The sequence below is a fragment of the Epargyreus clarus genome, unplaced genomic scaffold (assembly GCF_041222505.1).
Source record: "Epargyreus clarus isolate Ecla_fem2 unplaced genomic scaffold, WU_Ecla_fem_2.2 ptg000023l, whole genome shotgun sequence".
Classification (NCBI taxonomy): Eukaryota; Metazoa; Arthropoda; class Insecta; order Lepidoptera; family Hesperiidae; genus Epargyreus; species Epargyreus clarus.
In genome coordinates, this window is record NW_027332230.1 from 7,794,799 (window position 1) to 7,856,170 (window position 61,372).

General features: G+C 35.9%; 4 protein-coding genes across 9 annotated transcripts; 3 read left to right on the forward strand and 1 right to left on the reverse strand.

Annotated features, from left to right (window-relative positions):
• Positions 1-4,656: 4,656 nt before the first annotated feature.
• LOC140751687 (2-oxo-4-hydroxy-4-carboxy-5-ureidoimidazoline decarboxylase) lies at positions 4,657-6,869 on the forward strand. Its single transcript, XM_073085692.1, has 4 exons — positions 4,657-4,962; positions 5,176-5,329; positions 6,329-6,528; positions 6,752-6,869. Exons 1-3 carry the CDS (start codon positions 4,776-4,778, stop codon positions 6,516-6,518), a joined length of 531 nt encoding a protein of 176 aa, XP_072941793.1. The 5' UTR covers positions 4,657-4,775; the 3' UTR covers positions 6,519-6,528; positions 6,752-6,869.
• On the reverse strand, positions 6,813-9,609 carry Pomp (proteasome maturation protein). The gene is made up of 4 exons (XM_073085693.1): positions 9,459-9,609; positions 8,972-9,130; positions 8,121-8,222; positions 6,813-7,005 (listed from the first exon to the last, which is right to left on the reverse strand). Exons 1-4 carry the CDS (start codon positions 9,459-9,461, stop codon positions 6,844-6,846), a joined length of 426 nt encoding a protein of 141 aa, XP_072941794.1. The 5' UTR covers positions 9,462-9,609; the 3' UTR covers positions 6,813-6,843.
• A 518-nt stretch (positions 9,610-10,127) lies between these two features.
• On the forward strand, positions 10,128-18,634 carry LOC140751694 (uncharacterized). Its single transcript, XM_073085702.1, has 11 exons — positions 10,128-10,286; positions 10,617-10,808; positions 11,335-11,439; positions 12,161-12,416; positions 13,019-13,146; positions 13,710-13,904; positions 13,972-14,321; positions 14,689-14,755; positions 17,720-17,887; positions 18,230-18,398; positions 18,618-18,634. Exons 1-10 carry the CDS (start codon positions 10,254-10,256, stop codon positions 18,395-18,397), a joined length of 1,662 nt encoding a protein of 553 aa, XP_072941803.1. The 5' UTR covers positions 10,128-10,253; the 3' UTR covers position 18,398; positions 18,618-18,634.
• Positions 18,635-20,948: 2,314 nt separating this feature from the next.
• LOC140751904 (uncharacterized) lies at positions 20,949-44,843 on the forward strand. Of its 6 annotated transcripts, none has more exons than XM_073086010.1 (9): positions 20,949-21,174; positions 34,181-34,340; positions 36,151-36,282; positions 38,760-38,939; positions 39,785-40,044; positions 40,780-42,904; positions 42,988-43,194; positions 43,351-43,475; positions 43,751-44,843. In XM_073086010.1, the coding sequence occupies exons 2-9, from the start codon at positions 34,235-34,237 to the stop codon at positions 44,546-44,548; spliced, it is 3,933 nt and encodes a 1,310-aa protein (XP_072942111.1). In that variant the 5' UTR covers positions 20,949-21,174; positions 34,181-34,234; the 3' UTR covers positions 44,549-44,843. The 6 variants fall into 6 exon arrangements, with proteins under 6 accessions (XP_072942111.1, XP_072942110.1, XP_072942112.1 ...); XM_073086009.1 differs by lacking the exon at positions 20,949-21,174 and adding an exon at positions 33,442-33,659; XM_073086011.1 differs by lacking the exons at positions 20,949-21,174; positions 38,760-38,939 and adding an exon at positions 33,443-33,659.
• Positions 44,844-61,372: the final 16,529 nt, after the last annotated feature.

A 61,372-nucleotide genomic window follows, 5' to 3' on the forward strand; every position in this document is an offset into this window, starting at 1 on the left:
AAACTGCTCGTATATGGCCGGCCCTACGATACCTTTCAAACCAGAATTACACACCAGCCTTTGTCACTATTGGTTTAAGGCAATAAGAGGTGCAGCGGTGGTTTTTCTGGATGGTAGCATCTTTCCAAAATGGATATAGTTTAAAATAAGTAGTTAACTAAATATTTTATTTTATTTTATTTATTATTTTACCTTGGTACATATAGAAATATGTAATTTAGACCCGGTAGGTCGGTATGTACTTAGAAAAGGAATTAAAGGTCTATGTATGGTAAGTTATGCACAAAGACTTTTAGGGACTGGAGTCTGTGTAAGTTCTTGTGCTTACTTCCTTTCCTGTCAATAGTTCCTATCTTTAAATCCATGTTAGAAGTCTTAAGTATATATTTTTCTAGTCTTTTCTTGTGTCTCACACACGCAATCTAAGTACCTACTTATTAGCGTATTTACGTAGACAACCAAATCGGTCTACCATCTACACATAGGTAGGTATACTCGTATAAGCTTATTGGTTTTGATAGTTATTCTGAATGTCCGAAGTCGCCTCGAAGGAAGATTTTAATAAGTCATGTATCTACTCATATGATTATGGGTTGCATACCTACCAACGTATGAAGATAATGTATGTACGTAGGTAGGTAAGTATGTTCAATATTTAAAAAGTATTTAAGTGATGCTTTAGATATAAAGGAAAACGCGAAGAAACGTGATTTTAGCTAGATGGTCTAAGTATAACATTTCTACCAGTGCGCAGTAGCGGAATTAAAATAAAAGTACCTACTTAAGTTGGAAATGATGTAGCTACGCAGGAATACACCTATATTCCTGCGTAGCTACATCATTTCCACCTACCTATACTACCTACTTATATGTTGGTGAGAGTTATCAAGACTAAGGTTCAAGTTTGAAAGGCACAAGGACACAGAGCCCATTACCAGTGCACCTGATTTTGCGGGGCCCCCAAAATACCAATATATTGGCTTACACGAACCTAATGTCAATATTTGTAACATTAAATGTTTGTGAAACTTTAATATCCTACTATATTATAAAGCCGAAAGTTTGTAAGGATGGATGGATGTTTGTGGTTTTTGTTTAATACCTATAGTCCGCGCCAAACTGCTAGTCCATTCTGAAGTTGTTGCGAGCAGGTGTAGTCATACAATTTGCTATGGCGACGCCATTCATTTCTATATTCAGACAGAGCGGACTAGGTTTACGCGGACTATAGGTACCTATCTAGAGGAAATTGACAAAAAAACCTAAAAGAAAAAAGTGTATAAAATGATTGTTTTTGTTTTATGTGCGGCTTTATTTTCAGTTGTTATCCTATCAACTTTTTAGTTTACAAAAAAAACGACAGCGTAGTCGAGATTTCAATTATTAATTTCCAACGGGGCCCCAAAATCTACTCTTGCTGAGGGCCCTAACATATCCTAAGAAGGCCCTGGCAACTTCATTTATGCGTATTACCGACGAACTCTGGATTATTGGTTAAGCTAACAACAATTTATATTTGACATTATTTTGCCTACCACACTGCTTCTTTGCGGGATGTTTACTGGGTAGGGGAAGGTTGATTTAGTCGTACCAGCGCCTAAATCGTACCACAGCAATATCTCATCTTCTATGTACAAAAAGCGATCTCTGGTGATTGAAACGGAAACAAAAATAACAGGGCACCATGTCGGCACCATTAATTTAAAAATATTACAAAAAAAACATGTTTTGTCGATGTTTTCACTAAAAATTTAAGTTCATTAGTAAGTAATCTCAAGGGAAAGTTAAGTTATTTTTTTGCGATTGTTAAGTTAGTTTTGAAGGTTGTAGAACCCTTTGTGGTTCGACTCCGGCGGCACCACCGTCAAACCTATTTCTGCCTAATAACAGCAGTGTTAGGCGCTGCTGTGTTCCATTTTGAAAGGTGTGGTAAGGGAGACATACTTTTCCGAGGCGTTCCAGCTTAGTCCTCAGGGGTAGCGTCGCATCTGTGGCCGACCTCAGGTAGGAATATCTAATCCTATCTGGGGTTGGTTACAGATGTTCATGGGCGGCAGTAGCCACTTGTGGACTGCATGCTCGTCTGCTACTCCTATATTGTATAAAAAAAAATCTGTGATTATTTTATATTTTTGACACATTCTTCTATTCATTTAGTCATAAAAATGGCAAATATTGTAAAGGTTATGTCAGTAATATTATTTTGAAATTTTGATGTGTTGTTGCTTAACTCGTACCAATAAAGAATTATTAAGTCATATCTTGTGAGCTAAACATTTTATGTTATTTTTCAAAATAAGATACTATACTTACAAGCAGGAGGTTTAGAAATGAAGGACAGCTTTATTAAAACTTAGAAATGTGAAATTGGGATTTAATAAACATGAAGTTAATACATGCAGCAGCAAATTTCGGCACCCGTTCAATCAATCCCGCTCAAAATGCAATGTAAGCGTTTACAAATGGTTTTGAAATCTTTTAAAGTTATCGCACAAAAAGGGAAACACCAAATGGGCGCAATTACCACTGGTATTACTTTAGGTACGATTTAGGCTATAGGTGGTAGGACTTACGCGCCTAAGTCGTACCAAAGGTACTTTTTGGAAAAACGTTGAAATAAAATATTTTTATTTTGTTTAACGTCTATATTTTATTTATTTATTTATTCAACAAAATCCACAGCTACTTAAATGATATATATAATACTTTCTATGTTAAACTAATTAGCCAATTACGGATTTACATTTTACGGACTATAACATTCAATTGCACTGCAACACTAAGTATAATCTGGCCTTTTGTGCGCATAAGTAATATTATGAGGGTGTGTGTGTATGTGCATGAATGTGTGTGTGTGTGTGTGTGTGTGTGTGTGTGTGTGTGTGTGTGTGTGTGTGTGTGTGTGTGTGTGTGTGTGTGTGTGTGTGTGCGCGTGTGCATATATTACTATATGATACTTATACTAATAACTAAAAATTAAATTTACGCACAAGATTTTGCTTAATTTAAATTACCCCAAATATTACAAAACTTTTCCCTTACCCTTTTTTTTGTTTACGAGGGGAAAACCTACAAAAGGTACCCGACGCCATGTGAGTGACGCCGGGTTATGTGGGATTTTTTACGTGTGTGTATGGGTTAGTACGGTAACCTACTTAATTACCTACCTAACCTACATGAGGACGGCCACAGCGTTTGGTGGAGAACTCCAGTATATCCAACGGAACACAACCGGAGTCCTCCTCACGCGATGCCCTTCTATCGGGCTCTGCCCTGGGGGGAGCAATTTACGCTCCAATTTACACATCCCCTGGTGATTACAGCGATATGCGACCACATAAACCTTCCCGGCGTCGCTTGCTGGACGGTTTGAGCTCCCACTCTTGCCGTCCGCAAAGGTGCTTCCGCCTTTTAGTCGCCTCTTACGACAGGCAGGGGATACCGTAGCCCTATTCTGGTCTCGGTGCTACAGGGACAGCGCAATCTTACCCTACTTGCATTTTTTTTTTCAACAAATTGAGCGATAGGTCTAGGCATATGGCAAACCACTGCACTGAATGACTTGGTATGTAGCCTAACCAATAGCTAACCTAAGCAAAGCCTACCTAGGTAGATCTAACTTTACAAATAATTTATGTCCTATAAATAAACATGTTAGTACATACTTACTTTATTAAAATGGCCACCACCACCGACGACCCCCCACTTCTATCTATCTACCTACAAAATCTTATATTAGCATTGAAAGATAAATTTGAATATCACGTCTGTATAAAACGAAACAGGAAATCAGGACTCGAATCAAATTTCAAACGGCGTTAAATTGGTTTCATTCGTATTGCGAACGCGTTTCGCGGGTTCCCCCGCGGCCATTTGTCGCGACTCGCGCCAACCGAGTCTCTAGGGGCTCGTTAGCGCCATCTCGTGTCAACGCGCCGGCTGATTTATTTCTCCCGCGCTTACCACAACTGACACATAAATGTCGCTTTTGTTTCTCTTTACTGGATGATTTAGGATGGAGCGCTCTGAAAAATTTATGTATCTTAATATTTATACAAATAAAATTTTATGTGGGGATGTAGTAATATGTACTTACTTACTAATTTCTGGAGTTTTAGGCCTCGATTAGGGGTGTTATTAGTTAGTAGGAAAGTGAAGGTACATTTTGACTAGGTTTAAACTTTTCTAGGTATCACGACCTCCACAAGTAAAGTTAGGGTAAAAAACTACAAGAATGGTGGGTAGGTTACCAATTTACTGAAGTACCTATTTGCGTAAAAAAATCACCACTTAGGTTTAAGACCACAGACCTATTTAGATATAGGTCTGTGTTTAAGACCTACATCTAGGTAGGAACAGTTGGATTGATATGTTATTAGTTTAATTGGTTTAGGTACTAATTGACGACTAGGATGCGGTGCTGGTCGTTCATAGCTTAACACGCAGAGAGTTCAGAGTTTGATTCCCCAAGACGGATATATAGTTATGAGAGCTCGTTTGCACATTCCACAAACAATATAGTAAGTTTTATAGGTACCTTTTATTTTAAGAGCATCGCCTTTAGCCATCATCGAAAAAAAGAACGATATATAAATAATTAAACATACTTAGCTGATGATGAATATTGTTTGTGTTACACATTGTTTGAACACTTTGAACTCGTTAACGCTAATGACCTGTGACGACATTGATAGTGCAACTATCTGTAAGTTAGTTTCATTCTCGTTTTGATAAAGGCTTGTTTTGTGTCGATACTTGGGAAGAAAATATACAATATGGCCTTACTTCTTACCATTTCCGAAGTGAATAAATTAGAAGATGAACAGTTTGAGCGTTTGTTTAATAATGTGATAGAATTGTGGCCTGACGCGGCGGTTCAAGTAAAGAAATCACGCCCCTTCGCTGATTTGGCAGACATTTGTAATTCATTTTATAGATACATGGATAATCTAAGCGAGGGTGGTAAGTTTAATTAAAATTTCTTAAAATTAGGTACTCATTATTAATCTATCCTTATTATTTCCTCTTACATCCGTTCGTTTATTTGAAATACCTACAGTCTTGTGATGATTACAAAAAAGTCTTTGTAATACCCACTTACAATAACACATGATTAGTGTTTGTAACTTTAACCTATGTTATAAATGTTTTAATAAGATTCTTTGTAATTAACAGGGAAATTAGGGATTCTGAAGTCACATCCAGACTTAGCGGGAAAATTAGCTGCCAGGGGCGAGCTGACAAGCGAATCTGCGGCTGAACAGAAAAGTGCGGGTCTCAATGATCTTACCGATAAACATAGAAATATCATTATTTCTAATAATGAAAGGTAAAATAAGTATTTTTTTAGCTTACTAACAAATGTAAATGACTATACTTACTAAACTAAATTATCTGAGTTTTTTTGTTCCGCAGCACATATTTTCTAACTTGCTAAATGATAAGTAATTTTATTATACTAGCAGCGACATCTATGCCCTTTGTCAAATAACTGAATGATGACTACAGCACCATCTGTTGCTCACGCAGTGGTTTATTTAAACCTAACACACAGATTAGTTAAAGCCTTGTTTATCGCAGAGTACGAGCGTTTTCAGATTATCCGATCCGATATCGGTGTCGGACGACGATAGCCGACATCCGATAGCCGACACCATGTGCTATTTTCACATATTTCCGACAAAATCGTTCCGATACGGCCATTTGCTCGATAGCTTAGTGCGGACAGGTCATCATGGCAGACTATAATAGAAAACTTTATTTGCTGTATCTCTTATATTTGAGACGCAAAAAAAGATCTGTTCACAGACAGTGTTGGATACATCCTATTGTGGAAGCTAGATATTCAGAGGGAGCATTTTACACTCTTTTTAGCAAGCTACAACACGTTTAGATTCTACCAGTTCAATTAATGTAATTATATCGTATTTAAATGATGACGACGCCATGATGACAACCAAACTAGTAAACAAGCTCAAAATGGCCGCCGCGCATCGGGCTCTACGCACACAGAGACAATTTAGATACACGTAGAGCACACATACAAACATTATCGCCCGACGGCTCACGGGCGTCCGATGGTGTCGCCAGCATATCGCTGTCGGCTCCGATATCCGATATCGGAACGGACAATGTGAAAGGCAGGTACATGTTTCATACATTTTACTTACCCCGATATCGTATCGGCGTCCGATACCGATATCGGATCGGATAATGTGAAAACGCTCTACCTTGTTCTTTATTATCTAATTCTATATTTCGATCATAGATGGCGCCATTTCACTCTAAATATAAAATAATATGTACATTAAACTAAATCGTTTTTCAGATACAAGACCAAATTTGGATTTCCATTTATAATATGCGCAAGGGAAAACAAGGTGCAGTCTATTATTGAAGGTCTTCAAAAGCGTTATTATAACAAGCGAGAAGAGGAAATCAGTGTAGGAATTAATGAAGTAAAGAAAATATGTAGACTAAGAATCCTTGATATTGTCAAAGATGATGCGAACATTTAATAAATAAAAGGTTTATTGTATAATGATTGTATATAATATTGTGAATAAGCATTCTGCATAAACTGCTATTATGACCCGTGTTACGCCTGTTGCAATGTTTAATAGAAGTTTTGATAATAATTAGCCTATATGTACAGAAAGATAGTTGAACATCTATTATAAATGCATTTGTATTGATGTAAGATGTAAAAAGCTGTAGGTATAATTTTAGAAACAACCGTTTGAAATTTCAGGCATATAACATGAAGGTTGAAAGCTCAAATGTCTTAAATAATGGGATACAAAAAAACATCATAAGAATTACACAAAACTTTACTTAAATAATTTAAAGAATTCCGAGGGATCTTTCTACTACCGCATGGGGTTGACCAGCGATTTCACGCATATCTGGAGTATTCAGGATGTCTTCAAAGCCAATATCGAGATATCTTCCAGAGATGACTTCATGTTGTAAGTTAGAACTTGGTAAGAAGGGAAGTCTGCCAATCTAGAAAAGAAAAATATAGATATTTTTAGCAATAAATAATATTAAGTACTCTAACCACGTTAAGTTTTATATATCGACTATAAGCGCTGTTACGCACTAGCGGTTGGCCGCCCAGGCGGTTCGTTTCAGCGGCCAGCCGTCTCAAGTGGTTGCTATCGCAGTTGCTACAGCGGTTGACCGCTACGACGGCCAACCACGATGAGACCGTGTAGAGCGGTTGGACCGCTCGAAAACGTGTTGGCTCCATTAGCGAAATGGACGCCATCGAAGTAGCTTGTGTTATATATTTTTATTACCGAAATCAAGTAAAACGTAAGTAAAATAAAAAACGACACTGGCCTCATCTTTTACTAGAAACACGCATCGAATGTGGTCAGATTGCTATTGCTGAAATTTGTTTGATATTTTTTTCGGCTATATTAGAATGAGTGTTTAGAATTCGTCATTTGAAGAATTACTCCAAGTTTTATATAAACCATTAAAGGATGATACTAAATATAACAAGATTATAACTCTTCGGCGGCACGCAGCAAACTAAACCGCCAGATGTATAAACAAGAGGGCAGCCTGCCGCGAAGCGGGCCGTTCGTGCGGCTAACCGCTAGTGCGTTCAGGCGCTAATACTTTTAATTTACTTTTAGATAGTTGCCGTATGACAGCATGGTTTTAGTAGTATATATGGAGTTTTATAAATAATGTATAAGTTGAAGCCAAATCACTTAACCAGAGAGAAGCAGATTAATTTAGTGTAAAGTTGGACAAGGTGTTATTTTAAGCTGTTACATCACTTCTTGTGCCTTAAAATTGAAGAAAAAAGACCTAGTGAGGGAAAAAAAATTAACAGACAGATAAAAGATTAAAAACATTTGTGGTATTTTATACTTTTAAATTTATCTCTTTTCACAATTCATTTACTGAAGTTTTTAGGTTGAAAAGCAGCTAAGAGCTTAGTGGTTAGAAACTCAACCTCTCAATCTATCAATTCCAGGCATAAATCTCAAGTTTTTAAAAGCTGCGTGCATATAAGGACTCAATTATCATTTGCTATACCATTGAAAATAAAATATTTACATCTAATTGAGACTCTTGCACCATCATATTAATTCTTATAGTACCTTGCCAACAAATTTTCTCTCCATAGTAAGTTTCAAGGGTGCGTGCAGCCCTTGGATGTTGCGAAGCATCGCCATGTTCATTTTCTCTTCATTCAAGTGAAACTGAAAAATTAACAATAATTATTTGAATTAACTCAGGAATATAAAGTGTTTCGTCATCATCATTAGTTTTTCTAGATTTTATTTCGCATTACATTGTTTACATATTATTCAAGTAAACCTTCAAGGGTTTACTTGAGTAATAAGTGAGAATTGTCTACAATGCTAAGTAAGGATTGAGGATTCTAAATGATTTGTCAGAATTTCCATTTCTATAATCACAAATGAGTGAAATGTTAAAAAATGTTTTTAAATTACCATTATAAATCATCTAAATCTAGAAATAACCTTAAACAAGGTAAGAATAATCCTAAAGTGCATTATTTGTTTACCTTGAGCATAGACTGCAACAAACAGCTAGTCCGCTCCGAATATAGAAATGAGGCGCGTTGCAATAGCAAATTGCAGTTATTAGCGGGATGAAGATGTGCGCTGCCCTCTCTCGTCCACGGAAACATATGTGCGTTAGTGTGCCTTTATGTTATAGAGTATATGCTAACTATAGCTTGGGTGCAACAGCTTCAGAGCAGACTAGCAGTTTGGCACGGGTATGTTCGGAACTAGATTTTATTATCAGTTCATGCTCATTTTTTTACTTAAATACTTAAGTTGAACCTCAAAACAAATCTATCCTATTGAAACCTTTGTGGAGGACTGTTAGAAAATTTTAATTTTCTATATTATGACAAGACAAAATCAAATCTAGGGATTTTCTTGTAGTTGACTTATGGATTAATAAAACATGTACTTACATTTTGTTCTGACATCTGAAGAGGGTGGACTACTCCGAGTTTACTTTTAGCGGAGGTCAGACCGTCGGTAAGCGGGTTAGGGACTCCGAATGGTCCCTCACGCATAGGAACATTGTTGACGTGTTCTGGCTTTACTTTCAGAGAAGGAAGTCCAAAGCTCTGAAATCAAAGGAAACCGAGTTTGCTATTAAAGTCGTCGATGACACTGTAATGTTATATTTAAAATAGATATAAAGGAACAAAATTATTCCGGTATTGATTTAAAAGATGGTCATTTAAGTGGTCGTTTGGTTGAATCCAAAGCGTTCGAAGATAGGTCTTAAGAGCAACAATCCAAGCGTGTTCGCCCGCAGGTAGGAGTCCTGTCCGCTTTCATGGATGTCCATGGTTGATACAAACCACTTTACCAGGTGAGAGGCAAGTTCATTTGCGGTATAAAGTATATGAAAATAATAGTGAATATAAGCTAGATCACTAAAGATATTACCATTTTGCAAGATTTTTTTAAAACACAGTTATTAACAATTAACTGATTTTTGACTAAAGTTATAACAATCGGCTTTTATATTTTGCTTCGTAATGCGGCTGTCATTCGATGGCGTCAGTGTCAAATTATTTGTCAAATCACGAAAGTTCTGTAATCTATAATCTTGTCTATTACGACCATCGACAAAGAAAAATAACTCTTTCCATGTGGTGTAAATGTAATGAAATCGATAAATATTTACTTAATGAAATATTTAATATAAGCTTTTTTTATTTCTTGATATTTAAATTGTTAAAATTCGCAGCAATGAGATGCTTTATTGCGGCCTGTCTGTATAATGCGCTGACCTTATTCCTCAAGCCATAAGGTTCGTTCACATTAGGTCAGGTCGACAGTTTTATCTTTCACCGACCGCCATCGATCTTGCTAATAAGTTTCACATTATAATAATGAATGACTATTAATCTGTTATCTGACATAATGTGAACGAATAATTTTGGCACTTAGATTATCTATAACAGAAACATCTGTTAGTCGGCGAACGGTAAAACTGTTGGAACCCCTTAGCGTCTTTATTTTACCACAGAAAATAATAACATTATTTTTTGTCACGATATAATTTTATAATAGTCCTGTATAGGTTACTATACTCTTTGATCACCTTGGCCTTCTAAGAGTAGGCCTTTAATTTTGCAGAGTACTTTTAATACTATAATTGACATTTGTAACATTTTTGATTCAATTTAATTTATTTATAATATCAGTTCGAGTTGAATAAACAAATAACTAATAACTATGGCCGGGAGAGGTGGCGCGAAAAAAGAAATGGTGGGTTACCATGTACACACGGTACACTTTATAGATTTTTGTAAATAACAGATTTTATATAGGTAGGCATATAAATAAGCGTAACTGTTTATAACGTATGATTACTTTTAAAATGTTTCATAGCGTCTTTCTTAAACGTCTTAAACGGAAATCAAGTCAAGGAATTGAGGTCGACTATTTTTTAATAAAATATTCACGCGACATTAATCATGCGACATAAATTAAAGGAAGACGTAGGTCTGAACAAATTACTTTTTATGTATTATAGAAAACTGAGGGCACCTACTTAAAAACTTTTGATCTCAAGAGAACTTTACATTTCCGAAACAGGATCCAGAAGAACAGATGCGCCGGAAGTTCCGCGCGAAATGTTTATTCCGTGCTTTGGGTCGGTTGGCGATGGCCAACACGTACTGGCTGATCGAGGCCTCCGACCACTACGAAGGCGTGGAAAACGTGAAGCGTCGGGTCGAGCAGGCCGTACGCGGCAAAGCCAAGAAGAAACAGCTTTTAGGCATTAATGTAAAAAGCTACTCACTATTTATTTAATACTTTTCAAAATGGTATTAAAACGTAGAACCAGTCCATACTGGTTATACTGGATACCATTATCACTGCCACAGCCGCCGCTGAATGGTGTGGATGTGGGCTAACTTACACATGAGGCGATCGCCTGTGATCGGCGTCGGTAACCTCTGTTCTTTTGAAATTGCCCTAGCATATAAAGGACAGGAACAGGTAGATATAGGAAATAGTTAATCACTATCCTATTTTTATCAAGTGAACAGTTGTAAAAGGAAGGATACGAATAACTTATCCCGGCAATTTACCATTTCGGATTTAAAACGTTATTCTTAGTTGTAACTTTTCATCATTAAACTAGATGTCTCTATAGTGCTTTCGTTTGGGACAAATGAAGTGGTATTGATGTTCTTGTTCGCGTAAAATAATATAATATAGGATTCCTTTGCTAGTTTTCATTATTGTATGACTTAGACATTCATGACAAAGGTATATTTCTTTATTATATCAATCAATACATTTCCAGGATAAAACGTTACTAAACAAGCCTGCTGAAGAACGTACAGAACAAGAGAAAAAATACTTATACCGCATTATTGGTGGACTTAAATGTTTTAAACGTTACCCCAACGTAAGTTTCTACTTTTCTAAACATTAATTAATAAAGTTTCCAAAAGATGCAATTTTTGAACACTTGAAATCTGGTAGAATATTCCGTGGTTCGAAATTCCACATTTTTTTGCTTTCAAGGTGTTTTAAATCTATAGAAACTTTGGTAAAGTATAACAGGTGTGGTAAAGAATTTAGGTTAAAAGGTACTCCAAATTACCCAATCCTCAATGTAATGTAAATGTCTGTGATAAATTTCAGTTTCTGTTAAAATCAAAGGAACTTATACATATTCACCCAACACTTTAACAAAACAAAACTTTAGTAACAAAACTTTAGTAGAAATTCACGTTTCACTTCGATTTCTGCTCATAACAAAAAGAGCTGCACCTAATTCTCGATTACTACAAACAAAGCATGTTAAGAAGAAGCTGGCCGCAGTAACGTACTTCAAGTACTACGGCCCCGGTCGCACCATCGTCTGCTGCTGCAGCAGTATTTGTCTGTTGACAGATTTAAAATTCAAAGCATTTCTGTGATATATTATGGCGGGTGTGGTAAAGCACTTATGTTTACGAGGCATGCCAAAAGAATCCTCAATGTAATGTAATAATATCTGTGATAAAATTCAGTTTCAGTTAACATTGTAAGAAGTTATAGGTACATATCCATCCATCCATAAAATCTTAGACGAAATTCACATTTCTGACGCTCCATTTTCTGAAAATTTTGTACTAAAACAGCACGTCAAGAAGAAGCTGGCCGCAGTAACGTATTTCAAGTACTACGGCCCCGGCCGCACCATCGTCCGTCAGCATCACGAAGCGCATGCCCTCTACTTCATCGTCACCGGTGACGTGGTGGTCAGTCAGTTGGTCTTCGATGAACTGCTGCAGCAGTATGTGTCTGTCGATGTTGGTGTTATGCACCCAGGCGATATGTTCGGCGAGGTGTCCTTGTTACATAATATACCACGGACCGCCACGGTTACCACGACAGGTTGGCTAACGGCATAGTACAGTAATTTTAGGTAGTGTCCATAAAATAAATAAAATGAAATTTTTGTACCATAGATTAATCTTGTAAAAAGCTGAAAGTATCTGTTGGTCTTTCATAGATTGTAAATCTTGTACATAGTGTAAAGTAGCTGCAGCTAAATTGTAGAAAAATACTAACTTTGTCTAGTATCTACTTATTTTTGTCGTAGTATTTAAGGAAAACCTAGCTATTCGTATTTTGTATTCGTAACAGTGCGTCATAAAATAGTATAGGACTAATGTCTGTTTATGGTATAATGGTACTCTTATTTATATTTTCTAATTACATTTTAGATCTTATTAGAATACAGAATCGATAATAAGATTTATTAGACTCTCCTTAGTTTTACAAACACCTGTAATTATATACAATCAAGGCAGCTACGACAAGAGCAAGAGGTCACGAACATTGTTTCTGATTCCTTGTAGTTTCCAATAGCAACGTTTAAACACGAAAACCCCAAAATATGCTCGCGTATCTTAGTTACCAAGAGTAAAGTGATATTTTTGCTCATATTACCACTTAAGTAAATAAATAGATTTAAAGTCGCTATTGATAAATAGGTCATTGTGAATTACTGGCGTTAATGAAGGAAGATTTCAAGAATGTTCTTCAAGCATCCGTTCAAAAGCAATGGGATGAAGTTCGGCGTGCGATGTCTGCGTTCACTTATTTTGACGCACTTGACGAGGTGAAATATTCATTCAATTCCGTGTTGTAGCGTTGCAGGCGATTTAGTAGTTTGCGTCAGTACTTCACTGCGGTGATTTAATTATGTGAATTGTGAATACGTTTTGATCAAGTTGAATGCAAGTGTAGGTGCTTAGTCATAGTTTCTTGTAGCTATATGCTAATAAGTTGATATGCGCATGATATACTAGCATCGGATCTTGTACGAAATGGATATTATTTCTGTAATCATTTGTCCACAGCCTACCAAAATTAACATTAAAAATACTGCAAGAAAGAGTGTTGCTAGCAAAATTAAAATTGACTGCTTTTCGCCGGTTGGTCAAAATCATTATACAAAAGAAATTGAATATTTGTTAATTGATAAAGTTTAAATATCGCCAATAACTGAGAAATAAAAAATAAAGAAAACATTTGATAAACAAAAAAAAAAAAATGTTATCTTTTACTATTTGGCATCTACTTGCGCGAGCTACTGTCCGTTATAAAAGCAACACTGTATACAGTATACTTATTTAATGTGGAGGCAGAGCTTATTATCTGACGCTTGATTAATATTAACAGGTGGCCCGTCGCGAAGGTTGCATAGTTGCCAAAATGAAGTCGTACGAACCCAATGAAACTCTACTCGGCGACGGTGTGGGAGTAGCTAATTTTGTCTACTTTATTCTATCAGGAAGATGTCAGATGATTGAGTCAATGCAAGTGATAGTAAACACCCGTTTGGGTCGTACCTCCTACGCGTTATACGATCCCTATGTAAGTATTAATGATTTTAATTATAGGTATTGAAGAACACTTGAAAACGAACATTTTGTCTTTTAAGATACCAAAAGAGGAGAGCGAACAAGATTTCGAAGCGAAATATTTCGGAGCGTTAAAAAAAGAGAGTCGATCATCTGAAACTACAACTAAGGAAACTATTAGCGGTCAAATAAAGTCTGCGATATCAAAAACTGGGAGGGAAACTTCAAAGGATGTAGACGCGGAGGGTGAGGGGAAGTTGATAAGTGCTCTGAAGCAGGACAGGCCTTCGAGTTCCATGAGACATGAAAGTATGCATATAGTCATAGCTGAATCATCTAAAACGGACACTGTTGACGAGGATTCAGATAATAAAACTTCTGAGGAATTTTTAAAGCCTGGCGAACAACAAGAGATTCGAAGTTCTGTAAGGTGATACGACACCTTTCTATTTATTTAACCATTTATTGATTTACTTTACAATTCTGTGGATTCGGTTTATGAGGTATTATGTTTGTCATGTGTGGATTTATTATGTAGTGTCATTATAGAATCCCATAATTCTCTCTTTTCCCGGGGATATGATAGGATGCGACATTCAGGAAGTGGTCACCAATGATCTTATAAATTTCTGTAAATTATCCTTCTATTGTAAGAATACTAGTAGGTACTGCTGCTGTCTTCGCATAGTTAAGCGCAAAAATTACTGCAAAACTTCCTTTCTAAGGCGATTTACATCTAGGAGCGGTACGGGTTGGATGGAATGAATATTGTTTGTAACTTAAAGTGTCTTTTGCAGACTTAGCGTGATTCCTGAGATGGGGCCGCTACAAGTGCCACAAAATCTTCGCACTTACTTTATGCAGGTAGAACACGTATTTTGTGCTCGCATTATTATCATATCTACTTAATCTCGAATCCCGGAAATAAGAATCATAAATCTCGTTTGTTAATTACATTAACTTATTATTATCGATATTCTTGAGATATCCAATAGGCTATGGGAGGTGCACGCTTCGATCACTAATAAGAACTAGATACACAATCCCATACAAAAATGAACTTCTAAAGTGGCGTCAAATTGACGCTAAAAACAAAGAAAAAAAAATTGACGACCGTGGTTTGTCACTTGGACAAGGAATTAGTGGAGACGAACTGTCATTACTTTTAATATTTTTATTAGGTCGAAGTAATTCATTTTAATGAACATAATAATAATTTATCAATGAAAGTAAGTAATATGCAGTCACAATTTATTATAATAAAAATATAATAAGTTTAAAATTAAAATATAACCAAATACAAGTAATTTAATTAAAAAATCAACAAGCTGTTTACGCCGTTATCCAACGAAATATATTGCCCACGACTAAATAAATATGTAGTAAACCAACATTTATTTCAATTATTTTTACCTGACTGCCAAGGAAGGGTTATGTTTTTCGCGCGTATCTTGTATGTTTGTCTTTATTTATTTGATCGGATCTAACAAACGGCTGGATGAATGGCGACAATTAAGGTGTCATTATATTCGTCTCAATGACCCGAGTGTCCTTAGATAGGTGTTAGAAAAAAAAAATCAAGATGGCGGATTTTTGGCGCGAAATAGTAATATTTCAAAAAAAGTTAACCGAACCTATCGAGTATGATATCAAATGAAAGGAAATTAAACGGAGATTATAAAAACATATAATTTGTATATATATAAAATAGCAAGGTGACTGACTGATTGACTGACTAAATGATTTTATCATTTTTCAGAAATCAACGTACAACCAAAACCGCTTAATTTAGAGTTCTAAAATTTTGCACATGGGTTCGCTATATAGCGTAAATAAGTACTAAGAAAGGCCTTTTGGAAATTCTACCCCTAAGTGGGTAAAACAGGGGATGACAGTTTTTTTCAAATCCTTTAATTTTGTAGCAACTACTGTAAAATTTAGTATTTGGCTTTCTGGATAGGAATAAAGACACACCTATTTATCCCTTTCCGAAAAATCAACCCCATAGAGGGCAAAATAAGGGTTAAAACTTAATTTGAACAACCGTCAATTTTGACGCAAACACTATGAAATTTTGTATCTGGCTTGTTGGATAAAAATAATGAAATTCTACCCCTAACGATATAAAATAATTACTAGAACTTTGAATTACTGAAGCTATATATTCTATAAATCGTAAATGGTGGATGTTTTTCCGAAATAGTAACACGTTTTAAAAAAAGTTAACCAAAACTATGGAGTGGGGTATCAAAATAAAGGAAATTAAAAGGTGATTACACACATATTATATGATATATACATGTGTATAACACATCGAGGTGACTGTCTGACTAAATGCGTAAGTTGCTGCGCCAGACACCAACGTAAAGGGAAACCGCGGATCTTTAGCGTGCTGGAATTTTACACATAGATTCTTTATATAGCGTAAATGAGCCCTACGAAGATAAAATAGGATAATATTGTTTGAACATCTTTTGTTTTTGAAGCAGATACTTATTATAAAACTTTTTTTTGGCTTTCTTGCTAAAAAATGATGAAACGCCTATTTCACTGTTTTTGAAAATTCTACTTCAGCCTTTATAGTGAGCCTTCAGTCGGGTTTTTGATTATTTTAATTAAATTACTTGCTTACTTTGTAGTGACAGAAATCCGTTGTATATTTCTTCTTAAATTTAGAGTTTTTTTCAACACCTATCTAAGGACATTTGGATATTTGAGACGAATATAATGACACCTTAACTGTCGAAATTCACCCAGCCGTATGTTAGATCCGAGGGAATAAAATGCAGTGCAGCTAAAGTCCGCTTATAAAGATACATACAAGATACGTGCAAAAAACATAACCCTTCCTTGGCAGTCGAGTAAAAATAAAAATATGGAATCAACAGGATGCCATTAATTCCCTTGAATAAAGTGAGTTTATTGGAAAACAGTCTTTTCGATGGATTTTTATTTTTTTTTCCGTATCTTTTTTGGCTATGTTAAGCAATCTTATTTTAGTGTATCTTTCGACAATAGATTTTATTATAATAATTCTATGACTATTGTCGCGGCAGTTGGATAAAAAGACATCATAAAATATATTAAATAATAATTTACTTAATAATTTAATTTCACTCATTTACTATTTACTCATTGCCTATGTTTAATTATTATACAAAACAAATATTTTTATATAACAAAAAAAAGAAAAAAAAAAAATTAAATTAAAGAAAAAAATATAAAACAATAGCGTCTCCATTCAAGTTAGAACAGGGTCACCATGTAACCCGAACAAATCAAGTGGGCTTGCAATAGTAAGAATTGTACGTTTAGTAACAGACTTTACAATTTAAATGGTTTATACATTCTGTTGATTTTTGTTGATAATTTTTAAAACTTAAAAATAAATTATTTACGAACGAAATAGCAGTATTTATAATTGAGTGATAGCAATTACCTACTTATAATAATAATACTTACCGAAAATACGATATTCCATCATTTGTTAGCGTACTAGACGTGTGATTTTTGCAGTTTTGAACGAGCACTGAGGCATGTTTATTCTCCGAACGTTCAAACACTACTAACCTAAAAGCGCACCCAAATGTCTATTTGGGTGCTCTTTTCGTCGCGCCATTTTTTTGTCGCTGATTGTGTATCTAGTTCTTATTAGTGATCGAAGGGTGCACGAAATAAACAGTTTCAAATTTGAAAAAAAGTTCTGAAAGATTTTTCACTCCCGGGAGGTCCGGACTGCTACACTCCCCTTATGACGATATCGTTGATGATATTGTCAGATAATATTATTGGCAAGTACATTAACCATAAAGATTTTTCTCTTTCCAGGTGTGTCAATTGAACCCCGGGTCAAGTTTTGGTTTCGGCGAAAACATGCGAGATCGTCGAATTGTTGCACTAACGCCAGTAGAATGCATGCTGTTGCCAAAGATATGGCTGCTGCAACGAAACACGGCGAACATTTGGACTCGGATACAGCATTACCTGGAAAAGAAAGTGGGTTGACAGTAAACGCTTACTTACTTTGAAATAATGAACAAAGTAGATTGTTTTGTAGAGTTAAAAAGTAAATAAAGTTGCAGTTTCTGTGATATTAAAATATTTGCTCTTTGACATTATGTACTCAAGTACTTTTCTCATAACCAACTTTGGGTCACAAGTAACAACCGTTATACAAATATAAAATAACATTTAATGTGTTTATTTCATTTCAAAATCGAGGTAAATTCTAACCACACCGATTCAAGACATGAACGTGTCGTATATAGGATCTCAAAACGAGTCGATAACTCCAAATATTTTGAGTAAAATTTTACAATATTATGTTTAATGTCACAGATACCAACAAAGAAGCAGCTATTCAAAGAGTTTGTAGCGGCGCGTCGCTGGAACGAATTCCGAGAGCAGCTCGTCACGGACGTCGTCTCGCGCTCCAACACCGTCAACTGGACCTCCGTGCACGATGTACCGTACTCCATCCGCATGGAGGAGATGCTTGACATCTAACTAATATACTTATCATATCGACATTAAATAACAAAATATACTCATAGACCTGGTTTTAACTACCTGAATAACTAACTAACTTGCTCCATTACAAAATATTTAGATACATCGAAGAAGTAACTGTTCAAGGAGTTTGCCGCGAGTAGCTCGTCATGGATATCGTGTCGCGCTCCAACACCGTCAACTGGAGCTCCCTAGACAATTTACCCTACTCTTTTCGTATGGAGGAGATGCTTGTAGTTTAACATTTTTCATTGAACCTCACGATACCCCCAATCGGGTCTCGGGTCAGTTATAAAATATTTAGATACGACATAGAACCAATTCAAGGATTTTGTGCTAGAATGCCGTAACTGAATTTCGGTACATAACGTGCCCCACTTCATCCACATGAAAGAAATGTCGAAATGTCAATAAATGTATTGTTACTAAAAAAATGTTTTTATTGAATTTCTAGAAGGTAGTGCTTTAATACAATACATGAGCAATATAGCTAGGTATCTCAAAATCAATGAGTAATACAAAATCATATTAAACTAATAATACAGCAGCTATATAATGCATCAATAATATAATGCAGCTACATCTTCGCTGGTGTTATTAACTAATTAGTGAACGTTTTATGGTGAACGTAGTATATAAGAGAAGAGCTCTCTTGTATACTTTGATCGTATTCAATTTCCTTGTTATTATATTCAAATACGTAGGCAGAGCTTGCATAAATCTTTAATACTCAATCTTAGAGCATCAACAATAACAATGCAGGCAATATATCGAACTTTGATTAATTATCAGTTGAACAATAATTTATTGTTGCCAAAATGAAGTGATTACGTATGCATTCTCGCTAAGGAGTAGTATCTTCCTCGTATCTATACGATTTTTTGTAGATACACACGTAGGTATAGGTACATTTGTGAATGAGTAGTGTGGGAGTAGTCAATTTTGTCTACTTTGTTCTATCAGGACGGTGACAGATGATTGAAAACGCATTTGTGAAATGATCAGGATTCTACGTATGTAATTAAACGTATATTAATTAACATTTCGATTGGCTTAATCTATGATTGAAACAAAACGCCTGTTAATAAGGTGGCGGCAACTAAATTGTATTATAACAAGCAAAGGACCAAATTGGAATTCATCACGTCAAAGTGTGGGCTGCTATAAGACAAATAAATGTAACGGTTGATCCTCACTAATTGAACTATAGAGAGCTTTAGCACTTACTAATTACGTAAATTATCTTAATTCCCGGAGCCAGAAGACTATGTACAATATACAAGAAGACCGGAATAATACTGCTCCTCGCATAGGTACTGGAGAGGTAATTGCAAGCAATCTAGACACTAGTTGCATACTAAAAATATCTAGATCCGGTCTAGCCCAGTGAGATTTATTACCACGGTGCACGAATACATGCAAGATAAGTGTGCTTTAGTAATTTTTAGGTTATTTATAGCTGTTATTCTATGAATGTAAGTGGTCTTATGACTTTGGGAGGCCTGAAACAGATATTCTACAATGCTCCACAAATGTTATAGGTCATTAAAAGTTAGTAGGCCTTAGAGACATGTCAAATATGCAAAAATCCATTTTAGTATCCAGTTAATAAATAGGTAGCTATATTTGTAGGAGTTATTATTGTCATGAATATAAATTAAAGTCCGAATGAATGATTAATTCGGTACAATAAAGTATATTAATTAGAAAACGATTCCTACCTGAATTAAATTATTTTCTATGTATCTTGGAAATAATATTAGTAAATTTTGAAGATTTCAAAACAACATTTCAACAGAACTGTAATTCTATAACATCATTTGAGTGTTTCATTTATAAATATTTGCCTTTTTTCAAACTTTGTCGTATAAAGTGTAGTATTGTTTTACATGTGAGTCATAATTCTGCTGTTGCCTTATTTACCTCAACGGTTGTGGAGGCGGAGGCCTCGAAAGTTTGCGATTAATTTAAAGAAGTTAAACTACAGAGACTATATCTTACTTTTTGCTTGTTAGCTTGTTTAAACAGAATCAAGAGTTTTTTCTAAGTAACTGCTTAATCCAAAGTTTATACAAACTTATGGTATTACAAAAATATTTAGAGGTACAAGTTGCCAATATTGTCAATCTATATTTTTATTGTTAAGTCTAGTCATCGATATACTACTATAAAATGTCATTGAGTCTAGTATTATAAAATAGATACTTACGTAATAATTAATATATTGTGAAATGCGGAAGCTACAATCAAAACTTGTTTATGCTGATTTCTGCTGTAAAACTAATGGCAAAACGTATTCATATTATGATAATATGGAATCAGCATGCAATTTATATGTTTATTTGTGGAATATTGTTTTAACAAAAGTTGTAAAAGAAAGTGCAATAAATTCATAATAGCCGAATCGACTAGGAAGAGGAACGGACACGCGATGACGACATTACCAACTTCAGCGCGTCTCGTAACCAACGCGACTGGTTTTGGCGGGAAGCGCCCACGCGACATCTACTATACCTCTATACAGTGAAGCAGAGAGCAGACAAGTAACAAACAAATAGCCAAGCATTCGACCGCAGTGCTCCGCGACGACCGAGCGCCGCGCTAGCCGACGACAGCCACGGCTGATCGAAAATTCGCGATTTACTCACACCTCATGTAAATACATGTAACGTTACCCGGAAAACTATCTCAAAAGTAACTTTCTACTAATTGAACATCAACACGACAGATGAGAAGTGTCGCCAGAGTCGATAAACATACAAAAGTAACATAAGGTAAGTGTTTATATAAAACCAAGCTAATATTTTTTACTATTTATTCAAATGTTGAATTAATAATAACCTTCAAATACTGAGATTATTTATTACTTATCATTATGGTAAATAACTATTTTGTAACATAAATATATTGTTAATTTTAATAAATACATTAATGATCGTAATCGTTCGCAACTATGTGAAGTATTGATAAATCTTAGTTAAGAGTATATTTTTACTGTAAAATAGGAACAATACCTGTACATTAGTACAGTTCATGCAAATACAGACACATGTATGTATTTTTATTGTGTTAAGCTTACATTTGAATATGATCTCACCTATGTCAATTCACAAGCAATCTAGTGCGTATCTATTCGTAGCACTGTTTCCTAGAAAAATACTCTATTCTCTTTCGTGTATTCCCGTACGCTAATTTAATCTATAGTGCTTCATGCACTATCGATTAATGCGCGATATATTTTTAATCTTTACTTATAGTCACTTAATAATCTTTATAAACCTAGGTATGCCACTTAAGGCACTTCACCGTCCTACAAATCTGAAGTGAAAATGTATATGTAAATATTAATCAAAATATACAAAGATATATGAAAAGCTGTATATCAAAATTTAGCTATTTAAGTAAATTTGTTTGAGTGTATGACACGGATGTTGTATGGTACAGAACTGCAATACTTTTATTCTAAAAACGGTGCTATGTAAAAGGACTCTTGTTTTTTATTAGGATGCAGGATGTAAAAATTAAATAGACTAATGCAATTTTCCCTTGTTTCGACCCGAATGGATCTTTATAATGGATTTTAGTGGATATAGCGAAAATGGTTAGCTTTATCAGAGCATAAGGTACCTATAGGAGCTGTGGCTTTATTAAAATCATTCATCCTATTCATAGCGAAATTACGTAACATTCTTTGTACATAAATCTAAATATCTCCGCTAAACACAACCAATTTGTTTTTTTTTTTTTTATAATATAAGAGTAGCAGACGAGCATGCAGTCCACCTGATGGTAAATGGCTACTGCCGCCCATGGACATCTGTAATCAACCCCAGATAGGATTAGATATTTCTACCTGAGGTCAGCCACAGATGCGCCGCTACCCCTGAGTACTAACCTGGAATGCCTCGGAAAAGTCTGTCTCCCTTACCACACCCTTCAAACCGGAACACAGCATCGTCTAATTGCTGTTATTAGGTACAAATACGCGTGGCGGTGGTGCCGCCGGAGTCGAACCACAAAGAGTTTTACCACCTACAAAATTATATAGGTATATATATCTTATTATATAGGTAGCTACGCATGCTATGTATATTTATAATATAAATATTTAGTTTTACGGACCGATTTTTTGTCCTTGGTTGACTTTTTGGATAAGAATAAAATAACATCTCGCATATAATTAATTGCATGTTTAATCACATTGTTTATATGTTATTCCCCACATGTAGGTACCTAATGTAACCAGGCGTTTTCGGAAATGAAATTTATAAACGCTGAGGTCATTATGACGTTACTGATGATACATTAATGTTAACGTAAGACAAGGCTTAATGCTATACATGACGAGCTTTTGCCCGCGGCTTCGCTCGCGTTACGAAGTAATATTTTCATCCCCTATTTTATCCCCTTGGGGGAAGAATTGATCAAAATCCTTTCTTAGCGTATGCCTACGTAATAACATCTACCTGCATGCCAAATTTCAGCCCGATCCGTCCAGTTGTTTTGGGCTGTGCGTTGATAGATCACTATGTCAGTCAGTCACCTTTGAGTTATATATATTTAGATATAGGTATGAGTTAGGTAAAATATAATATTATTTGATGGATGTGGTAAGGGAGAGACACCTACACATGACATTCCTAATTAGTCTTCAGGGGAGCAATGCATACGTGTCCAACTTCAGGTAGACCTCTATTCGATTTAGACCAGCGAAGGCCTTAGTAATAGGGTCTAGTTTTTGTGTACGGATCCCTAAAAATACCCTATATTGGGAGGTTGTCCTTTTGGGAATTTTCTTTTTGGGAAGTGGTCCTCTTAGGAATTGTCCTTCTAGAAAGTTGTCTTTTTGGGAATTGTAGTTTTGAGCACAAGTCTATATGAGTCTAAAGGTTCTAATCCTATCTGGGGTTGATTAAAGATGTTCATGGGCGGCAGTAGCCACTTAGCATCAGGTGGACTGCATGCTCGTCTGCTACCTATATGCACACCTATATTAAAAAAATGTATTTGAAATATTCTCATAAATATAGGCAATGTGCACCACTCTTTAAAAAGATCTACCTACTAAGAATCATTAGCACCTCATCGCCACGTTAATTTCATACACCGTTGTTAAACGGGTATTTTGCATTGCATATGCGTTGTGTACACTGCATATATTCATATAATGTTTGGAGGTTAATGTTTACATTGTTTCAAGTAGCATACATTAGCTTTGTTTCACCCAAGTTATCAATTTACAGCCTACTAGATTTAGCTCGCAGAATTGATAATGAAAATAACTGAAATCATTGATTTACATTGAATGGTAAATAATATATTCATTGCTTGGTGTTATGATATTTTTAATTGAGAGAATTTGAATTATGAATAAGATCGATTTTCGGTCCATTTTGAAATATCTTTATGTTTATCTTATTGAGTGTATGTTTGACGATTCAATAAGGGATCGCTAAAAACAGAACTTCGGGATACTTTAAATGAAAATATTATGTGTATTAACAACAGTGTTAAGTGCTGCTGTGTTTTGGTTTGAAGGAACTCGTAAGAGGGTGATACTTTTCCGAGGTGTTCCAATTTAATCCTCAGATGTAGCCAAGCTCGACCTTAGGGGTTATCTGGGGTTGATTTTATAGATGTCCATGGGCGGCAATTGCCACTTCCCACTTTACTATTCAAAAAAACGTATCGACATAACAGGAATATAATCTATTTTCTAAATTCAAAAGTAGGTTCCACCTCTACAAATGTTAGTAATACAAACGTATTTCCTTACACTAGGTAAGCAATGACTAGACAGACTGACAAGTAGATACACACACGGCACACGGTGCTATTAATACACAAGTGCGAAGCCTAGGGTACACGTAAACCAGTATCAGGTTACCATACTTATAATTATACGAACAAGAAATTATGATCAGCTTCAAGCGTTTGCGCATTAATGACGTAATGACTGCTTGTCAACCATGTCCCCAATATTCTTGATCAATTTACATAAGGTACCTATTTGCGCACAAAAGGACACATAGCAAAAGTCATCCATTCTGACCAATTACTGTCCTAAGGGTAGGCTCGAGATTCCCTTCGGTGTGATGGTTTAGTTTAGTCCATAGTCTACAATGCTGCCCAAGTATGTATTGATAAACTTCACATGCCTTCGAGATTTTAAGGACCGTTTATGCGTGTAGATTTTCACGTGATGTTTTCTTTCGCCGTAAAAGTAAGTGGAAGTGACACAACCTTTGACTTTGGAGGTACAACAATCATACCTATTGCTATTAAAACAAAAGCGCTTAAGCGCTGCTGTGTTACGCGTTGAAGGGTGCGGTAAGGAAGACTTTAATCCAAGGTATTCCATCTTAGTTTTCAGAGGCAGTAACTAGGTATCTGTGGCCAACCTCAGCTAGGAATGTAATCTGATCTGCGGCTACTAGCCACTTATTCGTCTGTTGCTCCCATATTTAAAAAAATGCGCACAATGCACAAATATCAGTAATCGACGTTTTCATACCTATTCCGGGCATGGTACTCCGACTGAAGGATTTAGTACAGAAGGGTTAAGGAGACGATGGTCTAGTGGGGATTGGTAGACTTCATACGTCTTAGATAACTTTTTTCAAGAATTTTCAGGTGTGTAGGTTTCCCCAAGAAGGTTTCTCTCACCTTTAAAGCAAGAGATAATTACTTTTAATATGCACATCACTTTGAAAAACCAGAAGTGCGTTCCTGGGATTCGAAACTTGGACTCCCAGATAGTATAAAATGAAATAATAATTATAAATTAGTGCTCACACAGGAATTCTGTGTGAGGGAGATAATTAGAATGAAACAAAGTCAAATTAATTATTCTTGTTATCTCAATTGAGTATTATGTGATGCGTGTTGATGCACAAACAGTAAAACACAAAATTTAAAAAAAACACGCCAAAATTTTTCGTATTAATATTTTAAATAAAAAAACTTATAAATTCTTAATACGTATCGATTATGCTTATACATAAAATGTAATATTTATATATTTATTACATTATCTAAGTATGTCATTTACATAAAGTTAACGGTTATAGGTATGCTAAAGCAGTTATACAGAATTGTATTTGCAGCTATTTAATAGCCATTAAAATATATTGAAGATTAGTAGATATCTCAACTAATGTATAATATTAAACAAATTGTTCGGAGTTTCAATGTAGGTATAGATAAAAATAATAGTGTCGGCAGTATTCAACTGGGCAAATTGATATTAGCCGTAATATTAACCACAATAATTTATAAATATCACAATAACTGTTTTGTTTGTTTACTGAAACCACCGATAGTACGTGTTAGTATCCACGTATACATATAACCATGATGCAAACAAAAACGTGACTCAATTGTAGGGTGTCACGGAGAGACGGCGACGGGGGTCGTGGTTAGGTTGTGGTCATGTATTGGAAGGTCGTAATGATTAAAATTATAAAGTAAAATATAAAGAAATTAAATTCATGCAACTTTTAACAGTAATTGCTCGCAAAAAGATTATAATATAGGAGTAGCAGACGAGCATACAGTCCACCTGATGGTAAGTGGCTACTGCCGCCCATGGACATCTGTAATCAACCCCAGATAGGATTAGATATTCCCACCTGAGGTCGGCCACAGATGCGCCGCTACTCCTGAGGACTAAGCTGGAACGCCTCGGAAAAGTATGTCTCCCTTACCACACCCTTCAAACCAGAACACAGCAGCGCTTAACACTGTTGTCATTAGGTAGAAATAGATATATAAATATAACGATATAGGTATGTACGGTATAGGTATGTATTAAGACAGAATGGTTGTCTCAAGAGTAAAAATACGATGTTTTACATGATCGTAGTAGAAAATGAACATGCAGTCTACCTGATGGATAGTAACCACTGCTGCTCATATAGGTGTAGTCAACTATAACTATATGAAACAGGTTCTGACGGAAACCTAGGACACATGTGTTTTTTTTTTTTATAATATATGAGTAGCGGACGGGCTTGCAGTCCACCTGATGGTAAGTGGCTACTGCCTCCCATGGACATCTGTAATCAACCCCTGATAGGATTAGATATTCCCACCTGAAAAGTCACACCCAAAGGGAGACACCCTTACCACACCCTTCAAACCGGAACACAGCAGCGCTTAACACTGCTGTTATTAGGTAGAAATAGGTGTGGCGGTGGTGCCGCCGGAGTCGAACCACAAAGGGTTCTACCACCTTCTGCTTCTATGGTCTAAAATGGTTACCACATAAGTCAAACAACACCCAACCCTTCCACCGTAACGCAAAACTGCTCCATACTCCATGCTCCATAGAAATAGTTTGGCGGTTGAACCATAGTGGCTCTACCACCTTCCAAATATATCGCTTTAAATGACTTATTATTATGAATCACATTTTAATCATAGTGTTTAGTTATAAGTGTTTATTTATATAAAGTATACTTTACTAGTGAAGAATGTATATGATTCTATCAAGTTCTTCCGTCAGCTATATAAAGATAATCGTCTGCAATAGACCATATAGAGTTGTCATTATTTATTTATGCGAATAAAATTACATTTTCCGATACAAAGACTAGACAGATCCTTATCGCCAAGTCCTATAAATGAGACACAGTAGCATATATTATGACCACTGTTTAATCGTTCTAAGCCAGGCGTCGGCAACCTTTTGAGTCGGAAAAGTCAATAATTACAATTTACAAAATTTCAAAAAGCGACAAGATTAATTCTCGCTATCAATAAATATGTAGTCCTTGGAGAAATATTTTTTTACACAAAAAAGATCTAATCATTTTATTCACAAGAAAGATTTATTCTTACATAAGCAGTGTTCACAACAAATTAGATACATGGTAATATTAGATAATCATTTTTTTTAATAAAAAAATTAAACAATTTAACATTTACTTACTACATAACTTTTACTTCAATAACAAATAATAAAGCAAACAAATTAAATGATCAACAAAGCCATGGCTTTGTATGGTTATTCAAAACGAAAATTTAGAGTTTACTAAAATATGTAATTTGTATGAACGATTTTTTTTTTATAAATTGAATCATATTTGCCGATGGAACTAAAGAGTCGCAGCTTCACATCGAAAGAGTCCATGTGGCTTGCGAGCCTCAGGTTGCCGATCCCTGGTCTAAGTGCTTATAAAGGTTAAAGAAGACATTTTATTAATTGCCCTCCCAACGGGTTATCGATAAACGAATAGCAGATTAATTGAGGACGTACCTATCTTCTTGTCACGAGTCATAAGTTAAAAATAGGAACGGTAATGGCGTGGTTATTCCAAGGAGTTATATTGTATTTTTGCAAGATTTTGTAAGACATACAGAAAATGTAGTTGATCGTTGCGATGCTTCCACATAAACTTTTTAATATTGAGTTTTGAAAATTGAAAAACTATTTTATATTAAATTTATACTATATATTTTGACACTATGTATCTTTTTATATATCTGTTTATTTTCCGCCAACGTTACTTTCGTTATTTCTACCAAATGTCCAAAATAATTTGTAGTTAAACCGTGCCTTTTTATATCGCGATAATTAAATTAGGTACTTTAATTAAGTTGTTTTTGTTTTTTTACATATTATCATCTGCATTTTATATCTTGTATTGGAAAAATAAACATATATTCATTTTAATATACCTAAGTATAATAAGGAGAATAACAGGAGTTATCAACTTATCACTTGTTTTCAACTGTAAAGAAAATAACTCCGGGCAATCCCAGATTGTGGAGATTCTGTCAATACCACATATCATTTCGTCAGACTGGTAAATTTTCGCCTTTATTCTTCTAATTCTGTGGGAATCCTAGTGTCCATTAAATGATACATTTTGTTTTTTTTTATTGTTTAACCTAACGATTAGGCAGACGTGCTACCTGATGAAAGTAGTCAACGCCGCCTATGGACATTTGCTACACCCGAGGAATGCATCGCCGGTTTTGTATTAGAGTTCTTTTTGCACCTTTTTTGTAGAGCCACTAAACACTAGATACACTAAAGGGATACCATAGTTTTTCAATAAGACGTTTTAAAATTATGCTTAAGTTAACTTGGCTACTTATTATATTGTATAAGTATGCCATGCAGTCAGCCTTTACTATCGTAATTAGCGATTATCGCCAATACACGTCTGTAAGTAACCTAACATAAAGTTGCAGTCCTACCTAAGGTTGCTAGGGTCTTAGTTGGAACCCGTTTAAATGCCTCTTCCTTACCACAGTCTTCAGATCAAAGCACAGAGGAGTTTAACACTGCTGTTTTTAGATCCAAATAGGTAGCGGTGGTGCCATAAACCATGTATAAAAAATCCGCGTTTCTACTTTCACAATCAAATATAGAGCCTCCTTTTTATGGGCATGATAGAAAAGTTATAAGCAGAAGTTTGCGTAGGTATGTGTTCGAATTCGAAGGATACAAAACGATGAAACGAATAGCCCAAATACGATTTTATTCATTTTTCACGATGACAGCGACTCGTACAACCTGGCACTGAATTGGCTTTCTTTCAGACGGCACGTCGGGTTTTCTTTTTGTAACAAAATTATGTACCTATGCTGTAGCATTTATGATAGGAAAATATAGATACCTACTATTCGATAAATGCGGCTATGTTTTAGTTTGTTGATCATTCTTGAAGGTGGTAGAAGACTGTCGTGACATACTTATCTGAGGCATCCCAACTTAGTCCTCAGTGTAACGCATTTGTGGCCGACCTGAGGAAGGACTGCAATCTGGAGTTGAATATAGATATCCATAGCAAGCAGTCACCACTTACTGTATGGTAGTTTGTAACTTCAATATTATAAAACATATGAACAGGCATAAGTTATGTAGTATTATCTTATATATAAAATTCTCGTGTCACAATGTTAGTTACCGTACTCCTCCAAAACGGCTTTACCGATTTTCACCAAATTTTATATGCATATTCAGTAGGTCTGAGAATCGGCTATTATCTATTTCATACCCCTAAGTGATAAGGGTTGTTCACCTTTAACATTTTTTTATTTATATGGCAACACATCGTTTGCCGGGTCAGCTAGTAGAACATAAGAAAGACAGGATTTCAACGGAAATGATTTCTAGACTTTATGCCCGCTTACTACTTGCATTATTTAAAATAATTTCCGAAGCTTTGCAGTCGCTGACGTAATATTTATAATAAGAAAACTTAACAGGCATTAAATATGCTGTTTAAATGTCGGGGATTACAATGGATACATTATAAAAGTTGTTTGAGATTTTTTTTGGTCACGCATGTCTGACAGGTAAAGGCCATTTCAAGCATATAACTGTATTTTCATAATAAATTATCTATACATAGATGTAACGCCATATATGAGGTACGTAAAAATACTTACCTCACTTATAGTCAGGGAAAAGAAAATAGGTATGTTTAGATTAAGTTTTAGTTTCGCCTAAATCAGTCCAGGAGTTTCTAAAATTGGTTATATTTATTTATTCATTTATTTGGCAATCCAACAGCGTTACACTTATCGAAAATAGAAGAATACAATTTGTTGCTTATAATATGGCCAAAAATGCATTACACTAAATAATAACTATGAGAAATATTGAAAATATTTTTACTATATGTTTGAAGAAGCAGACGAGCATGCGGTCCACCTGATGGTAAGTAGGAACTGCCGTCCATAGACACATGTAATCAATTCCAAACAGAACAGACGTTCTACGAAAGATCAATCACAAATCCACTTGTAAGAGCTAAGATGGTTGCCTTATACGTAAGTTAACTGTGTTCCTAAGATTCATAAACATTGCTATCATCATAAAACGCAATACGTAATAAGAGATCTCGTATAGGTATAAGCGGTCTAATAAATCAGTTCCGTCATATAACTTGTATGGATGTGGGCGATGTATGAAGGCGACTCGATAAACGTGTGGGCTAGGAACAGGTTCTGTCTTTAATATAAATAAATCATTCAGTTTACTTCTCGTGATCTGTAAAATGAGTTTATTGTCTTTCCTTATCAAAAGGTTTAAGAGATATATATCAGAGATTTAGGTACATATCGCGCGGTAGTCCACAGAAGTAGTAATGCTTATATTATTACTAGCTGACCCGGCAAACGTTGTGTTGCCCATATAAATAAAAACATGTTAAGGGTGAACAATTCTATCACTAAGGGGTATGAAAAATAGATAGTAGCCGATTCTCAAACCTACTGAATATGCATATAAAATTAGGTGAAATTCGGTAAAGCCGTTTCGGAGGAGTACCGTAACTAACATTGTGACACGAGAATTTTATATATAAGATGATCGGCTTCAGGTAGAACACGTTCCATATTGAGATCGCCACAAATGTGCATGAGCAGCAAGACTACTTACCATCAGATGACCTGCAAGCTCCTTTGCGAATTTAATATAGTCAAAACAGAGTGAGAGTTGAGCGTAACTTGTAATAAAAATAACTTTAAAATCATCAAGTTATTGATAAAATTAATGTTTGCGATATATTTTTTTTTACGATTTTATGAAACAGTGCAAAATTTATAAACCAAGTTAGCGGTCATCCTTGATAGAATGGAGTTTGATTTTGTTTATGACATCAATGCCTCAAAATGTAATATTTGGTGTATTAATTTATTTAAATGTTATACAGTTTAAAAGGTGAACTTAATAATTTACCGTTTACCTGCGATTAATAATAAAAAATTTAATATAAAACTCGTTTGCATGACACTATTCAAAAATAGTTTTAATTAATTAATTCAGAGTTAAGAGTGGTCCCAGAATTTACCTGTCACATTAAAACCCGGAATAAATACGTAATCACGATAAAAAAGAAAATCTTTAGTAGGTTAGTAGCAAGTACAGTCAATGCAATGTTTGAAATATAAGGAAAAACAACTTTCTATGTTTCTATGTTACATATGTTAGGAATAACAACGTCTAACGTGTGGGAGCTTATTGCGAATCAATTAATTCCTTTAATGCAAAAACACTCATAAATATTATTTTCTATCCGTTGTTATAAAGTACTAAAGTAAGTTACAGTATCAAGGTAATTAAATGTTGATTTATTTCTTATTTAAACGGCCACATGCTGTTATTTAAGACATACTATATAATTTTTATACAATATTGAATTTTACCAAATTAATGTTTCGTTATTTATTTTTGAATATTTTTAGAGTAAGGAGAAATCATGAAAGCACTGTCGTTTGACTCCAAGATGTTTGAGGCCTGAATGAGTTTATAAAATCTTTAATTTTAGTACTGCAGATAATGTTTAAGTGAAAATAAATACGCAATGTAAATAGTGTAGTTCCAAAGATACATCTATTTACAACTATTTACAAATAGAGTGATACAAGTGTTACTTACACAAACAGAATTTTTGAAATTACAGAATGATGAGTTATCTTTGTTAACGAATATGGCATTGTAAGGATGAATAGTGACACACAACACAATACATACATACATATATTGTTTGTATTAGTGTACACACATACATGACAGTTTGTTCCTTACTTGGCTTTATGGCAGACTCTTTAAGCGAAGAGAAAAAACGTAAGTTATGTAAATGGTCATGAAATATATTTCCTTAGCTGCTTCCGAAGTAGAGTTCTTCGAATCTAATGTAGTTCCGGTGCCCTTTTAATATAACCAATTTTTTATAATGTTTAATATACGGCGAAGCAAAAAGTAGAGTTATTTAAGTAGAGGTTTGTCTTAAAAGAATCATTAGAATGAATAACACTTTCGGCTTATAAATACCTATTACGAGTTTAAGACGTATATAATATGTATAGTTTTAAACATTGTAAATTTTCGCCAGTACAAGGTATCGTAAACTCACTGGTCATAAATCATTCAAACAATAAAAGCCGAGTTTCGCACGAAACAAAACTTAAACAACATTTACATTTTGTGAGTTTCCTAAAAATTCTAGACATGCACTGAATGTTTCTTTCACGAACTCGTTTTGAGGTAAAATTCACATATTTCTTTCTTCAATTTATCATTCATAAAAGCATTCTTTAGCGTTATTGAAGGTACGACGTCAGAGGTACAAGGTAACTGCAAGGTAAAGTATTTCGTATAAAGTAGAAGCTCTAAAGCTTCTACTTTATATTAGTAGAAGATCCGAAGCTAAGTCGAACTGGACCGAGCTGATAATAGAATGAAACTCATTTTATAACGAAATTAGTACATTGGGTAATACATTAAAAATGGGTTTGCTAAAAAAATCCTGGACAGGATAATTTTTTTTTTTTTTTGAAAAATTAATTTTCATTTTGCAGACAACCCTATATCAACGTGTTCACAATAAAACAGCGCTTCTACTGATATAAAATTTTATCTATTATCATCATGAGTGAAAGTAGTTGCCAGCGAAATACCTGTTTATACCTGACAACCCAGTAGTTCGTCCACGTAAATAATAGGCAACCCAAAGCCTGCACATTCTGTATGTTTTTAACATTCACTCAGAATAGAATTTTCTTATTATCTTGATGTTGCAAAATTTAATTTTCAATTAAATTTTAATTTTTCAAAAAATAATTAAAATTATCCTGTCCAGGATTTTTTTAGCAAACCCATTTTTAATGTATTACCCAATGTACTAATTTCATTATAAAATGAGTTTCATTCTATTACCAGCTCGGTCCAGTTCGATTTAGCTTCGGATCTTAGACCATATGAAATACAACAATTAGCAAAATTGGTAATATAAATGTTCGTAATGCGCACCTATGCTATACATATGTATAGTAGAGATAGATATATCTATACCTACCTACTATGTAAATCGATAGAATCTTGATAGGGTTCAATAATTTGTTGAAGAGGTCAAATTTTGTTTTTTGTGAGTATGATGACAAAAAGTCTCCGTCGTAATTTTGTTCCATAAATAACAAAGATTATAATTTTAATTACCATAAATAACACGTAGGTTCCATACGCTGCCAGCTATATAATTATAAAAGAAATTATAGGTTTTATTCGCAATCTTTGTGTACCTTACAAACTTGACACAAACGTCATTTAGAAGTAAATTTTTATTATTTTCATTATCGCATTATATTGGTTTACTAAGATTTTTCTAACATTTCCATCATTTAATATAAAAATTGTGTTTTCTAATATCTTCTGTATGCCTATTCATAGTCTTTTTGAGAATATTTTAATATTATGATTTCTACGAAATCTTTAAATGCAACGATGGCTGCTGCTAGATCGGTAATATTCAATTTTTAATTGAAACATAAATCAAAAACCTAATCTTAGTTGTTCCTTTAGCGATCTTAAGTGCGATCACTACGCCAATCCTTTTTCTGTAGGATAGCGTCTCTGTTTTGATTTGAAGGTTGTAACAAGGTAAAAATACTTACATCAGTCGTTCCCTATTAGTCTTCAAAGTCAGCAGTATGTCTTTTGATTGACTGACGTTTCCAGACCTATTTGGCATTAGTTACATTCATACGCAGCAGGTAGCGTTTAATAAAAATGAATATTGTTATATTAAACAATAAGGTTAGGGTTTTGAAGGTGGTAGAACTGTCTGTGGTTCAACTGCAGCAGCACTGTCGCAATATCTATTTCTGCCTAATAACAGCAGTGTTAATCGCCACTTACCATCATATGGACTGCATGCCGTCTGCTACTCCTATATTTAAAGAAATATATATTTCTGGAGCTAGTCCAATGATGTCGCAAAAAAAAATTCAATAAAAAAAATCTATTTTTATTATTATGTGCAGATCATTCGTACCGAGTCTTCAGTGACCAAGAGAACATATCCTTGTGAGGGGCCAATGGGCGTTCGTCAGAACCCGTGGAATCCGACCAAGCGACGTGGACCCATTGCCGCTGAAGCCGCCAGCCCTGGACCCGCTGTCGTTTCTTTGCCGTCACTAATAGGTAAGTCCTCTTTACGTAATATATCAATGGCGGAAGAACTAGTATGGTTCGACGAGGGCAATACCAAAGCCACAACTATTTTTAGTATGAGCAGTTTTTGTATTTTCGATGTAAGGACGTGGATGCTGGCTGACTTAATATGAGTCGACCATCTTACTCCTCACAACTGGCAAAATATTTGTTATCCAGTTCAGGTAGAAATGGTAGAATCTCTGTTCTACACGGTGTTTTACATATCCTTGGAGAGCAGCTCTTATTTTGCACGCTCGCTTGCTACAAAAATAAAGTAGTTAATCATGTACACATTTACATAAATGTAAAAATTAAAAAAAACAACGCAAACGAAAAATACCTGAGCACGACTCGTATCTCGAACTCGTTGGCATTAAATAAATAAATGCACATGTTTATTTATATCGTTTTATTATCACAAGGTACTCTAACTGGTTCCGTAATTTTAAACCACTTCTCAAGAACGGCAGAGAAACCGCGATTGGATAAGAAAAACATTTTGTAACAACTGTTTCATATTCATTGTATTAACACTGTTTATAAAAAAAATTCGCGTATCATTAACATTTGATGATAAACGTATGACATCCTCGTTTAATATTGGTAACCGAATGTAAATACTGTTTTCACCCCTATCAGTTTCGGCAGTACAGTTCTCTTTCTGCAACATAGCTAATTCATTTTCATCATAATAGCACTGTTTATAACAAAAAAATTCGTATCCTTAACATTTGATGATAAACGTGTGACACCTTCGTTTAATATTGGTAACTGAATGTTAATACTGTTAACACCCTTATGAGTTTCGGCAGTACAGTTCTCGTTCTGCAACACAGCTAATTCATTTTCATCGTAATAGCACTGTTAAATAAAAAAAAATTCGTATCCCTAACATTTGATGATAAACGTATGACTCCTTCGTTTAATATTGGTAACCGAATGTGTAAACAACACACCTATCAGTTTCGGCAGTACAGTTCTCGTTCTACAACGCAGCTGTTTCATTTTCATTGTAATAGCACTGTTTATAACAAAAATTTGCGTATCCTTAAAATTTGATGATAAACGTATGACTCCTTCGTTTAATATTGGTAACCGAATGTGTAAACAACACACCTATCAGTTTCGGCAGTACAGTTCGCGTTCTCTCGTGGTCGCGGTGACATCATCCGGAGGTTGTATTGTGAGATTATCGCTTGTTCTGCAAATATCGACCTTGCCCGTGTTCATACACAACGTGACATCATTTCGTTAATGTTGTTCGTCAAATAACATTGTTAACGCAAGTTTTTTTGCTGCCAGACGAAATTATCGACGTTCGTCGAACTTGTTTTTGTAGCGTTTCATATGAGTTTCTTATTTCTATAGCCGTAGGCCGTAGCCGACGTAGCCGTGTTCATTATAAAAACTGTCGCGCGACTAAGTGTTCGTGTTGTGGTTCTTCTAGATAGCAATAAATTAAGCTATATTTGGCGACTATCTGGAGCGGCCGTGGGCGCAAACATTGACCCTGGGCAAGGTGAGCGCGGACTGCGCGTGAAACACATAAATCGAGCCTAATACTGCTATTACTGCTGAGAGACGAGTTACGAGATCACGACCAAGATGTCATCTCGGACAATTGGTCTACAATTGCACTCTGCAGTATCGCTCTAGTTATCAATTTTATAACTATTTTTAGAGATGACTCTTTTGCCATTTGACGATATCAATGTTATTGATTAATAGCTCACGCTTAAAGTGTTCAAGTGGGGACTATTATTGTGAATTGTCAGTAAGGAGTGTTATGGCGTTGCAGGTAAACCTCCACAGGAGTCTCGCAAACCTCGCGCACCTGCGTTCACGTTTGGACAGAAGTTGGATCCCGCGGGGAAGGACAAAGCCGGTCCTGGTCCAGCTACCTACAACACAGAAGGAATGACGGCAAAGGGTAAGCTATTATTTAAACATTAAGATAACTAAGTGTTTAATACATTAGGATTGATAACCGCACCCAAGTTATATCGTATAGCGATCAGTCAAGCGTAGACAATAACAGCTGCAATCATAAACATTGCGCAAATGGATCACTTGGTCATCTCCAGTAAATTGCCGTTAATGTTTAGTAAACTGGTCTTTAAAGGCAATTCAGACCAAATTGCCTTTACAGTCCCGCCTACGAACCTGGCATCATCTTCAACTGTTCTGTTATTAGCTTGTTTCTGCGTAAAAGTGGTCTGATAGACATATTTGGTTTGAGGTTAGTATAAAATAAATCGAGCCTATACAATTTTGAAATAAGGAAAATAGGAATAATTTATTTCGTGACTTGCAAATTTGTATCGCTTTATAATTTGAAAACTTTAATTATCCAACTTTGTAGAAAGCATAACTTCGAAGGTAAACTAATACTGGGGCAATAAATTATGTCACCGTTGTTTGGGTAATACGCTTATAACGGTAACTGGGTCATGACTTCATGGCTGCAGTTAGATTTGCATAAACAATGCCGTCTGCAATGTATTTCCTTGTAAAATGACGACGTTTTTTGGTTATTGAAATACTGGGAATTCTATGAAAATTATTTCAGCAATTTCATACATTGCTGAATAAATTGCTGGCCTCTTTGTAGGGTACATTCGTGAAAACTATATCCGAACCTACGAGTTCTTGTCACGCAAAGCCAGCCGAGAATTTTTAATACAAGGAAAGGGGAAAAATTACTAAAGCGTTATTGTAAAGCCAACTATTGTTAAAAAATGTAATGACAAAGCGTGCCAACTTAAATTTCTAATAGAATAGGAGAATTTTTTTTCTTACTTCTTATTTATAACCGAACTGAGATTAAACTTTCTGTCACACAAACTTTTTTCGGTATAATCGTAAATCTAAAAAAATCTTATGGATGTTCAAATTACTTAATATTGTGTTTCTATGTATAAAAATATTGTGCCCAATTAAGAACTTCCGACATTTAAGAGGCGAGTGGTTGTACAACTTAAAAGCAAGTATGGCAAATATTACAATAAGTAGACATTAAGAGAAGAGCTTTAGTGAATGAATGAAAATCGCCGACCCACATTCGTACGTGTCCAATAAACCGCATTAAGTTGGCCATCATTAAACGGTGGCATTGGATCGTGGCGGTTCTCGCTAAGTACTTACTTTTCTGAATGCATTTGTTCGATGTCGCCAAATAAGTCCGTATAACCGAAGGTGATCGACGCGGTGAGTCAACCGCTCGTGTGGGTGCCCCGGCTTGGACCCTAAGTGGCAAATACGAACGAAACTGCGCCTCAGTCGCACATCTACTCGAATCAAGTACATACTCCATACGGTACAAATAAACCGGATTATTGGAAAACGTTTTGTTGAGACAGTTTAATATTATACAGTTGTTTGCTGATAATTTTGTGTTCTCTTCGAAATATAGGCTTCTGCCGGACTCTTAAGGTGAATATTTTTATGTAGTTTTTTATTGTAGAGAAGCTTGTTAACATATTTAGATCAACTTTGTGAAGAAAATGTTTATACTCGACCTATAAGTATATAAAAAACAATATGTATTAAAAAACACAAATGTCGAAACATCATATAGATATCACATATATTTTTTACATTACGTATTATTTGAGGCTGAATATTTTTAAATAATATTTTAAAATGTACAAAACCTAAATAAAAAGTCAATTTGTGTGTATTCCTATTTTAAATAATTTACGGATTTTATATTCGACTGAATCCAATGAGTGGATGTTATAAAAATAGATTGCTTATCGGGATGATATACCTACATTATATTAATCTCGCGAATATTCTCAAGTTGTTGTCAAGGTACCTTCGAAACTTATTTATCTGGTTGAATTCTCACAACAACTTTATTTTTGTTCCTATCAATGTATTAAACACACTTTATTGCATTGGAATTACCAATTGGATTTATTATTGCATTGTTTTTATCCTTAAGTATTTTTCGAGGCCAATTTATTTCTGCGAGAATTAGCAAAACAAGCATAAGTAGGTACTAATTATCAACACATAACTCATTTAATTGTGACCCAGTTATAGCCTACTAGTTTGAATCTCGGTCTCTCAGCCTGGAGGTCCGAGGTTCGAAACGCATACCATCTTGCAAAATTATTATTATGCCTGGTAATGTATAATGTTACTTACTTTACAGTAAAGTAAAACGTGAGGATACGTACACTGCGTGTTTAAAAAAAATCCTAAAGGTTTTTCATGTCTACCAATTCGTATATGACCAACGTGGTTGACAATGCTCTAATCTCTTTGAACGGAAACCCGTGCCTAACAGTGGTATAGTAATGGTTGACGACGACCGGATACAACAGAATTTTTGTTTCTGTCGATTAGATTTCAAGTGATTCTAAATTGCCTTTTACAAACTAAATGTTTACCATACGGCAGGACGAGCTGTGGGTCCGGCGGCGTCCTTACACGGGCGTTGGCCTCCGCTGCGAGTGGCTCCCACTCCAGCGCCTTGCGATTACGAGCCCAGCAAGGCGGCCCGAGCGGTCCTCGATCATGCACCAGCGTTCTCTATAGGTCTCCGTGTCAGCCCACCTCAACCGGGCATTAACACGCCAGGTGCTACTTGGATCAGATCATCCTGCATTTTAGAGTTGCCTTATCACATGTCGCAATTTTTGTTCGCTTCACCTGATGATATGGAAATGAATCGCTTTTGATTCATCTTTGCATGTTTATTGCAATTTATCGCCTCATTTAGCTTCTGTATTGTCTTTCGATTGGATTTGATTTGTTCAGTTATGTTATAAATATCGTATTAGATTCGCTCATACCATTTCTTCGGAACGTCTATTCCGTTATTTGCATTGTTACATTTTTGTTTTGTCTCATTATTAGAATTTGTTAGTTGCATAATTATTTTTTTGTTTTGTTTTATCCATATTTGTATTGTAGCGCTTTGTTTCTTTTTCGTTTTTAATTCAATCAGTTTCAGGTTTTAGCTAAGCATAATTATTCATCCCACGGATTTTGCCATTTGTTTGATCATTGTTGTTCTCTATATTAGTTCAAAACAAGTCTCATGCACGGTGATTCAAATACATATTTGTCATTCATTATATTCGTAGTTATTATGTATTTATGAGTACTTTGCCTTGAACTGAAATGAATATTTAATGTACATAGTCATTAAGTTATGGTCATAGAACCGGAGACACCACCGTCACTCCTATTTCTGACTGACAACAGAAAAGTTAAGCGCTCCTGTGCTATGAAACACATGTACAAAGCCTTTCAACTGTAGTCAACTTATAATGAGTATACTTTGATCTTTTCTGGGGTTGATACATATACCTATGTGTCCAATTGTCCATGGACGTCATTAGCCACTTTCCATTTGGACATACTCACAAGCCTGTGTAGCACTGTAGCACTTAACATACAATTTTGGTTTAACATTTCAGCCCCAAATATATACTCCATGCCACCGGTTCTCGGAGAGGCACGAGAGGGAAGTAAACGAGCCGCGCCAGCGTTCAGCATCACTGGTCGTGGCAAAACAATTGAATCGAAGACTCCCATGCCTGGTCCGGGGACATACACCACGGATAAAGCTGCCGGCGTTTTATCGAAACGACCTCCTGCTTACACCATGGCGCCAAGAAGAGAGCTGAGGCACCCCTCAGCAGCCGTGCCGGGTCCAGGAGTGTACTGTCCTGAAAAGGTATTCAAATGTCATTATTCTATTGAATGCTAATCGAATGTGCACTTAAATTACACTTTGTGATCATTTAATTGTAGATAATAATTAATATGCCTTTAACGATTAATTTTCTTTTTCTAACTAAAGCAATAGAAACAACTTCATGATCTTATTCCTTTCTAAAACAACTAATACGAGTAACGTTATAAATAACTTCGTTTTAATATTAATCAAGGTACTGAATGTCGTCATCCAGAAATAAATTCATATGTCATGCATTAACATTGGAGTGGGTAACAGGTGTGCGTGACACTGCCATGGGCGCCTGCGCACACGTTCGGCATCAGGCACTCACCGTACGCCGGCCAGTCCGTGTACTACCCGGCACCGGAGGGAATCGCAGTCTAACCTCATCCGTCTGTAGCTTATAACTTGCAATAAACTGAATCTAGCTTTAACAATATCATTCATTTCGCTTGCTTGAATCCTTCTAATAAATTTAATCATAATAAATACTTTTAAGATTATATAGTACACAGTGAGTGGATAACTTCACTCGTTAACGGCTTTTTACAAAACTTGCATGCATCCTTAACCAGGGAAAATTTAATGGTAATCTTTAAAATATTATAATAATTAGTTTTCAAGTTTAACAATAAATTATGTAGTTCATTAAAGAATTTGACGTTATTGTTTGTTGGATATTATCATCTTGTATAATAGCAGAACTAATCGCCGCATTTTTTAAATTTTCAGGCTGACACAATTCTCCGGGAAAAGTCTCCTAAGTACAGCCTTTCCAGCAAAACGAAAATTGAAAAATTTGAGCAAGTGCCGGCTCCTAATGCATACAGCCCAGAAAAAGCGGACAGGTTATTACGGGAAAAGTCACCAGCTTTTTCATTCAGAACTAAATCGGAGATTGTGAAAGTCCATCATGCACCCGCTCCTAATGTATACTCGCCAGAAAAATCTCTTCATTCATTAAAGAATGGTCCTAAGTATACTCTAGCAGGAAAAGGAGCGGCTGAAAAACTCGAAGTTACGCCGGCGCCTAACTCGTATAAGCCCGAAAAAGCTGACAAAATTTTACATGGAAGTTCGCCAGCCTATTCGATTCGTTCTAAAGAAATTGTAGAGAAAATCGAACAGACGCCTGCGCCAAATGTGTATGCTCCGGAAAAGTCGATGCATATGTTAAACGGTGGGCCAAAGTATACTATGTCGCGTAAAGTGACAACTACAAAGGTAATAGATACACCAGGTCCTAACCAGTACTGCCCTGAAAAGGCTGATAAGATTTTACACGAAAGCACACCGGCTTATACTTTCAGGATTAAAGAACAACAAGTGATTAGAAGCGAATCACCGGGTCCAAATGTCTATGCTCCAGAGAAATCGATGCACATGCTTGATAGTACTCCTAAATTTTCTATGAGTGGAAAAGGTCCCGCGAGCAAAATTCCAGATACACCAGGTCCTAATGTGTACTCCCCAGACAAAGCTGATAAAATATTACATGAAGCTTCGCCAGCGTATTCTTTTAGAATAAAAGATCATGTTCACAAGATTGACAATACTCCTGCACCAAACGTTTATGCCCCAGAAAAGTCTATACACGCTCTAGATCATTCACCAAGATTTACAATTGCGGGTAAGGGGCAGTCCCCGAAACCTAATAATGTGCCAGCGCCTAATACATACAATCCTGATAAAGCAGACAAGCTACTTCACGATTCTTCCCCAGCTTATACTTTTAGGCCTAAAACCCCAATGGATAAAATAAATGACACTCCAGGGCCCAATGTATATGATCCTCATTTACTTGATGGGGCACCAAAATTTAGTATGTATGGAAGAGGACCTGACGCTAAACCTTCTGATACTCCTGGACCCAACGTTTATGATCCTCATCTATTAGATGGAACCCCAAAGTATACAATGTCTGGTAAAGGGCCATCCGAAAAACCATCTGATGTTCCAGCGCCTAATGCGTATGATCCTCGTTTACTTGATAATACCCCCAAGTTTACGCTTGCTGGCAGAGGTCACGATCAAAAATTGCCAGACACTCCAGGACCTGCTAAATATGATCCACATTTACCTAGCAGTTCACCAAGATATACTATATCGGGTAAAGGTTGTGAGGGAAAAATTTCTGATGCACCTGCTCCGAATGCGTATGATCCTCACTTGCCTCTTAACGCTCCCAGATACACAATATCTGGAAAGGGCAGTGACATAAAAGTTCCTGATGTACCCGCACCAAACGCATATAATCCAAATATTTTAGAGGGAAGTCCAAAATACACGATAGCTGGAAAAGGCCAACCTGATAAAATTATAAATAATCCGGCTCCGAATGCCTACAATCCAGAAAAAGCAAATAAAATGTTATTTGATAGCTCTCCAGCATATACGTTTAGCGAACGACATCCAGATTTAAAACATTTGAATACTCCCGCACCAAATGCTTATGATCCCAATTTAATCGATGGAGCCCCAAAATATACTTTTGGAGTAAAAGGACCGGCGGAGAAACTATCAAATAATCCTGCTCCAAATTGTTATAATCCTGAAAAAGGAGAAAAAGTTTTGCACGAGTCGTCACCTGCCTTTACTTTTAGACCTAAAATAGATCCTGGCAAAATATTTGAAACTCCAGCACCCAATGCCTATAGCCCTGACAAAGCTGATAAAATTCTACTTGACAATGCACCAAGGTATTCTTTTAGAATAAAAACAAATCCTAACAAGCCAGATGATGTACCTGCACCTAACATCTATAATCCAGATAAGGCTGATAAACTGTTGATGAATAGTTCCCCGCAATACACATTCCGGATTAAACCAGATTCTCTTCAAGTTCTTAACACCCCAGGTAACATTTAATATTATTTATTACCAATTTAATGTAATGTAGCGATTGTGGATTAAAAATTAACTTAATATGTGTCTTTACAGCTCCAAATTCCTACACAATTCCGAGTCAAGTAAAGACCCCTCTATACACAATTTCTGGCAGACATAAAGATCCTATTGATGAGCGCCTGAAAGTTCCAGCTCCTGGAACTTACAATCCGGAGAAAGGATACAAATTTGTACTAACATATTCTCCACAATACACTTTTGGAGTAAAAATTCATACAGACAAGTATGCTGAATCTCCCGGTAAGAAAATATATTTTTGTCAGCACGTAGTAGGTAACTTCCCGGTTAAACCCATACATTGTGACTTTCAAATTGTATTAAAATGCCTTTCAAATTGTATGAAAATATTGTATTGGGAACATTTTTAAGACTTATGTGATATTTTCATCATTTCAGCTCCGAACAAGTACCGTATTCCATCTGTACTGGACAGTCCAGTATACACGATGTCCGGACGACACAAGGTCCCAGTGGACGACCGAGTGCGAGTACCAGCGCCTGGCACCTACTCACCGGAAAAGGTAATAGCACTATAAGTCGTCATATAAACGATACTCATTATAATGATTGAACTTGACTTTTCGTAATATACTCATAATCTATAAGATAATAAGTTATAAATGTATTTCTAATGACGTCTCATTTTTGGCATCGCCAGTGACTGTCTCTGCCATGAATTATTGATTGGTCATTATCTCGGTACCTAGTAAAAATAAGTTGTACACAAAAAATATAACTGTATATAATTAAAAATGTTATTCAACACAATTTTCTTGACACTTCATATTATTTACAGGTGCAAATAAACAAGACTCCACAGATAACGTTTGGAATTAAGCATTCGCCGTTGCTTGGACAGCTTAAGCCAATTGAACCTCTTAGGCCTGTGGAAAAAGACACGACACAAGAAATCAGGCACAACGCCGACGTAAGCCAAAACAAATATACGTCTGTACAAAACTCACACACTGAGATCAGAAGGTACAATGGAGACGTTAATGATGATATTAATGTTGATTATATTCAGAACAACGGCTCCAATACTGATATTAGTGATGCTCAGACGCGTACTCATGTCACGCAAGTCAGAACTCAAAATGAAATAAGGAGTACTACAGTTACACCTGAACCAGTTCAAGAGAGGCTGACTCAAGAGATCGTTTGGGTTCCCGAACAAACACCCCGTCGTGGCTCCTACACTATTGACAAACCTAACGACTCAGGATTCGTTGAAAGATATCAACACAGTGAGGTGATTCCTGTAGAGAACGGTGTTATGAGAGTAGCTGGCAGTGGCGAAAGGGGTGCTTCTCATACTGAGCAAAACAGTAGCGAGGTAATACAGAGAGACGGTTATGTACAGAACGTAAATAAGCATGTGAGTAACGACAAAATGCACGAACAGAGCCAGAAGGCCTCCGAGCAAGTTCACGTGGACAAGAACGTTCAGCACCTTCCCGACGGAGGATATTCTACAACTACTACAACAACGACAGTACGGAAAGTGGGGAAAGCAGCTAAGACCGCCAACGCAACCACGTCGGTTATCAGAACAAACGCAGTTGTGACGTCACGCGATATCGGCGCTAAGTAACACACTAAATTTTAACCGCCATTCAGCCAGATTATTTTTCTGATTTAATGCATTTGGCGCTTTTGAATTCCTAATTTATAATCAATTAACAAGACGATTTAATCGGATACTTTTAATACTACGTTTAATTACTTATCTATTAATGTATTTGTCGAATGTTGCATGTTAGTTATTTATTTTTTATTTATACCGCTTCTTGATAGTGAAGTACTTGATACAAAAGAAGTAACACCATTAACGTTATAATGATTATATTAAATATTACTTATGTAATAAAGTGTCTATTTTTTGTCTACATTACTGTTTTATTGTATTACAATTTCCTTTAACTTCATTATATGGATAACTCGGGATAGCAAATGGGCCTGATATACTGATTTGTTATATTACAGGTGTAGCGAATGGGCATTCTGTCTAGCTTATGTTAAGTGGCAACTGACGTCTACGACTATCTATAATTAATCTGAAGGTGGTAGAACCCTTTGTGGTTCGACTCAGGCGGCACCACCGCCACACCTATTTCTACCTAATAACAGCAGTGTTAGGCGCTGCTGTGTTCCGGTTTGAAGGGTGTGGTAAGGGAGACAAACTTTTCCGAGGCGTTCCAGCTAATTCCTCAGGGGTACCGGCGTATCTGTGGCCGACCTCAGGTAGGAATATCCAATCCCTGGGGTGGATTACAGATGTCCATGGGCGGCAGTAGCCACTTACCATCAGGTGGACTGCATGCTCGTCTGCTACTCTTATATTATAAAAAAAAAACAATCTCAGATAGGATTGGCATCTTACTTGAGTTCGGCTGCAGATGTATTGCTGCTATTCCTGAGGACTAAGTTAGAACGCCTCTTATGTCTTTCCTTATTCCTTTTAACCCCGAGTCCAGAATACATCAGCGCTTAACACTATACTTATTAGATAGAAATAGGAGCCTCCCAAGGCGAGACCCGAAGGGTTTTCAGGGATCACAGCGAATGTGTAGCGCAGAATTCAAAATTTTCTAATCGTACATCTGATTGATTTCAGATGACCATAGGTGACATGAGCATTTAGTTATGCTCATTATTTATTTTGTTATGCTTACATATGTGTTAAGTAAGTGGAGTATCTTCTCGTCCAAAATTCCTCAGTGCCTGAAGTCGAAATTATTCGAGCAATGTGTGTTGCCAGTGATGACCTACGGCGCCGAAACGTGGTCCTTTACTGTAGGCCTAGTTCGAAAGCTCAGAGTCGCTCAGCGTGCTATGGAGAGAGCTATGCTTGGTATTTCGCTACGAGACATGATTCGCAATGATGAAATCCGTAGACGAAATAAGCTTACCGACATAGCTCTCAAAATTAGCAGGCTGAAGTGGCAATGGGCCGGCCACATCGCTCGGAGGACCGATAACCGGTGGGGAAGGAAGGTCCTCGAGTGGCGATCACGCGTAGGTAAAAGGAGTACAGGCCGCCCCCCGACCAGGTGGACCGACGACCTGAAGAAGACCGCGGGAAACCGCTGGCTTCAAAGGGCACGGGACCGGTTGGAGTGGCGCCAATTAGGGGAGGCCTATGTCCAGCAGTGGACCTCAAAAGGCTGATGGATGGATGGATGTGCTAAGAGTTTTCTATAATATAAAGAAATAGTTTTTGCCCGCGGCTTCGCCCGCGTTTAAAAGAAAATAATATGACATATAATCGATTATGATGTGAAAATAATCGATTTTTTTGGTCCAAAAGATCGATTCTCCGATTAATCGATCTTAGATCGCCATCCCTAGTTCCCGTAGGATTTCCTGGATAAAAAATATCCTATGTCCTTTCTCGGGTCTCAAACTATCTTTGTACAAAATTTCAGTAAAATCGGTTCAGGCGTTTAGGCGTGAAGAAGAGACAACCAGACAGACAGACAGACAGAGTTACTTTCGGATTTATAATATTAGTAAGGATGAGAGTGTCCTTGATAAAGACTGAGAATTTTTCCGCTCCGCTATTTAAACTTTCTGTTAAAAATACACAAGTAGAATCGTACGTTTTTATCGGTTTCCATTGAATGACAGGGCGGATGTTTTCGTACGATAATTAAAGCGTTTTGTTGGAACCGGAAGCACCCAGTGTGGCCGGATAACTGGCCAGTGAACTAACGACGCCCACGCAATGTTCTCGAATTCCCATGATCACTTCTTGCTCGAACATAAGGAAAATATTTGAGTATTTGTTAAGTGTTTCTCCGAGTAGGAAAATTTCTTAAACGAGATTGATGACGTAGGCCTCTGTCTCTCCGATCACTTTAGATATTTGAAAATAATTCTTGAACAGCAAAACCAATATTACATATTATTTCAAAAATATTTGACGCTTTAGGTATTGAACTCAAGTAGTTTGGTATCAGTTTTACGTTATTATCAATTCACTCACTCTATTTTACTCAATGATATTACCATTGCTTTTACTCTCATGTAGCAGGAAGGGCTTTTAAAGCTAGATCTTAAGAGTAGCAATGAATTAATTTGTCGACTATGTAATTAACTCAAGTTTTTGTCTTGTTTGAGTTCGGGTATAATACGAACTTATAGCTACTACTTACTTAACTTATAAAGCCCAGGGAATACCTATTTATCGTTAGAAACGCACCTTGTGAATAACGTAATTTTTTTTCAAAAAAATCTAACCGCTGACGAAGACTAGCTTACCTACTAAGTACATAATGCTTAATATTTTCTAAGGTACCCACTAACAACCCGTAACTGTAACGAGTCGATGATAATCGCGTAAGTACCTATTTATTTTGTAACTAACGGTTTCTTGGTACTTGTATCAAAAATCATAGCGTACGTATCCTAACGCGAGCGGAATAGTTCGTATTCTTGCTTATGGCAAGCGAACGTTACGTAGGTACACATTAGAGCGCATTACTGTTAGTCCATTAAAATGTTAGAAATTTTGGTCCTGAGCGTGGAAAATTAATCTATTGTTATTATTAAATTTGTTATTTTTGGTTTTATCAAAACAAAAAGTTATCGAATCAAAGTTGTACATAATTCAATTTACGTTATAATTGTCCTTACATTTTTGGCACGAATAGTATGCCTGATAGAGCGTGAAAACTTTTTTTGAAGATGACGGCCGAGGGACAAGACTTAAACCCCATAAATTAGGATCTAGCTTTCCAAGAACCCCTCCTTGACATTCAGAAAATAATAATCTGCGTCCTCTGATAATTATAGCCCAAATGTAACATTTGAATGGACTATTTTGTTTTAAATATGAGTAGCAGACGAGCATGCAGTCCGTCTGGGGGTAAGTGGCTACTGCCGCCCCTGGACATCTGTGATCTTCTCCAGATATGATTCCTACCTGAGGTCAGCCGCAGATGCGCCGCAACCCCTGAGAACTAAGCTAGAATGCCTCTGGAAAGTCTGTCTCAGTATGAACTATGTATCAATTCGGTTCGGTTACAGTTGCAACTGGGTAATGAGTACCTGTACCATTACCATGAGTTTTCAAAACATCCCACAATTTTACGTTACGTTTACTCAATCCATTATTCCGTTTTGTTTGCTTAGTAGACTGAATAAACGTAACAATAAGTAAGTGCTCAAGTCTTATTTGTCTGCCTCAAATGTTCGCAAAAAAGAGAGACAAAACATAAAGCGCCATTTTGTCAATTTAGACATTTAATGTTACGTTACTGACACTATAGTTCTGATACAATCCGCTAGGAGTGCTGATTGGAAATTGTATGAGCAATACGTAAACAAATACCAAAACAGTAATATTTGTCAAAACGTAAAAACTCATGGTAAGGGCACTGGCCTTAAGATAGCGTGTTCATACATAGCGTGACGCAATTGTCACGTAGCATAAACCACCCTCTCTTTGTTGGTTCAGTAACTTTCTAGCGTTATGCTTATTGCGTTATCCTTCATAAACAGAACATGATTTGAAGAAAAAATGTATCGTAATAAATACACTTATGAATATAGACGGAGTAATCAGACAGACTCCAAGCTCCAGTCATTATTATATCTATTCATAACTGTGATTCACAAGTCTGCAGGGGCATTGGATTACACACTGCTTGTTAACGTAAGAGTACACTTATGTATGGTACCACTTAAACTATAAAGATACACTTAATAGATCTCTTTAAATCTCAATGTCATCTGGCCCTATACCCGTTTACCATCGAACTCCGATCTACTCATCGAAACTGGTGCATTAAGCCTAAATATAGTAAGTTGTTCAGTACCCTTACCATGAGTTTTTACGTTTTGACAAATATGACTGTTTTGGTATTTGTTTACGTATTGCCCATACAATTTCCAATCAGCGCTCCTAGCGGATTGTATCAGAACTATAGTGTCAGTAACGTAACATTAAATGTCTAAATTGACAAAATGGCGCTTTATGTTTTGTCTCTCTTTTTTGCGAACATTTGAGGCAGACAAAAAGACTTGAGCACTTACTTATTGTTACGTTTACTCAGTCTACTAAGCAAACAAAACGGAATAATGGATTGAGTAAACGTAACGTAAAATTGTGGGATGTTTTCAAAACTCATGGTAATGGTAGAGTATGACTATAACCATCTGTGGAGTACCTACCTACAGATGGTAGTTGCACCATCAAACCAAGATTACGAACTTGCCCTATTATTGCACGGTCATCATAAGTTTTGCATCAGTTTCAATTAGATGAGTCAAGTGGAAGTATATAAATACCTTGTGTTAATAAATTGTCTACCTTATATTAGAAAAGCGTTGGATTTTTCTTCAAGTTCTCAAAAACAAATAACTGCATTTAAATTGGTCCTTCCCTTTATGAGTAGCAATGTCATTGTTACTAAAACACATATTATTTGGCTTTTCAATTACTTACTATTATAGTAATTATGAAAGTGCAAACGAGTACGCAGTCCTTTGTTGGTAAGTGACCACTTCCACCTTGACATGCGTAATCAATATTAGATATGATTCCAATCTTACCTGAGGTCGGTCCTTCAGGCGTGGCGGTGGTGCCCCCGGGGTCGAACCACCACATGCATACATAATACATAATTAAAGCTATTTACCTAATTAAGGTAAGGTAGGTACGTACCAACAATATTTACGATGTATAATTACCAAACACCACACTAAATAGTACTTTATCAAGATAAAGTTATTTTTACTACTTACTACAAATATTCTGATAGTGGGTAGCGTTCGTACTATTGCTTTGACCTAAGCCTCATAAATATTAATATTTGAGGAAAAACTAATCGGCAATTAAATACGTGTAGGTAATACGTATATTTCTTAGATAAAGCTTGTTTACTCAGATATAAATTTAGACTAAATATTTTCGAACGTTAAAATTTGCAAATGAATTTCCTGTTTTTTATACAAACCATTTATAATATGTTTACTCCGTTTAATAGTGAGAACGTTTTAAGGAAAAAAAACGTGTAATAACATACGCTTCCAATAACTGTACTATACCTTTGTTGCCAATCCAGTACTGTCCCACTGCTGGGCATGGGTATTTTAGAGTGAAAGCTCTAAGCCAGTAGTGTGTTGGCCAAGTGTAAACTGGTTGACTCCACACACCTCTGATAATTTTTTTTAAGAACTTTCACTTTCCTTCTTCTTTCTGCACCGTTAAATAACTTCAAATAATCGGATTGCGTGACCGGCATTTGAACCTTAGACCTGTAGATTGGGAGTTCGAATTTTAAGCCACCGTTTTGCTTATAAATAAATAAGAAACCAAAAAGAAAAACCTTTCTTCTGTAACTTTCCGCCACATAGTAATTAACAGTAACTTAATCTTTATCGTGATAAAGGAACCACGGGAGGAAATTACTGGCAGCTTTGTTATTTCTATGGGCTTTATTGGATATTTTCGTAAAAGCCACCCCGCTGACGTAAATTGAAGGAAGCTTTGACGTAATACAGACTGTATAAAAAAATCTGCAAAGTGCGAAATGAACTCGTTCACTAAGGGTTCCATACCAACGCCAAATAAGTTTGTTATAGTAAATTTTCTTTTCAGTTGTTTTTTTTTATTAAGTGTTTACGGCTTTCGGATTTTTTCTCTTTAGATGTGCTACAGATTACTTCTTACAATCGCATAATATGCGACATACGTCGTCATACCTTTTAATCACATTGAGTTACAAGTTTCATTACAGCTGAAAGAGGCCATAGCCTAATAATTATCATTCATTTTAATGTGATATCTACCTTTACTAGTTTGTAAGAATAAGGTCTTGCCAGACAGGCAGACGGACGCCTCAGTCACCCTATAAGCATTCCCCCTTTTCCTTTCGAGGTACGGAACGCTAAAAACACTTGAACAATTTTTCGCAAACGCTTGCAGCGCTTTAGAATCCAGACTTCACGCTTCGAATGATCTGTTTTTAATATTTCAGTTTACTGGTTTTTATAGTAGGAGGAGTTGATGACTATAGTTACTATATTACTTTTCCTCCTTTCATTTGGAAGGTCCGAGGTTCGAATTCCAGGCATGCCTCACAAGTATATCTCTGTTGTTTATAAATTTATTACCACTTGCTTAAACAGTAAAGAAAAATCTTTTGTTTATCATAAGTGAGAGATTTTTTGTGATGTTTTGAAAGATCGTGAAGTCTACCAATCCACACTTGGCTTGCATGCTACCTTCTTGCTCTAAGAGGAGAAAAGGCACAAAGGCACAGTAATATATTGATATTCTATTTACGATATTCTAAAGCTTTGTCGAAGGTTTTCAGGTCTTTTAATAAATTTTTGTTACCCAATCTAAAATAATATTAACATTAAGAATATTTGTTACCGCGTGGGAAAAACGATCTCTTAGGCAAATACGATATTTTGTAGGTCTTCCGTCCGGAATATAATTGGTTTGATGTTTGGCCAGACGTTGGTCTTGTCAGATGTAGATTTTGATCAGTCTGGTGTTCTTAGAACAATGTGTTTTGTGTATGTTAGTCAAGCAGTATTTTATTCCTGCTTTTCAATAGGTTGTTTAATGTTCATGTTCAGATAGCTGTGTATATGGTAGACCTGCATAAATGATGTATAAATTAGCTCAGGGCTAACAAAGCATCTCATGGTAATCATATAAAGATTTTGATGAATCACATATTATGGTCCTATTCTTTCAGATAAGAAAGTGATATTTCATTTCTGCATATAGTCAAGAATCTCCGTAGTTGAATTCGGTCAAAATTAAAAATACTTACCAACATTTTACATTCTATTAAACTTTAAAAAGCAATGCAACTTTCACCTAATAAGTGGCGTTTTCCTTTCCTATGACCAAGACCAAAATAAAGGAAGACAACCCTTAAAAAAATTAACCAAGGCCAACTTGTATTTGTGTGATTTTAAGCGTCATATAAATTTCGTGAATGTGATCGCGTTAGATTTGGCCAGTTAAGCAGTGGGATTTTTTTTTATGTTAATTCGCTAGTGGATTGAACGCATTCGGCATTTAAATTCAATTCATACTCAAATCGACTTATCTTGGTACATTTCAATAATTTATTCAATACGCTTGGATTTTTTTGGTCTAAGTCACACACGAAGTAATGTTTTGTTATTTTCCGCAAGGTGCAGAATTGATTATCATATTATTATGCAAATCATCCGAATTGGTATCCTTCAAATTATTCAACAGGTTAAGTCTATTTTTTTTATCTGTGACAATAGCTATTTTCGCGTAATTTTCCGCGGAATCGTGGTAAATTCTGAATATGAAAGGTTACTCTGTAATTGTATGTATGTAGGGGCGCGTTGTGGGAGTTAGTTAACTATAAGGTACAATAGGTAATGAAGTGGCCGACACCCCGGTTGACTGATTGACGTAATGGCGACCACCCCCCTCGCACCACTGGAACTACCACCCTCCTATAAACGAAATGAATGTTTGTCCTCGATAAGCGTGTGTTGTGTCTCTGCACACTTATCAGACCTTTAAATAACTATTTTCACCACATGTAATGTATTCGCAAATATATTGTTATCACACATTGATTTTGTTGCCAATATTTGTATAAGGATTTATAGAGTTAGTATTCATAAAAATGAAAAGGAAGGTACTTACGATACTCGGCAGGTACTTTTAGTTGACAATATTAAACTGGATATATTACCTATCATAAAATCAGAAAACCCAAATGCTGAAAATATAGTCTATATCGCATCCACAATTTAAACGCATCCAACGATACCTCATATAATAAGTATGTTAATCCATTACGTCACTTGTACCAAATAATGAAACAGATACATACATATTTATCATCATCATCAACCCATTACTGTCCCACTGCTGGGCACGGGTCTCCTCTCAGAATGAGAAGGATTAGGCCATAATCCACCGCGCTGGCCAAGTGCGTATTGGTAGACTTCACATACCTTTGAGATTTTTTTTTATAAATCTCTCAGGTTTCCTTCACCGTTTAGCAAGTGATAATTAATTTTTGATACGTACATAACTTCGAAAAATTAGAGGTGCGTGCCTGAGATTTGAACCTCGGACCCCTCGATCGAGAGGCAGAGTTTCTTAAACACTAGGCTATCACTGCACTACACGCTCTACATCTATACACGCTCGAAAACATTACCCTCCATAGTCAGCAAAAATAATGTATGATCTTTTCGTGCGTATAATACAATTTTCCATATCGATATTAAGAAATATTACTGAGCAAGTGAACTGAGTTTGCATACAATTCCATTACTTTCGGGCGCTGATAATTAATCTTGATTAGTTTCATTACGTTCTCGCACAATAAACTGCTCTGAATGCCGTCATGAAGCTAATACGGTAATTATACAATATACGAACCTATACATTATATATAATAATATGTCGAAGGTGGTAGAAATCTTTGTGGTTCGTCTCCGGCGACTCTACCGCCACATCTATTTCTGTCTAATAACAGCAGTGTTAACGCTACTGTGTTCTGGTTTGAATGGTGTGGTAAGGGAGACATACTTTTTGAGGTTCGAACTTAGTTCTCAGGAGTAGCGGCGCATCTGCGGCCGACCATAGGTAAGAATATGTTATTCTATCTGGGGTTCATTACAGATGCCCATGGGCGACAGTAGCCACTTACCATCAGGTCGACTGCATGGGCGTCTGTTACTTCTATATTATATATTAGTTGACCGGTAAACTTTGTACCGCCTCAAAATCTATTTATCAAATATATTTCATATAAAATATAGCCTATGTTACTCGTAGATAATGTAGCTTTCGAATGGTGAAAGAATTTTTAAAATCGGTCCAGTAGTTTTTGAGTCTATTCATTACAACCAAACAAACAAAGTTTTTTTCTTTATAATATTAGTGTAGATAAAAACAATACATACCTTAAATCTAAACATATGTCATATAAGTGTTGTAAATATATTTTATGTCTGATTGAATAGAATAGTGTGTAGATTGATACGATACTATCGGCTTTATTGATAACCGTAAAACGCGAGTATAGTTCACGTCGTTAATATATTTACAAACGATGTTATTGTGAAACAAACAATATAATTATCTGGCCTATGGCTTCTGTGAAATAAGTGACAAGAATTGAACAATTATTTTTAGTTCATGTGTGACGTTTTTTACAATTCAAATCATTTGAACCGAGCAGAGTATTTGAATAGAAAACGTGCACCTGATGGTAAGTGGCTGTTGCCGTTCATAGACAACTTAACCTCAGATAAGATAATATTCCTACTTGAGATTGATTAAAGAAAGAAAGAAAGAAAGAAACCATTTATTTTACATGCTATACAAGTTACAACATGCAAAAGAAAATAATAACAATGGAAGGGATACAATAAAAAATAACAAATAATAACAGATAAAAAAACACGTGTCGTAAACGATGCAGTATAGTAGCAAAAATGGTCGCACTCAGTCACTGCCGATGCTTGTGAGAAATAACAGACTCCGGCGACTGATTTTCAGTGCGGCCCTGTACGTCGTGCAACTCTGACTATATTACAGATGCCTTTACCCAACGTCGCGGATAAGTATGTCTCCTTTACCACATCCCTTAAAGCAGAAAATAGCAGAGCTTAGCATTGTTGTTATTAGGTAGAAATATTTGTTGTTGTTGTGCCTTCAGAGTCAAACAAAAAGGACTCTACCAACCATATTCATTAACTTGCTGCATATGACAGTTGCAGCAGTGCTCACGAGTAGTAGGCATTCTAGTTTAATGAATGTGGTGCTGCCCTGCAGCTCAAACGTCTTGACGGATTATCTTATATATAAAATTCTCGTGTCACAATGTTGGTTACCGTACTCCTCCGAAACGGTTTTAACGATTTTCACCAAATTTAATATGCATATTCAGTAGGTCTTAGAATCGGCTACTATCTATTTTTCATACCCCTAGGTGATAAAGGTTGTTCACCTTTAACATTTTTTTATTTATATGGCAACACAACGTTTGCCGGGTCAGCTAGTAACATATAAAGTGTCGTTAGAGTGTAAACTGTAAGAGTGACTCAAGGTACCATCGCTTTTCAGTTTATAATTTTTAAGCAGTTATGTTTTTTATTAGCTTTTATTAGCTTGGGTTGTATGTATGTATGTATGTATGTATGTATGTATGTATGTATGTATGTATGTATGTATGTATGTATGTATGTATGTACGTAACAGTAACGGAATCTTTGAACCCGATTTCTATCCACTTTGAACGTTCATTTTAATTCAAAATTTTGAAGAATTATCAAAAACCGATGACAATACACGATTTTAATAATTTTGTACCATTGTCCTTATCAACATCCTCAGGATAAACAATTTTCGAGGCGAGATTATTCAAGCACCTTAGACAAAGTTCATCGCAAGTTACTAGATGGCAAATAATTATTGCTTTTTAGTTTCAATAAGGCGTAACTGTTATAGCGTGATTTATTAGTTTAGAAAATAATAATGTTATTATAATTCCTACTTGTAATTGCATGTTTACATTTTACACGTGGTACACACTCGATCGAAATCAAGAATTTTCTTACAACCCAAAGCGTAATTTACATCTGACATATCCTGGAATTGTTATTTGTGAAAACTGTAGTGACATTTAAAGTCCACACGCGATAGTTCAAGGTCCGCAGTCCACGGCTGGCGCGCAGCAATTGTCATTTAGACCAATTTGTGGAATTAATGTCCAATGTGTGTTCTACCACACAGGAGTATATATTCTTGATTTAATTGATACGCTGGAACGTACCTAAGTAGATTAAAATAACAGGAATTGCAGGTAGTGGACCTAATGTGTCAGTATCAGTATCCACCCACGTCTTATTTATCATGCATAAAATCTTAGTTATTATTATTATTATAATCATGCTATGGATTGATAAGGAATATTTTTCTACGTAAAGTTTGATAATTGGTAGAACTAGTATGCTTCGATTGGAGAGGTACTACCGCCACAGCTATTTCTAACGTGGAGCAGTGCTTGCTTTTCACTGAAAGGGTCTGGGTGCTGGCTCACTTACATGCGAAGTCTTAGACCATCTTTGCCTTAGAAGCGGCGGCGCATTTGTTATCAGCTTCAGGTGGATCTTGTTCTATATGGAGTTGGTCAGCCAAGGGTCAGTGGCTATTCACCATCAGGTGGAGTGTAAGCTCGTTTCTTACTCCAATTTAAAAAAAAAATCTCAAAGCATTCCATTAGCTATTAAATGTTTCCAAAGAAACAGATTGTTTCATAAAAAGTCATAATTATATTAATTTATTCCTTTTTATTAATTATAGCAAACTAATTGTGAAACGTATTTAGACTGCGGTTAGAACTATTCGAATTACTGCTTCGTACTAACAATGTTTACTCTACTTTATGTTTGTAGAGTGATTTCAAACAGGATTTTGTTTATAGTTATTTTTAAACGTTTATGACCGGCAACGACCACTCATATTAGCTTGAGTATTTGCTGTAGCGATTCTTAATTTAGCACATAAAACACCTTATGTCTCCATTATCCTTACTGATATTATAAATCTGAAAGTAACTCTGTCTGTCTGTCTGGTTGTCTCTTCTTCACGCCTAAACCACTGAACCGATTTAAATGAAATTTTGTACAAAGATAGTCTGAGACCCGAGAAAGGACATAGGATAGTTTTTATCCCGGAAATACCACGAGAAGTAGGGATCGAGAGGCGATCTAAGATCGATTAATCGGAGAATCGATCTTTTGGACCAAAAAATCGATTATTTAAATCGATATTAGTAAAATTGCATTTGATCAAGTGATGATCTTTAGCAAAGTTGTTATCCATTAGCCCACGAAGGTTTCAGAGTTGGTACGACCAATTTTCGCCAGATGGCGCCACTGCCATTCCAATGAAGATACGAATTTTCAGTTTTATGTTTGTTAGTATGTCATATTATTTTCTTTTAAACGCGGGCGAAGCCGCGGGCAAAAACTAGTTATTTTATAAGAGGCGAGTAATATTTCTGGTCTTCTTCAACTCATTACTGTCCAACAGCTGGGTATTGGTCTCTTCTGGCTGAGAGGGATTTAGGCCATAATCCATCGCGCTGGAAAAGTGCGGATTGGTAGACTTCAAATCAATTCAAATCTCTTTATTTGTGAGTATAGGTTTTACAGGTGTTCAAATGGTTATATAAAGTGCGCTATATTCGACTATTTTTGGTACATATAATAAAATTTATAAGTCCTATTAGAAATCGTATAAAATAAAAAGACTTTACGTATTCATAAGTTAGTTTTTAATGAATTCTCAAGCGTGTTGGTTTTTTTCGGTTTTTCTATCACCGTTTACCAAGTTATCATTAATTACTATTCCAAAAACACTTTGGAAACCCATAAGTGCATGCCTGGATTGGAAGCATGAAGTTTGGAGTATAAGGCCAGTTTCTAACCACTACGCTATTACTCCGATAACACAAGAAAAAAAAAACTTTTTAAAACATAATTTTATCTGAAACAGCATTAAATGTTAGAGAGTGTAATGAGTGACACTAAAATAATTATAAATCCCAACCACTATCAGCTAACGTTATCATTATCGCAATTCAAACAGAATAGGCAGAGATAGTAACATTTTGTGAGATGCCATATCAAGTTGTCTACAAAGTGTATTTATTTCTGATTGCACTATCTGCGTGATAAAAAATTTACCATTTACCATAATATCTAAATTGTGGTCTTCACAGCAACAATAGATAACATACAATTTGTTACAACGGCTGTGTCGTATTATCATTTTTAGGGTTCCGTACCCAAAGGGGTAAAAGGTCCGTCTGTCCGTCTGTCACAAGGTTCTATTTATTGAACTATAACATAGGTCAACAATTTTTTATTTTTTTTTGTGCATGAGTTTTACTTAATATATTCTGATTATATAAGCAAATATATATAAAAAAATGAAATTACAAATCGATAATATTTGCTTTTATAGAAATTAGAGCAATTTAACATTTTTTTATTTTCGAGTCCAATAAAGTCGGTCTTGGCGCACTAACGTTGACAAAAGAGTGGCAAGGGGGCGGAGTGTAATGTTTCTTGCATCGCTCCTTGTGTACGAAAGTAAGTGATTGCTTATTTCAGTGGAATAACGTAGTTCATTTTTTTTTTCGTTGTATCAGTCTGTACAAAATGACTTCGAGAAGTTATAAACGAGACGCCGACTCATTTTTTTATATTTGCGGCGAATTTATGAAAGTAAGAGAGAAATAGGACGATTTATGTACAAATTTAAAGATTTCCAAGGCATACCAACTTACTTCCATCTGTATACTGTATACCTGTTAAAAATCAAGATAAAAAATGGGCCTCACATATTGTGTCAGGTAACACTTGCAGAAATATTCTGGACGGTGAGTTTATATTCATTTTTTTATCTTTATAACTATTTTATAATTACTTTATATAGTTATAATACGGTACGTTTTATTGTAGGTAAAAGGTGGTAGAACCCCTTGTGGTTCGACTCCGGCGGCACCACCGCCACACCTATTTCTGCTTAATAACATCAGTGTTAAGCGCTGCTGTGTTCCGTTTTGAAGGGTGTGGTAAGGGAGACATACTTTTCCGAGGCATTCCAGCTTAGTCCTCAGGGGTAGCAGCGCATCTGTGGCCGACCTCAGGTAGGTATATCTAATCCTATCTGGGGTTGATTACAGATGTCCATGGGCGGCAGTAGCCACTTACCATCAGGTGGACTGCATGCTCGTCTGCTACTCCTATATTATAAAAAAAAAAAAAGGTTGGTACCGAGGTGAAAAAAGAGCAATGAAGTTTGCAGTGCCAAGAATTTGGAGGATAGGTACTCAGTAATCATCGCATAGATTGTTATTTTTGTATTGTGAATCCACTCAAAGATAAAAAATCAAAGAAAACATATTATCCGGATCTACCAACGACTGTTTAATATTCATTAATAAATACTTGCATTCTATTTTGAAATTTCTATTATAAGAATGTATCATTAATTAATGTTTGTGTATCTTTTAATAAATTAACTGTGTCCATTTTTCATGTATATGGTCTTTCATTGAGCGTTTCCTATCTTTAAAATTATATAAAACAAATTGTGTGTGATATATTATCGAAATTTTTTAATCGTTTAAAGGACCTATTGCTGCCATTATGTGTAGAATATAACATCGTTCAAATGTCCGCACGACTTTTATGGTTATGGTCTGCAAAAGGCAGAGTTCTTATGGGCGACGGGAAATCGACTGTCTCAGATTCTAGTGCACACGCACGGACAGCGGCGATGTTTTCGGCAAATCTTCCATTTCGTTGATATACGGATGTTAGTCAATCATTTAATGACCCAGTAGACTTTGACTTGACAATTTATCCACCAGATTGCGAATAGTCCTCTCGGTAGGACGATCATGGCGACCACGCGGTAGCGGACGATTGTAGCACGCGTTGCCCGAACAGAATAGCTTTTTGATACAATAATTTTATTATTAGTTCGTGTTGTTGAATGCTATAATCATCCATGGTAATTTGGCAAAACAAACTGAATAAATTAAAACTAATTTGACAGATGTTGCTTCAGTAAGATGACCGTTATCAACTTTCAAAGTTCGGAAGTCCTTGTTAGAAGACCCTATATTTTCATTAATTTGAATTTTCCAATTTGTACACATAAAAGTAAATTCAGAACTGTTTTTTGTTCTTTTTCTTATTTCTAGGTATAAAAGGAATAAAAATAATGTATGTATAACCCATGCTCAAAAATTCTGTAGACCGGTGTAATATACAAATAGACATTTGAAATTTTCACTACTACATTCGCTAAAAATCGCAACACATACTTAAAAAACAGCTTGAAAATAAATGCGAAAGTAAACGCAATATTAACGGTTTTCGCTTCTTCTTTCCTTTTTTTTAACCGACTTCAAAAAGGAGGTGGTAATCAATTCGGCGGTATCTTTTTAGACACGCGGTTTACATCGTTATCCAACTAAATATATTGAGCGCCGACTTCACAAATATGTACTAAACCAACATTTATTTCAATTATTTTTTACTTTGTAGTGACATAGAAGTCGGTTGTATTTTTTGTTAATTTTTTTTTCTAACTAATAGAAGACAAACAAATTTTCACGATCATTTACTTCTATGACTGCTGTGATATCAGATACTAAAAATAATAATTATAGTTTAAAGACTAACATACATACAGGTCAAGCTAATAAAAGCGTGGTAAAAATAAATGAAAATTTGATTTTACGAAAACCTCTATGTGCGAGTTCGACTCGCACTTGGCAATTTTTTTCCTATTTGTATTGTTTCAAAAATAACTCAGTGTGAATATGTACATGCAGTATACCTGACATGAATATTAACATAACAAATCTACATCAAATATGCGTTGGCGCCAAGACGTTATAAAAACTTAGATTGAAATTAATTTGCTGAATATACCTTAAACACAATACATGTGAGGAGAATATATAGTGTGCCTATTCACACGTACCACAACTACGCATAATAATAGTATTGCTAGCTTTAATAAATTATGGAAATGACAAAAAGAGTCTGCGATAGAGTAGCCAGCCGCGCCCGCAGTTAGATGTAGTTGTAATGTAGTCGGTAGTGTTGACACTGTCGATTTTGACTGTTAAATATCGTCCGTGTGAATCAATCAATGCAGTTTTATACAACACTGCACCAGTTTGTCAAAGATTTCTGAAGGTGGTAGAACCCGTTGTGGTTCAACTCCGGCGGCACCACCGCCTCACCTATTTCTACCTAATAACAGCGGCGTTAGGCGCTGCTGTGTTCCGGTTTGAAGGGTGTGGTAAGGGAGACAGACTTTTCCGAGGCGTTCCAGCTTAGTCCTCAGGGGTAGCGGCGCATCTGTGGCCGACCTCAGGTAGGAATATCTAATCCTATCTGGGATTGATTACCGATGTCCATGGGCGGCAGTAGCCACTTACCATCAGGTGGACTGCATGCTCGTCTGCTACTCTTATATTATAAAAAAAAATCGTCTCCCTAGAAGTGTAAAAACCACCGTCCTATACACCGGCTGCGTTCTCCTACATGACCATTGGCGACGCCTTTCCCGCTCACGCCGTTGTGTTGTCGTTGTTGTACACGTGAGTAGGAATTAAGAGACGTTAATGCATTACTAAAACAGCGGGTGTCCGTAACCCCGGAAGCCCCCTTTTAGTCGCCTTTTACGACAGACAGGGGATACCGTAGCCCTATTCTAGTCCCGGAACTACAGGGACACATGACCATTGCCGACGCCTTCCCCGCTCACGCCGTTCTTGTTGTCGTTTTTTGTACACGTGAATAGGCACTAAGAGACGTTAATGCATTACTAAAACAGCGGGTGTCCATAACC

What these genes read in the sequence shown, in the direction of transcription:
- LOC140751904 (XM_073086009.1), top strand. Translation starts at nt 33,612, where the DNA reads ATGATTTCTACGAAATCTTTAAATGCAACGATGGCTGCTGCTAGATCG. An exon ending in CGATGGCTGCTGCTAGATCG is followed by an intron (nt 33,660 to 34,180) that starts GTAATATTCAAT and finishes TATTATGTGCAG; the next exon opens with ATCATTCGTACCGAGTCTTC. An exon ending in TCAAGTTCTTAACACCCCAG is followed by an intron (nt 42,905 to 42,987) that starts GTAACATTTAAT and finishes GTGTCTTTACAG; the next exon opens with CTCCAAATTCCTACACAATT.
- LOC140751687 (XM_073085692.1), top strand. Translation starts at nt 4,776, where the DNA reads ATGGCCTTACTTCTTACCATTTCCGAAGTGAATAAATTAGAAGATGAA. An exon ending in GGATAATCTAAGCGAGGGTG is followed by an intron (nt 4,963 to 5,175) that starts GTAAGTTTAATT and finishes TGTAATTAACAG; the next exon opens with GGAAATTAGGGATTCTGAAG. An exon ending in ATTATTTCTAATAATGAAAG is followed by an intron (nt 5,330 to 6,328) that starts GTAAAATAAGTA and finishes ATCGTTTTTCAG; the next exon opens with ATACAAGACCAAATTTGGAT.
- LOC140751694 (XM_073085702.1), top strand. Translation starts at nt 10,254, where the DNA reads ATGGCCGGGAGAGGTGGCGCGAAAAAAGAAATG. An exon ending in AACAGCTTTTAGGCATTAAT is followed by an intron (nt 10,809 to 11,334) that starts GTAAAAAGCTAC and finishes ATACATTTCCAG; the next exon opens with GATAAAACGTTACTAAACAA. An exon ending in GTTTTAAACGTTACCCCAAC is followed by an intron (nt 11,440 to 12,160) that starts GTAAGTTTCTAC and finishes GTACTAAAACAG; the next exon opens with CACGTCAAGAAGAAGCTGGC.
- Pomp (XM_073085693.1), bottom strand. An exon ending in TTCAGATGTCAGAACAAAAT is followed by an intron (nt 8,223 to 8,971) that starts GTAAGTACATGT and finishes TTAATTTTTCAG; the next exon opens with TTTCACTTGAATGAAGAGAA. An exon ending in AGAGAAAATTTGTTGGCAAG is followed by an intron (nt 7,006 to 8,120) that starts GTACTATAAGAA and finishes TTTCTTTTCTAG; the next exon opens with ATTGGCAGACTTCCCTTCTT.